At 34.5% G+C, this 71,251-nt stretch overlaps 2 protein-coding genes across 2 annotated transcripts in view; both read right to left on the minus strand.

The window, feature by feature from the left end:
- Positions 1-31,555: 31,555 nt before the first annotated feature.
- Smp_179350 (hypothetical protein) lies at positions 31,556-47,616 on the minus strand (the record flags this gene model as incomplete). The annotated part of the gene is made up of 9 exons (XM_018798186.1): positions 31,556-32,646; positions 32,722-32,842; positions 35,563-36,354; positions 38,645-39,624; positions 39,784-39,936; positions 41,323-41,897; positions 44,908-45,400; positions 46,383-46,517; positions 46,614-47,616. The coding sequence occupies 9 exons, from the start codon at positions 47,614-47,616 to the stop codon at positions 31,784-31,786; spliced, it is 5,115 nt and encodes a 1,704-aa protein (XP_018653153.1). The 3' UTR covers positions 31,556-31,783.
- Positions 47,617-62,809: 15,193 nt separating this feature from the next.
- Smp_036760 (hypothetical protein) overlaps positions 62,810-71,251 on the minus strand; it is a gene marked incomplete at its 3' end in the record, with an annotated part of 27,595 nt that continues 19,153 nt past the window's right edge. Inside the window, exons 4-5 of the mRNA XM_018798188.1 lie at positions 66,056-66,580; positions 62,810-63,654 (exon numbers count right to left, since the gene is read on the minus strand). Coding sequence (XP_018653154.1) covers positions 62,810-63,654; positions 66,056-66,580 — 1,370 coding nt within the window. The remainder of the gene's footprint in view (positions 63,655-66,055; positions 66,581-71,251) is intronic.

Genomic DNA, 71,251 nt, shown 5'->3' on the forward strand with positions numbered 1-71,251 from the left:
TTATTTTATGTCAGTTGAATAGAATAACTAAAGCAAGCGATAGCATGTATTCTAAAACAAAACAAAAAAAGGATATTCTTCTTTGTTAAATTCTTCTTTGATGAAAATCTAAAAATTTACAGTCATATACATATATGCAAAGATGAATAGTGGCTAACAGTGGGATTCAGGACTGGCTGTTGTGAACATCAAATGGAAGATTCAAACAAACAATACATATATGTTTATGATTTGTTTCATACATTTCTGCTCATCAGTAATCATAACATTCTACTTTTTAAAATAATGTACATTTGGTTGAAGAGTTGAGCTATTGTTACTCCCTGTTTTTCAATTAAATTTGGTGAAATAATGTCAGTTGACAAAAACCTCCTACATCGTTTTTGTTGTTTTATCAGCCTACGTTCACTTACAATTTCGTCTACTTTAATCCATAAATAGAATTTTGGTAAAAAAGAAGAAGTGACTAGTGAATCAATCAATATTTGTGGTAGAATTTTAGTGCAAAATTTACAAGGACTAAAATTATTCTGTTGTTGATATTTTGACTGGATTTCTATCAGTTTCTGTTGACATAATTGTATCGTAATCGGAATCCCTTGATATTGCTATTTAGTTACAAGTATATTCGTGAAGTTGGATAGTCTAAAGTAGTGGAATCCTGGATTACATGCATTTCGTCCTGTTCAGCTAAATTTACCTGAATCCCAGAGTTGATGTTTATTTCAAGGTTTCAACTCAGTAATTTTTTGTCCAACGTCTTATCCACTTAGGTACTGAGTTCAGATAGCCACTCACTTGTTTAATGGGTAGCAATTTCAGTGTAATTTGTAATAGTTTGAATTATCGTATTGTTCATATTTTGACTGGAATTCGGATTCAGTAGCTTAGTTTTAAAAGAAAGGTACAAGGTTCGAATTCCGGAGTGAATATAAACTCTAGGACCCAGGTAAATCCTGCTGAGGAGTCCTAAGAGAAAAGAAACGCAAATCCTAGACTCAACTGCCAGCCATATTCCTTCTCTTTCACAAAAACCTACATGATTATTCATTGTGTCTTTCAGATGGAAATGTACGTTGAAGTAGTATTTTAGTGAATACATTCGACTACTGTTTACACTAAAGGTTTTTTCTATTAATTTTAATTACACGACAGATATAATTCACTAAATTCAGACAGAATCAAACAGAAGTGGATGGAGTTAATAACATTCCTCTTGTTAAAACTCTTAGTGCTATGTGGGTCATCATTGTGAGACTAATTTATTTGTCCTCATTGATTAATACAATTTGTTTGAATCATGAACATTGAAAAGTTGTATTTATGGAATAAATGAAGTTGTTACCGTAGATCATTTGAATTATTACGTTACGCTCTGTCCTGATTGATCTCTTGAATTAATACAAATAACTTTATTTGACTTGTTTGATTGCTCTAGCATTCAGTCTGCTTGCCTATTCAGCTTAGAAACTGAAGGAAACTCATTTGTAAAGTACAAGTGAATCTACTCAGTTTTGAAGCTCACTTAGGTGACCAAATGATGATGGTGATGTTACCAGGCTAGTCAAAATGTAAGAAAGTGAAGTATTGCTTGAACATCAGGACTGTTAACTGAATATCTAGGTCTTCCATGGTTGGACTACTCGTCAGTTGATACAAAAACTAGAATTTTTAACCAGTCTACTTGATTGTTATTGATTTTCCATCGGTTATTTATTGTCATCTCATCTAACTCGCATACTACTATTACTTCCTTTTGTAATATCCAAAATTTTTAACGGTCTGAACTGACAATGTTTATTGATCTGTAGATTGGTTAGTTATACAATGGTCCACAACAAATCGGTTATAGTAGTAGTACTAATTACACACACTCACATATTCATATACATATAATGTAAGGTCTTACACATTTTTGTTCCCGAATGAAATACAAAGTAGATACATTTTTTATCGGTCATGTTACGCAATATTCACATTTACTAACATATCATTTTGATTTATCTTGTGAGAATAGTTTATTAAAACTAACACAGTTAAAATATAACCAGTTGTATGACAAATGTCGCCTAAACTATACATTTTTAGTCTGTTAAATGTTATATTGATATATGCATAGATCAAAAAGAGAACTTCAGTTATTTTAACGATTTATACCCCAAAGACTGTCTTATAGTATTGATAAAATCTATGTCATTGTTAATTGGACTTCATAAAACATACTTTCACATTGGAAGACCAAGAATCTACTTATCTTGAAGTTAGCTACCAGTGAGCAGAAACGATTACTGTATAAAGGAATCGTAGAGATTAATGTTAAATTTTGTGGTCTACTCGACGAATTGATTGAAGCTAGACATGCACTACAGATCAGGAACTACTTGGTAATTGTTTCGTTTTCATGAGAGACTCCTTGACAGTTTGCATTCATGACTCCACAAGAATTCAAAGTTAGGATTTTCAGGCCTCGTAATGAATGATAAAGCTGTAGATAACTAAGTTAGAATCCAATGATTCACATTTTTAACTGTAATCACTATATGGTGGCTCAGATAGATATATGTAAAATGACTAATGATAAGTAATGATATGTACACGCTATTGATTATGATTTGACTTGACTTTCTTAGGAAAGAGACACATACTATTTGTTGGAAATATCTTCTAACTTTCTGACGAAAATGGACATTTATTTACGAATGAATCGTGAACCTATTTTCGATTCGGTTTAATCAATGAAAACTTTTTACTAACTTGATTTTCTTATTCACTTAGCTGGTTAGCCTTGCATATATGAAGCTTATATATCATGGTTCGATTTAATATCAATAGATATTTGTTATATCTAGAGCTTTGATTCTTGCTATGCCGTGTACTACTAGACTACTTGAAAGATCGAACCCGCAACGTCGCAAGAGAGAAAACGGAAAACTAGTAAGTAGGAATTTTATACCCCAAACAGTGTCAAATATAGTACAGAAATCTCATGTATTTATAGTTTTTTGACTGAAAGTAAATCATCATTTCGGACAACCAATAGGCACATAGTGGGTCATTCTTATTCATCCAATAGGGAAGCTACACATCGACATTCTAGAATGTTGCTCAAGTGGTGACTAGATGGAATGTCTTCATCTCTTTCTGGGCTTCTTAAGGCTTCCTGGAGTTTGCCGACAAGCCATCCTTACATATTTAAAGTCACCTAACTTTTAACTGAGCAAAATATTTCAGTGATTGTTACAGTTTCAAATTTATTTTAATTAATTATCTATGCAAATTGACCTAATGATATGCCTATGCACATTTGGAAAAAGCTTACGACTAATCGTACTGCTAATTACTTCAAAATTACAACATTATTACACATATGGTCGTCATTCTTAATTATTCTTTGAAAGAAAGGAGAAGCGATTGTGATGGAATTCATGGATAGAATACGGTCGTAACAACGAACAAAAGTATCATTAGAATAAAATTGGTCGTGGGATGTTTGTAGCATGAAGATGTATGGTAGCTAATCACCGTCGGAAAATGTTTTAATGATTATTTCTAAACATCGTTTTGTTAAATGGATGTAAAGAGAGTAACTTGTAATCACGTTTGTTTTATGCTGAAATTACTTTACTGTGGTCAATTATATTCTGCTAAATAAAGTGGTTATTATTACCAATACTATTATTATTAACATTATTATTATTATTAACATTATTATTATTATTACTATTATTATTATTGTCGTTATTACTATTATTACTGTTGCCTTTGCTATAAACAATCACTAAACTCCAACAATAGTTCAATTACTATAGAAGTGCCTACTTTTGAGTAGTTTAAAATTTATTAACTATTATTCAGATTTACAATTAACATCATAAACTAATTTTAGTTAAACAATCATTGAAAACGTGGAACCATTTTAGCGAATGACTTCTCAACAATTCAGATTTATGACTGTATCAGGATTTGAACCTAGGAAGGATGGATGAGGTTGTACATGCATATGCATTGCTGAGGAGCCCTATTCCAGGATGATACATTCATTCTGTGTTTCGTGGTTCCCAACAGTTGTTTGTGATGCAAATTGAAAAATTCAGCGATCTCCCCAAACCTACTGTGGCAATAACATTTAGTTAGCATTTGAGATTGTTGTTCATGACTATTAAAGAAAACAAGTGATCAGAGAGTCCATTGTCCAAGTGTAAACTAATAATTTGGTATTTCAGTCTTCTGAGGTAGGAATTAGAAGGTGAAGTGACCTCTGTTAATTTCCGCAATTTGTACTATTAAGAACATAGAGTTTCACTTTGCATAAATCAATGGAATATCGTGATACCATACGTTCATATAAGGAATTGCAGTACTTTGTGATTCGATGTGAGAAACTAAAATCTAAACGTAATTAATTTGATCTCAGTACTTGAACTTTCTGAAATTATCCTCTCTGATTATCAGTCCTATCTGCTCAATGAACTGCTAGTCAGTAACGGATCATCTTTTAGCCGATATTAAAATAAAGAAAATAGGTTGAGGCCTTTCATTTCATCTTCATAAGATGGATCAAAAAGACTTTTTACCATTTTAGTCCCTCCCAGTTAGACTTTTTCAAATATGTCCGCTTCACACTTACTGATTAATCAGTCAGTTAAAAAAATACTAGATACTACTAGTAATAATCATCCGTTCACTAGGGACCAGCTTCAAGATACAACTCTTTGAGTTTTAATGCTAAGTTGTTACCAGTAGAGTTCAATCCTAATCTCATGTGAGACAGCTATCCACCACAGGCAATGAATAAGTGTCATATCCTTTAGATGCCAGCTCAATAGTCTAGAGTTTTAAATGTTCACATGCGAAATATAAAATCCTGGATTAGAATCATACGTGTGGGCTCATGGATCTACACTGTCGACAAGTCCCATACTAGGACGAAACAGCCGTCCAGTGCTTCCAGGTTTTCCATGGTGGTCTAACTTCAATTGACTCATGATTTCAACTATAAAATTACTAAAATCTCCACAAAAACCCCTTCTGATAATTACTTATTTGTAAGATTTCTTTTTCAAGGAATATCATTAAATATATTTCTATGTGTTAATACGATAATTAAATTATTTCATAACTCAAACTTAATTTTGAAATGGATTCAAAAATGGCTCGACATAAAGAGAAAAGAAGAAAAGAAAAAGAAAAGAAAAAAAGAAAAAGAAATCGATAACGGATAAATTAAGGTAGTTTGTTTTACAATTTTACATTTCCAGTATTTGTTCAATTGTACATATCCATGCATTGAAAAAGAACAAAACAACAAACGAAACTTCAAATAAAAATTTACCAAATACATTCCTTTTATGTTACACATTGTAAAAAGCTATTAGATGAGAGCTCATAGATAAACAAGTCAGTATATATATGCATACATAGATACATACATACATGCATAGATACATGTGAAGAATTGAAATAATGCGTAGGCTAGCCAATGAAGTTAAATTATTAGTTTAGGATAAAAACACTAGGAAGATATGTTGTTTCTCTAAATATATTGAACAAGTTAAAAATAATTTTGATGCTATACATCATTGTAAACAATAGGCAATAAGTTTTAAATAAATTCTATTGCTCAATCCGTTCAGTGCTTCCAGGCTTTTCATGATGGTCTAGCTTCAATTAACTCATGATTTTAACTATATAAGATTACTAAAATCTCTACAAAACCCCCTTTCTGATAATGATCATATGCTCCCTAGTGACTGGCTCCATGAGATATTTTCTGGAGTTCTAGTGATAAGCAGTAACCAGTGGAGTTCAACCAGGTCTGTTGGGAGATATCAACTTACTGAAGACAATTGGTGAATGGTTACTCAATTTCGTGGATTGATTGAAGTTAAACATTAACACCGTGTGACGCCGGCCCAATGGTCTATCGGATAAGTGGTCGCGCGCGAAACTGATAGGTCCTGAGTTCGAATCTCGCGAGGCGGGATCGTGGATGCGTACTGCTGAGAAGTCCCACAATACGACAAAACGGCCGTGCAGTGCTTCCAGGTTTTCCATGGTGGTCTAGCTTCAATTGACTCATGATCTCAACCATATAAAAAAACATCTTACGTAGTTTTAAAATGTATACGCTGAAATCAGTATTTATTAATTTAATCATGTGCTCGAAGGTGACTAGCTTCAAGATGAATTTCCTGAAGTTCTAGTGAAAAGCCGTGACCAGTGGAGTTCAATCCGTGTCAGGTGAAGGCAGTTATTTACTTCAGACAATGGATGAAGGCTTGCGCAATATCATGGATTGGTTAAAATCGGACGTTAAAATTGTTGGATGTCGGTTCAGTGGCCTAGGGGTTAAACGTTTGCTTGCAAGACTGAGAGTCATGGATTTGAGTCCCTTTGGAGCGGGATCGTGGATGCTCACTGCTGAGGAGTTTCATACTAGGACGAAACGGCCGTCCAATGCATCCAAGTTTTCAATGGTAGTCTGGCTCAGATCAACTCATGAATTCAACTAATAAAGTCTAATTGATGTTTTTAATATAGAATATGATTAAAAATAATGTTTAGTTATTTTTCCTGATATTAATATCAGATCTAATCTAAATTGATGGCAGTGTTTACAAATTAATATTTTACAATTACTATTAAAGTACTTTCCTTTGTTACAATTTAGAGGAACATTGAAATGTTTGACGAAATCGATTGATAATCTCCAATAAAAATAGCAAAGTAGCAGAAAAATGGACTTATTCGAAGGTTAGAACAATGTATGACACTTTTAAAGAATTTCTCTAATTTTAATGTTCAGGTCAGTAGTGATGTTGAACATAAATCCAGTTTATCAACCACTAAGGGAACTGATACAGAATCATTTGATCAGTGGTCGTAAAAATGGTTAGTGGACATCAGGATAACTAAACTATTGGTGATGTTTATGTAGAGGTTAATGCCCATATATCTGACTCCAATAAATATTATCCCATTAACTGTGTATTTATGCAGGCCAAATCTCCTCGTGATATGATGAATTTGATCGAGATTATTCAAAAGTCAGGACGCCAGGTGTAGAGATAGTATATTTTCAATAATTGATAAAAACCGCAAGCACGCAGGGAAGCTAGTGTGTGAGAGTGTAGAGAGCAAAGCGCACCGGATAGGAGAAGGTTTGTTAACCGACTCCATTCAATTAAGCGTTAACCAATATTTATAGTCAGAACAAAAATAAGCATCAGACATGTGGGATGAGTATGATAAGGGATGCACACACATACGCTTACATAAAAACAGTCAAGATTGACAAGCGAATCATTAACAAGGTCAAAATGTGACTCAAGAAGAATGAATAAATTGGCCTGTCCGGAAGCTAGAATAAGTTATATGGGCTTGACATAGCAAGCGAAACGATATCTATTCTTATGACATATAGTTCAGTGTGTGTGGGTTTGATTTTTTGAGCTCATTAACTTTACTCTTTGAAGTTAATTGGTAAGTATACTTATGTCGAAAACACTGACGCCTAGACAATCAAGACCGCGATCAGTAAACTCAAGATAACAGCAAAGGTAGTTTCAGATGTGGACGTGAGTTTGCATATCAAGTTTTAAAATATAAACTCTCAACTGTCGTTAATCATCTTGACATTTGTGTTCGCTCTTATTGATCAATAGTTATAATCGGAGTCTATCATTGAAGTTCTTTGTAGGTTCTCTTCTTAGACACGGTTGACCAAGTTAGAAATTATGTTTGGTTGATCACCATAATTAGGAGTAACAAGTGATGTTTTTTAGAGGTGATTACTTTTGGCGGTAACTCTTTCTTTGTCGGACGCTTCATAAATTAATTTCCGGTTAGGAGATCAACTTTCCAAGCCAGAGTATACAAATGAAATAGTTCTATTTAATGAACACATTGAGAAAAATTCAAAGATTTTTGAATGTCTCGAGTAACGATGGAATCATGTTTGAATTATGTTTTCTTTTATCTAAACTTTAAATCAGAAGGGGTTTTGTGGAGATTTCAGTATTTCCATAGTTGAAATCATGAGTCAATTGAAGCTAGACCACCATGGAACACCTGGAAGCATTGGACGGCCGTTTCGTCCTATTACGGGACTCCTCAGTAGTGCGAATCCACGATCCCGCACTCGCGAGAATTGAACCCAGAACCTACCAGTCTCATGCCAGAGCACTTAACCGATAGACCACTGAGCCGGCATCCAACGGTGTTAATGCCTAACTTCACCAGGTTTTCCATGGTGGTCTAGCTTCCATTGAATCATGATTTAAACTTTAAATGATTTTTTCCATAAATAGTTTGCATCAACTCCTAGTTTTATCATAGAAAGTGAATAAGTTGAGTGCACTGACCATTTCCACTAATCTAGTAGTCTCTTCAATTTTATTTATTCAAAGATTCTTTATAGTGTTAAGTTTTCTTTTTTTATAGATAATTCTCAAATATTAACCTCGACTAAATGAAGAAAATTGAAGAGACTGCTTCAAATAAAAATGAATCATTTTAGTTCAGGTTCAGTTTATCCAACTGGTAAACTTAAGTAGTGTGATGAGAAACCAAATTTATGCTTGTTTTTTTTTAGAAAAAAATACATGATATATCTGTAAAATGTATTTTGAACTATCTGACCGTACATATTAACTAACTTGTAAGGACATGAGATATGCGTAAGATAAAATACTTAAATCTAAATCAATGAGTAAAAAAGAACAACACTGTTAAAATCACTCTTTATCTTACAGATATTACCCATAACAAAAAGGTAGGTTTAAATTGACTAATTAGTGAGTAATTACTTACTTACTTACTTACGCCTGTTACCGCTCGTGGAGGAACATAGGCCGCACACCAGCATTCTCCATCCAACCCTGTCCTGGGCAATCCTTTCAAGTTCTTTCCAGTTAACATTCATCCTTTTCATATTTGCTTCTATTTCCTGTCGTAATGTGTTCTTTGGCCTTCCTCTTTTCCGCTTCCCTTCCGGAGTCCAAGTTAGGGATTGCCTCGTGATGCAAATTGGTGATTTTCTTGATGTATGTCCTATGCACTTCCAACGTCTTTTCCTAATTTCCTCTTCAGCTGGAAACTGGTTTGTCCTCTCCCATAAAACGCTGTTGCTGATAGTATCCGGCCAGTGAATGTTAAGTATTTCACATAGACAACTGTTTATAAATACTTGTACATTCTTGACGATGGATGTAGTAGTTCTCCACGTTTCAGCTGAGTACAGTAGGACTGTCTTGATGTTCGTATTGAAGATTGTGACTTTGATATTAGTTGACAGTTGTTTTGAGTTCCATATATTCTTCAATTGTAGAAATGCTGTCCTTGCTTTGCCAATCCTCTCCTTTACATCTGCATCAGATCCTCCTTGTTTATCAATGATTCTTCCCAGTACGTGAATGAGTAAATACCAATGTTATATTGTGTTAGTGTTAATCGAATTCTATTAATCAAATTGTAATATGGTTTATAGTCTAAGTGACCCTACATCATACACACTGGGTGATGTAATTTCGAATTACACATTAAGGTCAGCAATTCCCCTAACGTTCCAGGTATATCTGACTGAGGAGTGTCCAACAAAATGAAACCTAGCTTCAGGCATTCCTTCTGACTACATCCAACTACCTATCGACAAAATATAGTGCGTATGACGTCTAGCCATTTAGAATAGTGGCCACATTGCAAATGTATCGATAGAATTCCATCAACACTAACGGACAATACAAATATGATAGTTGTATGTATTCACTGATCGATTGTAAATATTTCATCCTACGAAAGGTCATCCACTTCTCAGGTTATAAAGTAGAGAAATCCAAAGATCAGTCTGTAAATCAATCACAGTACTTCTAGTAATTCGTTAGTAGAAAGACGGAATTCTAATATTTGTTTAGTTGATAGTGAGATGTAGTTAGAACAAATGGTCAGTGAAGGTCAACCGTGTCAGGTATGCGATGAGTACCCGACAAAGACAATAGAAGATGGTTGCGAAATATTGTGGAGTGACTAGAGTTGAACTTGTGCACTATTGAATACCGACTAAGTGGTCCAGAGGCTAAGCGTTCATATGCAGGACTGAGGGTCCTGGATTAAATTCCTAATGGTGGGGTCGTACATGAGAACTACTCAAGAGTCCTATACTAGAACAAGACAGCTTCTTGGTGCTCCCAGATTTTCAACGGTTCCCTAACTTAGATCGGTTTGTGATCTTAATAGAAAGTATTTTCATGAGTAAGTTGGGATATTTTATATGTTTTACTGAAATCCACCAGGTAAAACAAAATTTCACTTAAAAATCGGAGTCACAATAATTTATAGAGTGACGCCAAAGTGACTTTGAAGAAATTCACCTACTTACTGGGGTCAAAAGAGGGTTGTGGATTACTGTGAGGAATTAAGACTAGAATTAAGAGCTAAAAGTTAAGGATACTAAATAATGTTAAGGTTTTCATCACGAACTGACATCAGCTATCATGCCGAGATGTTATTTAGCCATATGGATGAATGAATTACGCGCTAAAATCCAAGACTTGCTATCGTTAATTTTGTTGGTCCGTCCATTATAGTTTCACCTAAAAATCTAGTATGTGTATCAAATATTTATAACAAGCTAAATGAAGTAAGTTAAGTCCAGTTTACACACTATTTTTTTAGACGTTAAATCCTGCAGTCTTTCTAGTCAACTTTTTTACATGAGTCTAAACAGCTACTCAGGTGAGAAGAGCAAGATTCAGTAGAAAGTTTTCATTAACTAAACCGAATCGAAAATATGTGCAGGAGTCATTCATAAATATATATTCCTGTTTCCGTCAGAAAATTACGAAATATTTCCGACAGATAGTATGTGTCTCTTTTCTAAGAAAGTCAAATCATAGTCAATAGCGTGTACATATCAGCACCTCTCGTTAATTATTTCATTTGTATCTGATAGACTCAGTGTATGACAAGGTTTTACTAAAATGTATTACTTCATTTAATCAGTCTTAGTCATACTATGATCTGGTATTAATTTTGTTGGTTCATAGTTTTACATCAGCTTAGCAAATGAGAAAATTCACACTTGCATAAACTTTAATAATATCAACTGTAATAGGAAGCTAAATATGAGAAGTTTAGTTTTATAAAAACGAAAATAAAATCGTCGAATGAAAAACTTAGACGAACTCGGAATTTAAGAATTAGAGGAAGATAAATAGTGAATGGAACTGCTTCCTTGTGATCGATTTTAAGTTATATAGTGTCCAACATTTTTTTTAACTATATATTACGGTGATTACACAAGTCTTTACTAGGGAATTTCCAACAAACTAAACGGCTTAGAATATCAGTCAATAATTTCTGGGATTTATATCATTTCTTGGTTTGGTCATCGTCAACATTATTTCAATTAATCCCTATGTAAACTAATATTGGGTACAAGAGTTGGCGGTAGCTAGGGCTGTGTAGCAGACATTTCGGTCAACCAAATCAATGAAAAATCATAACTTTACCAATTGTGTTGTCATTTTTACTTAGTCCTCTATTTTTAACTCCAGTTTTGTTCACTTAGTAGTTTCAAAATAGGGCTTGTAAGACACATGAATGATACATGTTATTGTTCTTTTAAGAAACTCGTCAACTATTACCCAGTCTACTAAATATTTAATTTGGTTGAATTTATTTTAAAATCGAACTACAAAAAGGTCTTCATTATTATTCACTTCATGATAGTTTAATGGATTCGAATTAATTATTAAGATCAATAAGCTGACTGAACTTATAATTTCTCTCACAAAAGCATGATCGAAACCCTAGTCAAATCCATATCAACGAATAGAATCATTGAATTGTGTATAGGAAATTCCAATTTATTATTCATATACGAAATTTTCAAGCAAAGATGGGAAGATACAAGTAAACAACACCAAGTGAATTTAAAATTCACCTCATTGCACAAGCAAGTGGCTATCAGGACTCAGTAGCTAAGTGGATAACGCGATGGCGTTTGAAGCGAAAGGTACTGAGTTTGAGTCCAAGAGTGAACATCAACTCTGAGATGCGGGTACATCCAGCTGACGAGTCCCAAATAGGACGAAACGCGCGTCCTAGATTCCACTGCTAGACACTATCCATCTTTGCTTATAAAGCTTGTAACTTTAGGCAATATTGAGGCAATACATACAATATGCACATATGCCAATAAGAGACTGATCAATTGCATTCCTAAATAACAATGGGAAGATACAAGTAAACACCATCAAGTGAATTAAAAATTATGTGAGTATAAATTTCTGTTTGTCAGTTAATAAATGACTGATCAAGGCCAAATCTGAAGGTCACATAGTAACCAATTGTACAATCTTCACTTTTGCACATCAAAATAATTTCGAAATGTGACACTTGTTAAACTAATAAAGTTCTCTATATAAAAGTCAGACAAATTATTCAATCGAATAATCATCATGTGTATCAGCTGATTATTACATTACATTACACCACCAACTGTGTTTCCTAATAAACAAGTGCTAGACAAAAAAAAAGGTAGATGAATCACACTAAAGTGAACAAAAATTAACGTCTTTGTCTGCATAATTTCTGCCATTCTAAAGTAATCTGTACTTTTCTTTAAATGCCTCCTTGATATTAGTTTAAATGTCTTAAAATTTTTAGAAATTAAATGGGAACATTGAAATAAAGATTCTTATCATTTACTGAAATAACTAGAATAACATAACAAGGAAGCTGTTCTCGTTGGTTGTCACATGATCTTAATTTTATTTCTTTATTACTTATTAATCATTAAATAACCTTTTAAATTACCTTTTAATATAGTACTCTTTTATTTAGAAATTAAGACGATTTTCGATATTGTATCCTGGTGTTGCATTCACTTAACCTGGTGATTTAATTAAGAGACTTTTATTGTTGTTATGAGAAATATAATCTCTGTCTACTTTAGGTTATTCCATAATTTCTTTCTGATAGTCTTGTTTGAGAATGATATTTTTTCTAGCTAATGTTGTCTTAGTAGTGGGAATTATAACTTGATCTTAGTTAAAAGATCAGTGAAAGCCAAGAAGAAATGGACAGCTATTTTACTATCTCATTATGATACTTTTCATTATTACTCATCCTCGATCCCATTTGGGATTACACTCAAAACTGTTAGGTCTCACAACATGCGTTGACCACTTAAGGAGAAAAGTCCTAAATAGAATGAATATGCATCTTAAATTCCACTGTCAACAACAGTCTATCTACCCTATCTAAGACTTAATACATCAACCAATATTGGATATTATTCTCTGATTCAAATATTATTATCTTAGCAATAAACCATAAAAGATTGAAAATTAACACGGTTTATCAACATTTAAACTGATAACCAAAAATGTTTATTATACAAGATGAGTTTCTTATAATTAGGCAGTTAGTTCAAATATAATTGAGTTATTGAGAAACTGCTGTATCGTTCAGCGCATACCTGAAGGGAACGTCAACGTATACACATATGCACATGTTCAATGTGAATGTAATTTTTCAGTAGTTAGTAATCTTAGATTAAACAAAACACACATACATACACACAAAACAAGTTCTGTTTTAGAAAAATACTTATGTCATCCAGAAGATAGAATTTCATGTGAGTTTTGTTTTCTTGAATCATATAATTGATATGCTCTCTGTGAAGGTAGCCTTCAGGTTGCTTTGTTGGTTACATTTAGGTATAAAAAATCTCCTATGTTTGTTACATTGAATCTAATTAGTGTTATAACCCTTAACTTGACGACTGGGTGATCTGTTGCTATTCTATGTAACATAAAGATACTCAAAGTATTTTGGGAGACAGTTCCACCTGAATAGATCAATAATCTAGCTGAATTCGAATTTTGGTCCAAAGGTTTTGTGAAGATTAGTCAGTGAACTTAGTGTTATGTTGTAAATTGATTGAAGTAACGGTAAGGGACCAGTGAGTTTCACTTCAGTGGTTTAGAGGCTAAAAACTAGATACGAGGATGGAAATTTCTGATTTCAGACCGTGGAGGTGCTGTGGATACCCACTGGTGGGCAGTATAACACAGGAGCAGAACTACTTCCTACTATTATTGTTGTATGTCATCCACCGTTTTTTCTAGTCCTCCATAAATCCATTTCGTATTAGAATAGTTTCAACCTGTTTTACAACCCTACTCTTGAACGAGGTCGTTTTAGGTTTTTTATTTTTCATAATTTATCGCTCAACTATTCTCGTCGTCTCTGTGATATAATATTCTAACTCACTATCAACATCCAGAAAAAAGAAAATGGGGGATTTGAATACTTTGTCTTAAATTGACTTTTAATGACTACTCGTAAGTCAGGTCTGTGAATATCAAATTCAGCGACAAAATACCGAAATTGAGCATTCCAATTAGTTTTTCAGGGAATAAATCGAATGATGAATGATTATTAGACCGATTAACGTCATCACGTAATAAGGATTATTTTTATTATTAATAATAGCTTTATTCGATATTATATTCTGGTACAATATAGGATTCTGAGCACGAAGTATTTCAACAAGTTTTTTCTCACCAAAAAAACAAAGAGAAAAGAAATGAAAAAGAAGAGGGTGGAAAAGAAAAAACAACAACCAAGTCTGTACAAGTTATCAAATTTGAGACATGCTTAAGAATATAGGTTATTTACTAGGTTAACTCTAACAACCTGTTCGTCACAGATTCACCATACACCTTGCTAACTGCCTTCAGCACTCTCCGCAATACAGAAAAATCTTGTCTCAAAAGCCCGGGAAAGAATAATGGAGAACAGTAAAGAATAATAGGTAATATGCAGGAATTTACAAATTGTAAGAGTAAGTGGTGAGTAATCCCCAAAGTATGCAGCCTCTTCATGTAATAAGTCAAACGGTAAACTTTTTTCGATAATAGTAAAACATGAGAAGACCACGAAAGATCACAGGAAAAAGTAACACCAAGATATTTGACCTTCGACACTGTGTGTACCAAGGAGTCTCCAATGGTACAAGCAATATGGGATCCCAAAATAGTGTATTAGTGTTGTCCAAGTCCCAGGCTAAAGTTAACAGCTTGACATTTAGATGGATTAAGTAAGAGACTACTACCAACAGACCACCATTCAATACAAGACAAAAACTCGTTCATTTTTATGGGATTTAAAGAAGTAGAAATTGGCATATATACAGTGAGGTCGTCCGCATATTTCACAGAAGTGTTTTCTGTGAAAGATGGCAGATTATGTAGAAAAAAAGAGAAAAGGAGAGGTGAGAGAACAGCTCCCTGTGGCACACCTTTATTAGACATCACAGACGTTGAACACTTTCCTCCAAACACAGTGTATTGTTCTCTTCCACAAAGGTAGGAACATAGCCAATTGGTTATCCAGCTGTCAATGTTGACGCTGACCAGCTTGTTAATTAAGAGGTCCATTAGGATAGAATCAAAAGCAGAAGTATAGTCCAGAAAAGCTCATCGAACATAATTCTTACCCTTTTCCAAGTTGAACACTATATTGTGATGCAGAACAGAAACGGCACCTAAGGTGCTTCTTTTGCATTTGTAAGCAAACTGATAAGGATCAATGTGCTCTTTTATTGCAGGTTGAAGTGAGAGTATCAATAGTTTTTCCATTATTTTGAGGAAAGGTAAAGTTATTGCTATGGGTCTGAATTTCATATTTTTATCACCAGACACTTTCTTAGGTATAGGGATTATCTTTATCTTTCTTCACATTTTCGGTATGAGATTAGTTGAGAAATATCTGTTAGAGATATTCGTGAATGGATAACATAGAACGTCAACACATTTTTAAAAAAGGAGGATCGGGATACCATCAGGTCCTAAACATTGGGAGGAATTAAGTAACTGAAGACATTTTCGGACATCATTTTCAGTGAAACTAGGATCACAAATATTCTTCAAACCTGTGGATATAGGGAGCATAATGTCAGATGACTGACGTACAAAAGACTTATTTAAGTCACGGACATTCAGCTGGTTATCGCTTCTAATCTGCCCGCCCCCTTAAAGAGTTTTCAAGTACTTGGAGAGTTTTTACAAGATAGGAGTTTCTTAGTAAGCATAGAGTCGCAAAATCTAATATGTAGGTTTATTTGACCGTTTAGCTTACGAACTTTAATGATGTTTTTCTCCTTGTACATTCTTTCTTTTACCCTCCGTAGTCGTTTTAGTTGTGGAGATGTAAGTTGATCAAAACTTAAAAAGTAGGTTTCAGTAGGAGAGCAAATATCAAAACAGAATTTAAGATAACAGGTGATAACATCAGTTGTGTTTTCTATTGAGTCATCTTTAAATAATTCCCAGTTAGTCATACGGAACATGTTTTTCAGATTTTGCATATTTTCTTTGTAGTAATTCTTATATATGACTTTTTCGGTCTGGTGTAAGGGTGTACTCTTTCCATGTTTTTCATATATTTTAGGTAGAACACGAATTATACAGTAATCCGAGCTAGGAAAAGGAGCACGTTTACGAGTCATATATGTACCCACATCATTAACGAAAACTAAGTCTAAATGAGCATCCAAACGAGTAGAAAAATCTACTACATTTTGGTGACCTAGTGATGTAAGGAACCTACAGTGACATCAATTGAAATCACCAGATACAATTGAAAGTGAACCACTGAAGGCAGTAATAGCGAATTCAGTAAATTCATCAGCGAAGACAGAGAGCGCAGATGATGTGCAGTCTGGAGTTATGTAGATGTTGGTAACATTAACATATTTGTATTTATTCAGGTGTTTTGGACGGCATATTAAGGTTAGACAGTCAATAAAGTCATTTGAAAACTTGAAACAAGCAAAAGTATATCGACACCAGTTAACGATTACAAACGTAGCAACATCATTATATTGCTTGAACGACCCTGATGATAGATATTGAAATCACGTAGTGATACTAAGCAATCGTCTTGTAAATCAGTTAACCAAGATTCTTGAATTGTGATGACACCGCAATTACGATGCATGTTTTGATTTAGTAGGAATTGGAGACAGTCCGCCTTGTTAATTAGTGATTAGCAGTTAGAATTTAGCAGTTCGGGAATCGACATTTGATCAATGTTCATTCTGTTTAACGCATATTGCCAACCACCACGATGTCTTTTATTGAACTTTTTTGTAGGTTTTGTAGCGAAAGGACGTAAGCTTTTCATGAACGCGCCTGTGTAGTTATGCAATTAATAGTCAGAATGAGGTTTTAAAACAAATTAAAAAAAACGGGCAACTTGTTGAAATATTTAGATGGCAGGAACAGGTAGCCCAGATATTCAAGCAGGCCGCCAATATTTATGAAGTGCTATGTATGTATTATTCTAGCTTGAAACTATTATGATAGGAGGACTAACTGAAGCGATTGAGAAGAAGATTTGGTCATGGAACTAACCACTAAGCATATGTACTAACCAAACAAATCCCAAGTCAACCTCTAACTGCATATATATACATCGAAATATGTAAGCAGACGACTTTAGAATGAACTTGGTAGATTACTAAGACATTATTGATTGGTTAAAATTCAGAATACATCTGTATTGTAATTGGTCGAAAAGTTTAGGTGAATTATTAACCAATCACAAATCAGACAGGAATTCAATCTTTAATCGATAGATAGCCGTGCTATTGTTGAGTGTGTAAGCAACATTGTGTAATGCTTAGGAATGTTCAGTATAACTTTGAATTACATAGAGACCAAACTTTTTTAACATTAGAACGAAAAGCATAGATTTCTGTCTTATTTTCAGGAGCCAAAAAGGCAGTGAATTTTAAGCAACCTTTCCACGAGGAATAAATCGAGAGAAAAAATGACTGAATAGTGATTGTTGCTGAATAGACAAAATGATGAAGTCGAACTAAGTATGTAGATATTATTTGTGACGTTATTTCCAAAGATTTGTATCTTCACGTTGCTGATGTTACGGACTTAGACTGATTAATCTCAATTGGCACAAATATATCTTGAGCGTGTCGTCTCTGAATAACCATTTAGTGATAAATTGGATAATGACTAACGGTGAGATCTGAGATGCTCACTTCGACCTACTTAGAACTCATCAGTTGGATACGTCTGGCTTATAGTGTTAATATTCACACTGATTTGTTTCAAAATTTTGATTTGGACAGATTTTCTTTTATGCGTAATCAGTAAATCGACTAAGATTAAACTCCAGGTCATAATATAAAAGTATACAGAATCAGTTGATTGAAGCTAATGGAAAGATAATGGTAAATCTTATTCAAAATTTCTATTGCGGTGTTTTATAAACTAGTAGCGTATATCTAGAATATTAATAGCCGATTTATATGAGGAATAAAAGAAATGCTAATTTTGTCTTCGATTCGTCAATATTCAACCATGTTATATATATATATATATATATATATATATATATATATATAACATGGTTGACCAAAGTAGGAATTATCAGTATGGGGTTTTGCATATTGTTAAGTTTTTGATTGAGACCATGAATCGATCAATGTTAGACCGTCATTGAAAACCTGGAAGCACTGGATGGCCGTTTCGTTCTAGTATGGGGCTCCTTGGCAGTAAGGGATCGTTGATACGCAGTGTAGCATTCCCGTTTCATATCTCAGGCTGTTAGACTATAAAATTATCGTGAGAAAATTGTTTAGTACGGTAGCGAAAGAAAGTGCTTTAGACACAAACACCATTCACTTATCAGAGAAGGTAATCTGTAAAACTATGCATTGTTAAGAAAAACGTTAACATCTGCTACAGATTGGTTTACAATATAAATACGGATACAACTGAATTTTCTCTTGAGAATGTTAATCCATTCACGATTGATCGATAACTGAATAGTGACCAATGTCATATATATCAAGTCCTTATCTTTGTACTAGTCGAATTCTATCGACAACATTACAATGCGACTACCACCAACCATAACCTCAATTCTTAATCCACTCATACTATGTAACTATATTGTAGTGAACGAGAACACAGATGGGGACAACTAATTGTGTTTTGATACAATATTACAGAATGTCTTGATAAAATCTGAGAACCATACAGTGAATACCTCATTTTCAAAATACCCATCAGCTGTCTCAGACATTGTTGCTCCTTCGTTTCCATACAAAGCACTCTCTGTTCTCGTTCTCTTCTCTTCGATTTTCTCAACCTTCTGCCTCCAGACATTCCACTTTCGATTGGTGATACATACTACTGATATCTGTCGACATCAGTAGCATACGTCACAATATTACTGAAATTGTTTATATACAACATGCATAACAAGTAACTCATATTATTTCGTGTGAAAAAGCCTTAGCTTGTATATTGACAATAAAAGTATTATTAAAGCAATAAATTTGTACATTTCAATACAAACATTTTTTTTCTTGGAATTTATTATCTAACTAATCTGACGATTTCATCAAATGTCTCTACATCAATCTTGTTTATTTTTTCCCTGTGAATACAGTCATTCATGACATGATACTACTTTGATTTTAACATGTATAAAGTTCAATTCAAATAGCTTAGGTAATAAACATTAAATAAAGTTTCTATTAGATAGGGTAATATCCGTTGTTTCGTAATAATTACTATTGTATTTAGACTAATAACAGACATATAACGTCAACTCTGAGGTGCAGGTAAATCCAGCTGACGAGTCCCAAATAGGACGAAAAGCGTGTCTTAGATTCCAATGCTATCTACCATCCATCTTTACATATAACATTAGTTTATAGGAATATAGAACGAATATATTTTTGGTACTAATAAAATAATGAAATCTTGTATTGAATTGGTCACGACCTGATGTAAATCAGTTCAACTGCTAATCGCTTCAAACATTAAGGCATTAACTATTAATTCTACTGAGTAACGTTGATCTTGAGCTTATTCACAATTAAAATGAAAATAAGTTCATTCGAAGATTCATAGCTGAGATAAAATTTATATCTAGTATTCTGCTACTAATCTGGATGCAATCGACAATCCTTTATGGAATTCTAACTGTTATCACCCATCTACACAATTAGGGATGTTATCACTGAGCTAGTTGGTCAGTGACTGACCTCCTATATGATTGAGTTAATGATACATGAATGATCACTGATCACTAACCCGTTGAGTACCTCCAGAGTCTTAATATTTAAATATATAGTACACTGGATGTCAGGTTATTAAGATTAGTGATCAAACTGCGATTTAAAAGACAGAATTATATTTTCTGTTGAAGACTGGACAAACATGACATTAGTTACTATCCAGTGATCAGTTAATCGTAAAATGAAAATACATTTAAAGTTCGCATAAGGATATATTATCCGGTTTAGAAATTAAATGAATACGTTTAACTTGTGGAAATATTCACTAGCTACTTCTCCACTTTCGTTATCATCATTACTTGGATACAGGATCAATAAACAGTTTATACATATGCAAGTGTTTGTTTTCTTGTTGTTGATACTAATTAATCTGTTGGACGGTTCTTTGTCGATATAAGTAAACGCTAAGCGAATCGCCTCGATTTTGCCTTTGTACACAGGTTTTAGTAAAGTTGGACTGTGGAATCTGGAGTGCACATTACATCCTATTTGGCACTCATCATTTGAATGTACCTTGATTTCAGTGTTAACGTTTACATTTGCAATCGAACCTAGAACCTTTCACCTCAAATACCTAACGTGTTATCCAACGAACTACTAAGTCCGAATAGTCACTAAATTGTTCGTGTATGAAGTGATGTATATATATCAAAGTTCAATATACGTCCAGCTGGAGGATCTCAAATAAGATAAGAAGCACGTATAGAATTTCACTGCTGAGCAGAATTCGACCGTACTAAAAATTGTGGTTAGTTGCATGTTATGGTCATGGTGATTCACTGTCGAAGATACTTATACTAGGGCGAAACACATGTCAAGTTATTTGCCAAACAAATGTCAATCCGTAATGTGAAGCCTAAAATTCAATAATCTCCACAATATACCATAAGAACACTTATATATTTTAAGTTGATTATTTTTAAAATTATAGAGAGTAAGAGCAACCAAGTATTATTCCCATATCACATTCTATAACATTGATAGGAATGATTACTTTACACCTGGTACATATATTTTTCAACTTAAATCAATATAAGGCAATTAACCATAAATTATTGTATTTTACAAATGACAAAGAATGAATACAATAATGGAACCTAAGAATTTCCCATAAAAACAGTTTATATACATATATATATATATAATTTTTCTGTCAAACTATCCCAATGTCATTGCTGTTTCTAGGAAGTGACTAATGATCCTTATAATCACTTGTAAATGCTATAAACAACATATTTTCTTTAAATACACTTATTTAAAAGAAAAATGCCTTAAGAAATAAATCAACCCTAAACTTCAAGATTATATACATATAGGGGGAGAGAGAGAGAAGGAGTAAGGAAAAGAGAAAGAGATAGATGATGGAGCTTGAGCTAAAGAACATGTAACTAGGCTTTATATCTAAGCCTTTCATTAAACTTTAAATTGAACACGATTTTTTTTTAAAAAAAGCTTTGTTCGTATTCAATTTAATCAGATTAGCGGATATACTTATTCATTATCATTGCAATTAACTTGACTTAAACGAAATTCAATAAATTTTAACGTTTTTTTTATTTTTTCAATAAAAGGAAAAAACACAAGAGATATTTTATTTTCAGAAGGGGGTTTTGTGGAGATTATATTAATTTTACATAGTTGAGATCATGAGTCAATTGAAGCTAGACCACCACTGAAAACCTGGAAGCAGTGCTTGACGGCCGTTTCGTCCTATTGTGGGACTCCTCAGCAGTGCGCATCCACGAAACGGCCGTCCAGTGCTTCTAGGTTTTCCATGATGGTCTAGCTTCAACTGGCTCATGATCTCAACTATATAAGATATTTTATTTGTTTCCTCTTTGTCATTACTATAAACAGTTAAATGCAATACTTAATTCATTGATAATTAGAGTATCCTATCCAAAAATGAATTACATGGTCAAGACACGAATATTGATGTACTAATTGTAATTATGCATACAACATAATCCGGAGGTGAAAATGGTTAATGAAATAAATTTTCAAGAAAGAAACAAGAAAACAAAACAACTTGATATAGATAATACTAACAAGAGCATTTTAATTTGACTTTATGAAAGTAGCTTCTGCAAGAAAAATCAGTAAACTTTATTAATTAATATATGAATAGGTTATATTTGTCACAGATTGATTTCCCTGAAAGTCAGGGAGCTTTGTCCATCAGTGTAGTCCTAGTATAGGATTTAGCAGTGTTCGCCTACGAACACATCAGTGGCACTTAGGTGTTGGTAGACGCTTTACAATTAAAACCACTGGGTTGGCATCCAATGATATAATTTTGGCTACAAATAATTTACGCTATAGGCCGATGATTATTCCACATTATTGATAACAACTGTTCCATTGTTGATGTGTCTGGACTATATTAGTCACCGCTTTACATTAAAAAATCACTAACTATTATAGTTTGAATGAAGTGGTTTTGTAGGTTGTATTCGTCACAGATAGGACGAAACACATGTCCAGTGCTTTCTGGTTTTCAGTAGTTGTCTAATTAATGTCAGTCCGTGATCTACAAACCATGTATACCATTAGTAAAAATCGACAGAGTAGACATTAATATTGATGTAAGAAGTGGAACCAAAGATGAAGTCCAATTTTTCTCGAAAGAAAAAAAAGTTTTGGAAAAATCCAAAGTATTTCTCGAAAAAGTCCAGAGGGACCCTGAAAACTCTGGGAAATATTTTATCCAATCAGCGGTTAATAGAAATCTCTCAGTAACATCTAGAGAGTAAGGAGTCACATGTCTTATTTCTGATTGGATGATTAGCTATTCTGTCACTATGTTTAGTATGGTTCCAGAACCTTCTAGAAGCTCAGAGTCATTTGAAATGCTATAAATATCCTCGATTTTCTGTACATAAACTAACCATAAAATAAAGCGTTATTTTAACACTTCTCGTTTTCAAGTCATCGTGTAAATTTAGCCTGGGATCATTAGAAGAGCTTAGGAAAGCGATTCAAGCGTTCACTTAGATCTGTCAAATACACGAGATAAAGTGAGTTAGAATAGAATCAAAGACTAAAACTTAATACTGTGGAAGTAGGTTCTATCAGTTAAAATCAATTTATAGCATGATATACATGTGATCTAACTTATGTTATGTTAGCATAACGATATAAAGTTAAAATAATAAATAGCAAAGCAATTCTGAAACAAAATCCAAAGAGAGATAAAGAAGTTAGATGGAGTTTTATTCGTTGTTCGGTCATGGAGCTTTCATCGTTCTTCTGAACGACATTATCAGCACGAACTTCAGGTGAAGTGTTCGGATTTCTTCGCATGTAACTCGTAGCTTGTCCTGTCGACCTCGATCTTGATTGGTTATTGTTGACCCTTAACTTGTCACTGTCTACCCCCTTATTTTGATTGTATCTCTTTTTGATTTGATTCTCGGTCCTATATTTGTCCATGATTTTTCTGATTGGTTGATAAATTGGATTGATTTCAATGTGTTTGTCGATTGACCTAAGTACCAAGCTTCTAAAAATTCCTTGGTGCTTTTAGTATTCCCTTTATCCAATATTTCAACATTTTCCCAGTCAAACGTATGTCCATAGTTTTCCACATGCACATGTTTATACACGAACATCAATCATCCACCTGAACTATAAATTTTCTTCATCATCTCGAGATAAAGAGTGAATGTACTTGGGTCATTGTGACTAATTCTAAATCATGTCATCCAACGTCTCCAACAACTGACCTCAGTCATCGTGATACGGTTGGTCAAACCACTACAAATATTCTGCTACGTTATACTTGTTAACCATAGATTCTAATCAATACTGAGTTCCAAAATGTTTTTAGGACAGCTAACAAGTGAACTGATCCAATTTTACTTAAATATACAATGTTCAAATCAACAATTTACCTTCAGTTAGATTAGCTGGATATTATAACGTTTTGTTTTAACTTGATTGATTTTTTTCTCGTAGATCCGGTCCACTCATATTACTTTCAGTTGAAAAGACTTAAAAGTAGTTAGATCTTGTAAACCGATTGAGAGGAAATTTGAGAATGTATAGTGTGGATTATGTTTATACTGAATATAAAGTGATGCCTCATATTAAGTCTGAGGTTTATGAACAGTCAGTGAAACGATTCAGCTTTATTTATGTAAGGAGTACTAGTAGCCTCGATGGGCCACATTTCCCAATTGGTTTATCAATCTTCTTAGAGACATAGGCCTAATCAACTATTAGACAGAGACTACATAGTACAAACATCTTCACTGTGCTCTTCTACAGCTAAAATACGTAATTGTGTAATCACTGACCATTATGTTGGTTGGTACAAGAAAGTGAAATCTTTCATGGTTGGGTCCACTGGTCGATAACACTAAACGACTAGATACATACGATGAATTGTTCTAGAACCAACTACAATGACAAAAATATAACTATTTGCTATTTTATAAAGAGTATAATGATCTGGTTACTCATTTTATTAACAGAATATAGTATGATTGTGTTAGTGTTAAAAAGGAAAGAAATCTACTCATATACATTTACTTTCATTATGACAAATGAAATACGCGTTATTCGATTTCTCAACTGTCATAAAATAGATAAAATTGCATGATCGACTTTATCCACAACATTTATATTTCTTCAAATAGTAAAATAGATGCAATTAGGATAATACATATGATGTTAATCTGTTATCTATCTGTTATGAAATTTCCAATCATTTTTACTTTAACCATTACATTTTGTCTTATTCCTTACATTATAGTTGAATTCTATTGATTGTAAAGTCGTAATCAGGTGACTAGATAAAAGTAACTGAACATTAGAGTATACTTTGTTTAGTGTAACCGATTAGTGTGAATATCACAGTTGTAACAGAAATCAGTTATGGTACGAATAGCTTACTAGTTAAGTTTGTAACGTGTAATAGAATTTCCCTTCAACTGTTCGATGCTTCTTAGGTAAATTCAATTGTATAACTATCATTTTTACTTGACAAAGTGAAATCAAAAAATCAAATACGTAGTAACTTATTTAGGATAGAAGTATTCTAAACACTCAAACTCATCACACCAAATGAACAATGAACAGAAATTGCAGCAAGTATGAATTATGAGGTGTCTGGATTGATGTGGCAGTCAATTGTTCCGTGAGTTTACATAGTTCATAAGTATTATGAAAATGCACATGGATAAAAGTTCATGATTAATCATATGAATGATTACAAAATAACGCATAGAATAAAAATGTCACATTTACTTGTATAAACTTACCATTCACATTCATCATAGCATACTTGTAAGCTGAACTTGACAGATGTTATTAGTGAATGAGACTAAGATGTTACGAACACCAAGCAATGTAGATTTGAATCTCGTACGACATATTGATTTCTCTAAGGCTGAATATAGATGACGCTGAGTGTGAACTAGTATAAAATCTAGCTCCCACTTGTTGACTCTAATCGTTTAAAATGTTGTCTTATTTATTTATTTACTGTCATACGCTGAAGGATGTTTTAATTTCATTCAGAGAAGAAAGAGAATGGAATGTGACTTAATTAGTGTAGTAGTGAGCTAGATAACCTATTTTTATGAGCGATTATCATGTAACCACATGATGTTACATATTGTTATAAACCATGATACTATCAGATATTCATTTGAATAATTACTTTAGCATTAAAGACAGAATAAAGAACCCTGAACTCCCTAAAGACGTTATTCAGAGGTGTCTAGAAGATCAATAAACTATAGCGAATCCTCCCGTGGAATACTAGATCATCCTAGCATGTGTGAAAAACATTTTAGAAATCAATGCAATTATTTTAAAACTTCTCCAAAACATTATCGTACATTCGACAAAACCGTGACCTGATTCCATTTCATCCAGACCAAACAACAATGTACCTAGATAAGTTAATTACAACATTATCTATAAAAGAAATAGTACCAGTTGTGAGAAACTTTACACTGAACGAAGTAATTGTATCCTTTTACACAGAACGGTAGCGAAACGAAACATAACTATGCATTACGGAGATCGCTACAAACAAGAATTCGCTAAAATATCGACATTCTAGAGGGAGAAAATTATAAAATTGTCAGAGAATTTCTACAAGCATGTCATCCAATTCATTTTGAAAACCATGGGCATATTAAGATCTAATTTAGCAGCCCATTCTGAAAAAGTAAATTAATCACACGATCATAAGTTAACCAGATAAAACAGTTAATGCGAATAAAAATATACCTGAAAGTAATATTACTGATGAAGGGATTTAGTCACAAAAATGTTGATGATTTTTTAAACAGTTTACTTCAACTCTAATGTCTCCTCAGTTATAGATACATCTTTTACCTTTTACTAAAAATTTCCATTGAGAGTCATAATGTAATGAGTATTACCTTATTTTTTTCCAACTCAGTTTTAAAACAGTTGATGAGGTAGTAGTCTTCATCAACTGATGTAGTTACGTATAATCAGCTAAAAAGTGATGTTTGTTGGTCTGGAAGTATGTTAGAAGAAGGCTAGGTGGAGAACAAACCAAGACTTGATATTAGTTCATAAGGATTGTTGCATTAAGTTATGTTAGTAGATGCAGACTATTTGGGTAGGGTCCATCAGATTATTGTGATCAAAAGTTGGTGTTTGATGATACGGCTCAGGAACAACCATACCGGCGCAGATACACATACTATCTTCCCTTAGATCCTGACATTTTCCTTAATAATCTTATTTTACTGCGCTGATACAGTGTGTTTACTTGAACTGATGGACGTTCTACTTTGCTGATGACTGACAACTTATGTCTACTTCTACAATTGTCCAGAAAAAAAGAAAGCTCCTCAATTAAATTATCTAACTCATAAAAAGCGGAACACCACACAGAAACGAACATCTGGGCGATGTTTTTCTCCATTTTAAAAATTCAATTGAAATGGATATGATGGCTACACACCACATGATCGTTCGACAAACAATCGGATATTATTTTGCTATAAAGTATCACAAAAGACAGAAATCTTGTCCAATACTTAAGTTATGTACATTGATAAATACCATGGGAGTCAGATCAATGTTTTGTTCACCTATTCCAAAAATAGTTAATGGAGTGAAGTATTAACTAATTCATACAAAATGTTTGGTACTAAAATATTATACTATCAGGTTAACATAAGTAACAACCGGTTGTAATGTACTCAAAAAAGAAAATGAAAAGTTACGTGTTGAAAGCCTTAGTGAACCTTCCTTTATTGTTTTTTTTAAATAAATCTATTAATTTATCTTCATACGATCAATATATCTAGGGAATTCCAATTTTCCGTTAAAATCTCCACTATTATTAGAATAACGATAGGAAGTCGAATGATGAGAGGCGTCACAAATACTTTTTATTGTTCAGATTCACAGCTTACGTGATGCTACATTTGAAATACCAAAATGTTGTAATATATCAATAGGTACACGAAAGTAAGACAATTTGTTAACTGAACCTGTATGTTAATATATATTAGAGAGTAAAGATGATATTGACAGTGATCAAGTTAAGACTGTGTACTGCATCCATCGGAGTGACGGGTTTATAATTAGAAAAGTGTATTGAATCAAATTTATTTGAACAAGAAGGGAAAACTGGGACATAGCTGACTATTTTGTTAGTGAATGGGAATTAAACTATTGACTGATTGATGAAGTGACCTAATCTAGTCGAAGTAACTTTCAGTTAATAAGTTATTGTATTACATCTCAACCGTAATAACGTATGTAATTTATTTTCAAAAAAAATACTTGACTTACACGTTCGATATACTTTAGAAGTGAAACATGAATTCAAACCTTTATTGCACTTATCACAACTAGTAAACCTATCATCAAACTATCAATTTGTACTTTTTACCGATTATTTAAATAATCTGTCCCACGGTTATTAACTGTTTTGATCAGTTTTTTTATGTGTATTTAAGTATCATTGTATATTAAAGCCTGATGAAGATCAAATTGAAAATAGTACTGTTCGTTTATACAATTACTTATAGTTCATGAACTGTTTTTCTCTATTAGGTCAGTCGAACACACTAACCTTGGAATATGCAATTGTCATCCAAGGTTATGATACGTCAGTAACACTTGATATTAACTGACTACTTTACATCTGACCTCTTCTAATCTAATCATTATTATTGACTGAATTAACATCATGATATACGTTATTTAATGTTACAGATATTTTGTTAATTCACGTAAAAGAGTAGCGGAATTCGCATCTCTAAGAGAGGGCGTTTAAAAACTAATCATGTGAACCACTACAGCACTATTTCAACTTTCCATCTTATGCTTAAATTTATGAAGGCGATATCTAACCAATTAGAACACTAACAACAATTCCATCAACCAAGTAAACGGATTTGATAGACTGAACTCATTCAAACTTACCACGTGTTGCTGTGGACACATGATAAATGTTAATGATTGGGCGCAATTTGTTTCAGCTATCTGATATATTTATATATAAGTGAAAATACAGTTGAGAATACATTATATTTATTTGTATGTAAATATATTTATACATATTTAAGTATATTCATTTATATAAAAAATATAACGTGACAGGTTCCAAATAATAATTAGAAAGAAAAAAACAACTGAATAAGCAGGAGATCATGAAATGGTAACATTGACGAACGAAGAAGAGAATCAACAACAAATTAGAACCAAAATATAAACAAAGAAAATATTAGGAGTTTCTTTTATTTTACTTAAGTACAATAAAAAAAATTATACAATAAGATCAAGGAAATTATTTGAAGACTGAAGAAGAGACATCATTAGTATTATGGGAGAGAAACTGACATTAGTACTATATAAGTATATGATAACAAAAATCAAGGAAATATTCCTGACCAAAGGAAGGAAAAAACGGTGAAACATATGGTGGATTTAGCGGGAAAATTGTGAGAATAGTGATGAAAGAAACAAGGCAAGAAAAGAACTGAAGAGGTAGGTAGGTAGGTAATTATTGATTCTTTGTTTAACTTCTGTGACAGCCAAATTATATATGTATATATATACGATAAAAGTCATAACAATAATTATTTAAAAACAAAACACAAACAAACGATACCAGTAATGAAAAGATAATATTAAAATTAAACGGCACATAAAATTGTAGGGAGAGAGAGAAAGAGGGTAGGAGAGGTAAGAATGTTGCGCCTACATTATTTTCATATTTCCTTCGAAATTCAATAAATCGAGGATTTTAAAAGTTTTAACATTGTGTATAGGATGTTGTGATGTAAAACGATTGGAAAAAAAACACCCGGTTGATGATCGCGAGCAGGAGAAAAAGGGGTAGAAATCGAGGAAGATTTTTAAATGGAGAAACAAAAACTGTACAGAAACAAAGAAACGTATGTTGTTATTTTTAGCTTAACATCATCACACACAATAATAGTTTTAACAATAAAATGTGTAAATGACAGAAACAAAAGTTGATACTGATGAATAAGTAGTATATTAAGTAGTAAGTAAAATAATTCAGGGACAAGGACTAGGTAGTCGGTTAATTTGTTGAGAAGAAAACATCAAATAAAAATTATTTAAATAATTATAAAAATGACAAATATGTGAACATATATTTTGTATATTTGTAAAAAATAATCATAATGTATGGAACACATAGAAATTGATTTCGACATTTGTGTATGGTGGATAGTGAAATTCAACAGGGGAAAGAAAAAAGGGAACACGGGATTAAAAACCAATCCAATCAAAAGAAACTATTGCGAAAACCATATACATAAACTTATCAAGGCATATGAAAAGAAACCAAACAATGACAACATTTCAAAGGAATTTAGGCGAATATAAATACATAGAACAAAGATCATACAAATAAATCGAATACTCTCTCTAACAATTATCGAAAGAGAAGAACAGTTAAGCAATAGTGAAAGCAAAATTGAGATCGTATAGTTTCATGCTAATTATTTATGTACAAACTACTCTAAACTCTCTCTATACATCTTCCTCCGTCTACAGGTTACTCTCTTAGACATACCCACAATAATAATAATTAATAAATAATCAATGGTCAAATACATGGAACAACTGGAGATCATCTTGTATGAACAAATGTATATATATATATATATATATATATATATATATATATATATATATATATAAAGAAACAATCATGGAGAGGAGTTACCACAGCAGAAGAATATGTTTGAAGGAGAGGGACTAATAAACAAAGCAATGGGCAAACAAGAGAAAAGTGAAAATATGACAGAAATAAGTCACATTTCTAAGGGGGGGAGTTTTCTATAGGTAAATAAATAAAATTGCTTCGACTGTATTCTTTCAACATACATATAAAAGCAATGGGTGACGGGAGGCAGTAACATACACGAATAACAAATAAATTGATTTGAAAAATGAAAGTAATTAAAGAAATTAATAAACAAATGAGTAAAAACTAATGACAATGTAAAATCTTGTTTAGCACAAATACCAGCTATTAGCGAGTAGGGTTCAAGGGTTACTTCTGGTATGCGCACAATTTCGTTATAATCATTTCCAATTGGGAAAAAAACACAACAGACAGGTGTGGTGTCTATGCAAAACTGGATTGTGGAGCTAAAATGACAATATTAGACATAAGAATTCTTCCTCTTTCTTACACAGATATACACAATGTATCTGTGTACGTGAGATGGTGTTTATGTGTGTGTTATTGATAGGAATAGAAGAAAATATGCACATAAAGAATGTGATTAAAGTGGTTAATTGAAGGAGGAAAAAAGGAGCCAGGCAACCCGAACGGTTGGGGTGACACACGCGCACGTACAGACAAATATGATCTAGGTGTAAGTACAAAACTAAGATGAAGAAATAGATTTTTCTTGGATATTCAAACAGAAAGCATAAGACAAGGAAATAAAAGAATGAAAACGTAAATGTAAAACAATGCATGTACACGTGTGCATGTATAGGCATAGCTATGTGTAGTTGTAGTAAGTGTCCTAGGAAAATAGTTGTACATAAACATGAGGACTTTTTAAACTGTTTCTGAAAACATGAGGTAAACAGGAACGGAATACACAAAGATTATTTAAAAAAGCAGTATGTGTGAGGACAAACACACACACGCATATATATATATATATATATATATAGGACAAAAAGTAACAATGGTAGGGAGTACGTAAAGATCTAGTGAGACACCATTAAAATAATATTTAGTAGTAGTGGTAATAATAGCTTGGATATACATTTCAGTTTATACGTAGAAGAGAACAATGAAAAATAATCACTAAAAAATAAAAGTCAATTTTCACAAGTAAACTAAATGATGAAAGGATAAAATTTGAGCAGGTAGATGACAGTCAAGCTATCACTAAATTACATACTATCCACATTTCCATTCATGCATAAGGTTGATGAGAAGGATCCGATAACAAAGACAGACAACAGAGAGAGAGAGAGAGCCTCAACAAATTGCACATAGTATCCATCCAACACTATATTACTATTTCAATAAAAATTCTTTATAAAAAGAAGAAAATAGCGCATCATCTGTTTAAAAACAACATAACAATGTGTGAACTACAAATAGCTGAATTTACATACAAATGCCGGTCGCTTTTCTTTCTTCTCACTTACAAATCAACCAACTTTTTTACGAGTTCCACGACCAATCAGGCGTATAGAACGACACAATGTTTTTTTAACTGACGTAGTACGATCAATTTTATTTGAACTACTACTACTCCATCGATTAGCGATACGTATGCCAGTTGCAGTAGAAGGTAATTTATGCAACATTTGGTTTTCTTGAGCCATAATGTCGCCAGATAATTCGCCTAATGCCATTGTACGTGCAAAATCAATTTGTGTATAGTTGACGCAATTTTCATCAGATGGTGAGCAACTGGATAGTTCTATCATGTCTGAAACAGCCACACCACCACCACCTTCTACTGACGAAATACCAGATGATGTCATAGAACGGCATGAAAAGGTATCACCAAATGAAGTTGATGAAACAGGTACTAAAGAAGATCCAGTTGAATGTGATGATGACGATGATGATGTAACTCCACCAAGAGCACTACTACTACTATTCGATGAGTTAGGTGAATTGCCGAAATCGCAAATTAAACTCTTATTATTATGGTTATGATTAGAATCACCTACAGAACATGGACCAGATAATTGAACTGTACCATCGGTGGTTGTAGTTAATGATGTAAAACGACCATTGGATGCAGCGATAACATGAATATAATTCAGTAGAATTGATGGATGGTCTGTTGTAGTCACTGATGATAAACTGTGACTGTGTCTACGACGTGATGAAGAAATTGAGCCAGTTAATAAGTTGTCATCATCACCACGACCACCATATGAGTCGGTATCAATTGAATTTTTTGTTTTCAATTTGTTTAGTTTACTATTATTATAAGAATGGTTATTATTAGAAGCGCCAATAGTTTCGTAACTTTCAATAGTATCCGATGTTAGAGTGGCTGCATCACTCGTACAATCACCACTACTACTACTACCGGTACTAGTACTACTACTGTTACATGTTGTAAATTGACCAGTACGATTATCGTTATGATGTTGAATTATGTTCAGTGTTAATTCTGCAGGTGGAATAGTGGAACTTGCTGGACTAGGTCTTAAATCGACCATGGCATAATTCCGACTAGGATCACGAACCTGAAGTGAATAGAAAAAGAACGAGAGAAAAGGGATGTAGAAGAGATGAATATGGTGATGAATGGAATAGAATGCTAGCAGTCAAGTGTGATTTTTTCAAAGTGGTTAGAAAAATTTCTTCTATAAAATGATATGCAGGCACATAAACAAATCTGGATTGGTCTGATACCAATTAAGTATAGACAGTGACATTTCAACGTAAGTTCGATGCTTAAATCAAATACTCATCAACCGCCACCTAACTCTACAGGCGATGTTTGGCGTAGGAGTGAGCTAGAAGAATACTAGGGATAGCCGAACAGAAAAAGTGGCACCACTTAATGAAGTCATTGACAATCTAACTGAGTAGTTTTAATAGATGTAGATTACTTGGTTGGGGTTCACGTGATTATCGTAATTGATGGTTAGAAACTTTGAATCACATGGCTAAAAATCGTTTACAATAGCGCAGATACATCCATACTTTATCATACCCCAAATTATGGGCTTCTGGATTTCTCATGCATTTTTTTGTTTCGTTCCACTAATTTATATTTTTTTTTCGAATCGTATCATCCATACCTAGTCCTTTTCATTACCGCTGATACTGTTATTACCTCTACTACGCTGGGATTCACCCTAACTATCTTATCTCTCTGGGATAATGGGATGTGGCAACTTGAATTGATGTACATGCGTACCAAGTTCGAAGTTGCGACTGACTGACTGACTTAACCACACATGAAATAAAACAAAGTTTAGAAGTGAATAATACGGAAATTCGTATATTGCAAGTGAAAAGAATAAGTCATCAACGAGGAACATAGAACCTGCAATTAATATGTATCTGTCCAAGAGTTGTTACACCAAACTACTATTAACAGTGATAGTATTGTGAAGGATATCTCAGACGGAAGTCGATTTATTGATTAAAGCAAAATTACACGATGGCTTAGTAAATATGAAAATTATACATTAAATACATCATTAGCACATCTTGGCGTTGTTCTTTATACACTACATTATTAGTTTAATTCTGTTGTTATTTCGATTGCTCTCAGATCTCCTTCTTGTTCTCTTTATTGCAATCTTCTGCTGCCAGGCGTTTCACTTTCTGTTGGTGCTACATACTACTTATATGTCAGCATTAGTTGCATTGGTCACTTAAAAAATGGTGTGAGTACTAACCGGGAAGTCTGGATCTATCGAAATAGCTCAGATTAACATCGAATGAATTCATGGACTGATATCACGTTTTGGTTAACATACAACTCAACAGAATCAAACACTGATCATCAAGGTAGGTAGGTAGTGGTATATATATATATATATATATATATATAGAGAGAGAGAGAGAGAGGTCACACAACAAATCATTTAATCTGGTGTAAGCTGGGATACTGCCCAGTTGCCCAGACCAAAGCAGGTGATTTTTTTTTAAGGGGGCTACCCTCCAAACCCTTGATGCACACGTCCAACCCACAAGGCAGTGGAGCAACGTTATAAGATGCGATCCCGTGGTAGCGAGTGACCAAGAATAGGTTTACAAGCTATCTGTTACCTCTGAATCCTGGAGCGCATGTGAACCTTTGATTCGGAATCCGAGTTTTCCAATTTCCCTGGGTGGACGCTCTGTACCCACCAACTCAGTTTAAGTGCCAGACATTTGCTTTTAGTCCTTTCAATATCGTAATCAATCCCTCCGCAAGCAGGCAATGAGCAGGACTTCCTTGGGAGAGTCAAATTACACTTGGCCATGTGACAGCATTTCTAAAGGAAGAGCGAGTTCTCCTCACTGTCGGCCGTAGCGGACTGTTTCGGGTTAATAGCGATAACACATTAAATATATGCCATTAGAACAGTACGTGCAGTCATCATATAGCTAACTTTATTGTCAAGATGTTTGGAGTTATCATCTTACGTTTCATCTAGACAAACAATATTCTTCCATAAAATGACTCGTAATACCGAAGTATATTATACACCATATGTCATTGGGAAGTGAAATGTCCTATTTTAAAATCAAATAGTGGAAATACAAATGTTACTTATTTAACATTAATGGTGGTCTAAAATTGACTGATTCATGATTTCAGTGAAACCCAATAATCTCCACATTCCTATACTTACAATTATCATGTGCTCACTAGTGATTAGCTTCGATAAGAAATTCCCAGAGTTCCAGTGAGACGCCGCGACCACTGGAGTACAAGTGTCGGATGGCACTGCATCTCCTCACGATGCTCCACTGCCTTATGGATCAGACCTTTAGGTCAAAGGCTCCGGGTGTGCCCCCCTAAGAAAACTACCTGCCTCGGATTGAGCACCCAGGCAGTATCACAGCCCTCACACAAATCAAATAAGATTTGTGTGGCGCATATATATAGATGGTGCTCCCTTGTACCAATATTTATGTGTTCAAATAAATAAATAAGTAAAGTGAAGTAGTTACAAATTGAAGACAACGGATATCATAGATTGACTGAAGTTAGACAATAACGTCGTCAAATGCCGGTTCAGAGGTTTACAGGTCGAGCGTTAGCGTGCGAGACTGAAAGTCCTTAGTTCGACTCCCACTTGGGGGGGTCGTGGGTGCACACCGCTGGAGAGTGCTATACTAATACGAAACAGGTTTACAATCGTGGTCTAACATTGATCGGCTCATAAATTCAATGGAACATTTCACAACGTTCGCTCTTATTAAAAATACGTAAATATGTTAAAATCAAGCAACATATTACCTCATCAGGTAGGTTTGAATAATCAGAGTTAGTGGGTAAATTTGCTGCTTCTTGTGCTCTCGCCACTACTGCTACTGGACAATATTGAGGAATTGTTGCTGTTGTAGTAGGGATCAAATTAATTACTGAAGTAGGGTCCAGAGAGTGAGATTTCTCTGATATATCCATAATTTTTGAATTATGATCAATTACAACACCTGATGGCATCTGTGACTCGCCAGTTAATGAACTATTACTACTACTACTACTATTACCAGTACAGTCAGCCACAGAGGGAGGAATACCACTACCACTATGACGAATATGATTTTTGGATAATAAACTGAAGTCAGTTTTACTTTGTTGTTTATTTCTAACTGATTGATATTTACTGGTAGTATTGGACGGCATTATATTAGCATACAATCGAGGCTCAATTGTCGTTGTTGCCGTCGTCGTCACATCAGTAGAATGTTGTCGTTGACATGATGTGGATGACCTAGAAAACATTGACGAAGGTGTAGGAGTAGTAGTAGAATGATGATTAGACCAGAACATTGGTAAGTTAACATAATTGGCTGTTGTAGATTGATTGAGATGGTGATGTTGATAACCATTATCTTCATTGATAGTTACATGTAGAGATTGCGATGATAATAATGACTCAGATGGTAGGCTTCCAGATATTGATGTTATAACTGAGGACAGAAGTGATGGAATCGATTTTAAATCATAAGTCAACATACTACCAACACCATCATTACTCAGAGGACGGACATTTTCTCGTAATTCAATCAAATTATTATAGACAGGCTAATAAAGAAAAAAAGAGATACATATTGTATAAGTAATAAGCTTCAGTGCAAACAATTCTTTCAACTTTTAGAAGAATTGAATCATATAGTTTCGAAAATATATTTTGTGTGAAAAAGACAAACAGTGCTGGAGAAAATGAATCTATGATTTAAAGCAATCATTTGTATTAAATTGTAGATTATATCGTGTTGATGAAGACAGACTACCTGGTTACAATTTACGCGATAATAGATGACATGGTACAGAATCTATTACATTGATGTAAATGTATTCATTCTTTGTTTTTCTCTAGATCTCAAGTTTTTAAATTATCTTCTGGTTACTTTCCCTAATAATTTTGACTATTGTTATATATAGAAATTAACTTTTTGCTATTCCGCTCACAACTTGAACACTCGAACACTTGTACTCTCCCAGTCTCAATCTTTTCTACCATATACATTCATATTGCTACTACTTATATTAGTACTAGTAATTGCTTTGTGCTGTGGTGTGCATTGAAGTGTGAATTGATGAACACATTATATCACATTCTATGTGGTTTACAACTAACTGATACAAAATATTGATGAGAAAGCTGAATTGTATTAACGATATAACAATATTCATTGTTAATCCTAAAGGTCAAAGTTACTGTAAATAGTTAATAAACATTGGTTGATAAGTGTCAGTTATTTCTTCACATGCACGTACAAACATACATGAGTATAAAACAATGAAACAATGCATGTTCGAGAACTTTACTACCAATATCTATAGAGTTGCTTAAATAATATCAATTAGTCTTAATTATGCAGTCAGTGTTAATTTACTGAGTACTGATATCTTTTAGTATATTCTGACAGTTTCACTGGAATATTGAATTTAGCGCGTACAAATTCAAATATTACATTTATCTATTTAAAATGCTATTAACAAGTTAGTTGGTCATAAAAAGTGGAATCTGTCATACATATATATGGACCAGTCCAGGCAGCCAGATTCCAGTACCGGCACATGGAGATAAAATTGTGAAGATACAACGTAAAAGTATTAATAGTGGCAGTGGTGATAGAAAGGAACGAACTATATGTTCTGAAATCTGAATGTTTTGTCACATTTCATATGGTTCCATGAATAGTGACAGACAATCAAGACTCATGAACTACAAACACGAGAAAATCAGACTGGCTTCAGACCCGGCCGTGGCTGCATCGACCACATATTCACTATTCGTCAGGTTTTGGAACACAGGCATGCTTATCGGCATCCAACAATGATAGTTTTTCTTGACTTAAAAGCAGCATTTGACTCTGTAGACTGAGAGGCTCTGTGGCAGTGTCTGTCATTGAAATGTGTACCTCAGAAGTACATAAACCTTGTGAAGGCTCTTTACTCGAACACTACCAGTCGAGTGAGAGCTTATGGCGAACTGTCATCCGATTTTACAACATCAAGTGGTGTCCGGCAAGGTTGTCCACTATCCCCATTTTTGTTTGACTTCATTATAGACCTGTTGCTGGAAATAACACTCTCTTCGACTGAATTTTCAGGAATTGATCTTCTACCAGGAGGTTCACTTATCGACTTAGAATACGCAGATGACTTAGTCCTGTTTGGTGAACATGCTGATAAAATGCAGAATCTTCTGTTAGCACTGAGTAACAATGCCAGGATATTTGGAATGCGTTTTTCCCACTCTAAATGTAAATTGTTACTCCAGGACTGGCCTGCATCAACACCTAAACTAAGAATAGGGAGTGACACACAGTGTATGTGCGGCACAATTTGGTATGCAAGAAATCACGACTAGCTGTTGCGTAAGCATTACATCATCGTCAGTGATATCACCCCATGGGTGTAAAGTATCAAATGAGCCGTTCACGCGACTAACATACCCAGCGGTTGGAGACATTGGGTTTAATGTATCAGAATCCGTCATAATACCGTAGATCAATTCACTGTTATTTTCCACTAAATAATGAGTTTCATAAATATATTACACTATCCTATACCACAAATTCATTGTTTCTTCTCGAATCACAATGTCTATGCCGAGCAAATGTTTTCTATTACCACTAATATTGTTTTTACTTTGACGTTTTCATCTCGTTATGCTGTTTCACGTGATGTGGAAACTCTAACTGATGCATGAATAGGCTAGGTTTTAGGTTTTACACAACTTACTGACCCACCAAATCATAATTAAAAATAAAAATAATTCCTTTTTGTAGAAATAATTAAGAACTGCACCGTTTTGCCCCTCTGTAAAAAAATAAAATGTGAATGAATTAGGTATGGGACTTACATATTCAACAGGTATTTGTTGTTCAACATTACAGCTGGAAAGTGTAGATTTATCATTAAGTTGTTCATCGGACTTTCTGGATCGTCTGTTAACATTATTCTTATTATTATTGTTACTGCTAGAGATATTTGTGGTCATGATACGAGAGAAATGATCGATTTCTGATTGATGGGAAAATTTTCGAGTTAATACGTTATTTGCTTTATCACTACTGATAGTAGTATTTATCTTAAAATGATGATGGTTATCTTGCATAGCGGAATTTCGATGATCAGAATGATGTAAAAAGTATAAGCGATTATTGACTTTTTGATTGATACTGTTGCCATTAGCAATAATATCTTGATTAGTAGTATCCACTTTTGATGAATTAACACAAATGAGGTGATTATTAATATTATTCCAAGTATTTTTATGATCAATTGATTGTTGACGAAGAATTCTTGTAGTTGGTAAAGTATTTGCTCGTATTGTAGGGGAGATAATTGAAGGAGATAGTGATTTAGCATTACTACTAAAAGAACGATCAAACAATTTAGATAGATATGATTGTCTATTGTTACTATTACTAGTACTACTGTTACAAGACAGTTGATTTATGGAATAATTAGATTCATTGATATTGCTATCGATTGTGCTGTTTCCGTAAAGTGCTTTAGACCAAGTAATATCACTGCTTTTCGTTGTTGTTAGTCCTCCTGAAGAGGAGGCAGATGATGAAAGGGATTGTGTCTGTTTATCAGAATATAATGATGATTGTAACATGTCAGAATCATCATTACTACCATGCTGCATATCATGTATACATGTAACATTCTCGCCAACAATATCATTAACGTTTTTTCTCTGTTGAGAAGATTCAATTTGACCAGGCATATTATTATTATTACTAATAACATTATGGTGAGAATTCATGCGTAACAAATGCAAGCGTAATTCATTTAAAAATTCAACATCACAATAGTTAGATAACGAACCAACTAAAGATTTCTCAACAGTATTATTACAACGGAATAATGGATGGTATTTCAAGTCAATCGATGGTATTGGTGGTGATGATGATGGCGATGATAATAATACTGAGCTGCCGACAGTCATCATCTCTGAATGACATAATTTTTGTGCATCTGACAACATACTATCATTATTATTATTATTTCTTTCTTTCATATTTCGTGACAAGGATGAAGATGAAATTAATGATTCATATTGTTGAGAATTATTGGATGATTCCGAAGTGTCTTTGTTTAACGACAATAATTTACGTCCTTCTAATAATTCATGATTATAATCTACAGAGAATGATGATGATAATGAATGGATCAAATTAATTTTAGATAAACATGGTTCAGAACATGATGAGGAATTCAATGATATTAAAGATGGACATCTATTACTAATCGGTGCATAATAGTAATAATTATTATTTGGAGAAAAACTGTATGATTGATTGGTTAGAGTTGATGAAGAGATAGTTGTATTTGATGGTGGTAATGAATGGGAAATTTTGTTTTTAGGAAGCTGATAAAAAGAAAAATGTTGATAACAATAATTATAGTAATAATAACGATACTACTACTACTACTACTACTACTACTACTAATAATAATAATAATAATAATAATAATAATAATAATAGTTTTCTCATGGGATTTAAGTGAACTTTAGTTAACCTAGGTAGACTATGTAGCTACTAATGACGCGTTCAAAATAGGGATGATATGAATATAAGTGGGGAGAAGCAAATAATCAACCTAGATAAAAATATGTGTTAGCTCAATTTGTCACATTATATTAGTATGACAAAGTGGAATTAACAAGAAGAATAGTAAAGGAGTTAAAAAGGTATAATAAGAAAGTAGGTATGAACGACTACTGGAATTAAAAATAGAAAAATAAAGAGTGCATCTGGATTGATTTTGAACCATGTCTTCCAACTACTGATCACAGTTTTTTACGCGAACCCTAACCAGATAGTTTGCATCTATCTATACGGTAAAGTCCAATAGTCAGTGACTTCATAGACTGAAGACATCTTGGTTTGTTGGTCACTAATAGGTTTCTCTCACCCTACTCCTACACCAGCTATGATTGGACGTCAAGTTAGATGATGGTTTAGCATGAGTAAAACATGTCCCAACCACTTCAGTCGAGGAAGATTCGTTACTTCATTAATCGATTTATCACCTATGCTTATCATTCTGTCCAACCTTAGCATTAGTAATCCTGTGGCTCTAACGTATTAAAATAATGTTCCGAAAATATCTATGATCCAGTACTAGAAACCGACGAATAAACTCTGTTTTAAAGACTACGTTCCACAGCCATAGACTTATAGAGAGCGGACTGTTATGCAGTATACTCGTCCTTTGATTGACAAACGGATCTCTAGCCTAAGTCAAAAGTAGTGTAAGTTGGTAAAGGCCGAAAAGTTACTTGAATAGAGATACTGTTTGTGTCGAACAACTTTAACACATAAAGCAAAATATGAAATCGAAGACAGATCGCCGATTTGTCAAGTCAAATAAAAATGTGCAATGACTACCAACAAAAATCGGAATATATAAATATATATATATATATATATATATATATATATATATAAAACAAAAAGAAACTTGAACTCACTGTGTGGGAGCTTGTTACATCTATGATTGAAGAGGTAATATCATTATTACCATCATTACTGTCTTTGTCAAAGTTTAGATTTGTAACTTTTGATTCTTTGTTCTTTATATAATGCTCAAAACTTTTTCTACAATGATATTTTGATTTTTCTGTTGTTAAACGTACCAAGGATAGTGGTCGAGGTAAAGCGATAGAATTTAAAAGGTGAGGCAGTAGAGTTGATACATTTGAATGCTTTTGATTAACAGGTGTCGATTTTAAAAGCTTTTTAGACTGAAAAACACTGTCTCTTCTGCTAGTATTTAATCGTGAAATATGTTGTTGACCATCATCACTACTAAAGTTCCAGTGCAAACTTTGAACACCATGGCGTGGGCAAATAAAGATTCGATACGAAAGATCAAGAATTCTATCAAAACGATTTTCATGTGTTTCATCAGTATCAGCATCATTACCAGTACAATTCCAGAACGGTATATTAGTACATAAAATGTGTTTAGATTTCACTTCATCCCATAGTTGTGTGTCGAAATCTATATCGTTTAAAAGTTTTGATCTATCCACTGACGTTTTGCTACATTCCAGATTATCATGACTTTGAGAATGTTGTTTACGATGAAACAATCTGTAATTTATTTGGCAGAAAAATAAAGAACAATAATGGTAGATGAACAACAAAGAAAAATTGTATATGCTTTTATTTTTATCATAACTGAAAAATTATCAATCGGTTTCTTATTTTATAAACAGACTACAGAATTCTATTGGTGTTATAGTAATGTAATACATTTTTCAGTTGTATTCGTCAAAGATTGATCTCAAGGTATGATTGGAAATTGTGAAGCATAGGACAGTATGAGGCTATACAAATGTGTGCGATTAGTTCAATAGTGACTTATTAATATGCTGTGCGAATCAGATAGAGATTGGCGAAATGAGAAATAATAATGTGTACATATTGTTGGTCAGGATTTGACTAGAATTGGCTAGAACCATGTCATGACCACCTCTCCGCTTTCTCCAACAAATCCCTGCGTCAGCAAATAATGCACGACGAGGAATCCTCTCGGACGACATTTGTAGAACATGTCCAAGCCACCGAAGTCAATGTTTCAAGATAATGTCTCTGCGCCCGAATACACGATGCCGAACATCTGCATTACTAAAATGGTGTTGCCACTGGATGTCAGCAATCCTTCGGAGACAACGATGATCAAAAACAGAGTCGTCTGCATCTTCAACTGAGAGAGGCCAGGTTTTACAAGCATAGAACAAGACTGCTCTCACCGACACGTTGTAGATTCAACCTTTTACAGCCAGACTAACATGACAAAGGCGCCGAAGGTGGCCCTGATTGGCATAAGCCACTCTGGCTTCTACTATACGTGAATTGATCTCATCACTCACGCCACTACTAGCACTTATGCAGTTACCTAGATACACAAACTTTTCGACTACTTCAATCTGCTCACCACCCAGAGTGAGTACAGGATTAGAATCCTGCCAGTCTTGTAGAAGTGGTTTGCACTTCGAAGGTGCAAAGCACATACCATATCTATGGACACTGACTGCCAGCTGATTAAGTGCGGATTGCATGGCAACACACTGCCTCCAGGGAAGGATATCACACCAGACTCGGATGAGTTGAGAGAGCTTCTAGCAGTTACCAGATGCAGCTGCTTCTTGCAACCCATTGGCACGCTTCGATCACCAGGCTTCTCGGTCCTTACGCAAGCTTTGCTCAATTTTATTACGTAACAGCACTCGTTTGTGATCAAACTCACGGTCACCCGGAGTAGACCGACGGGTCTCGGTGGGTTGTAAGGAGCCTGAAGAAACCCAGTACTTATAAGCGGGACGTTTTGCAAGCTGCAAGCGACTTTACTCTCCATTTTCATATAGTCATGCAATTACAACCAATGCTCCTTTATAATTTTCGGTGGGATGGTAGCTAGCCTAGAACCTAGCTCGGTTCGACACTTACTTGCAACAGAAGTTGCAACCGATTTGCATTACACTAGTCTACATAGATTAATAAGATTCATCGATAAGAATCCGATAATGTTTCTCCACCCTGAGTATAAGGGCAGCTAAGTGATTAGAGAGTTCAGTTTATAGCCATCCAGTTCCAGGTTAGAATACCACTCTGCCTATTTCGGTTCGGGAAACCTTGGAGTATCGTCAGCCCTCACACCTGAAGTGCAACTAATACATGACTGCCTAATGAATGAACCAATTTATTATATCTCATATGTACTATTTCGTTCATAGCCTAGCATCCTAAGCTCTGACTAATGGTACGATTCTACTGACAAGATAAAGTTTGAGTTGAGGCTGAGACAAATAATAAAGCCTATTTTTTAGGATAGAGTTTTCACGTGCTCGCTTGCACAATAGCCAAAGTAGAACAAAAAACACTGCAGGCAAATACACCTCTATTGTAAAGTTCAATTTCTAACTCCAACTAGCTTGATAAGTAAACATTGATTCGCAGACCGCAAACTAACATAAGGAATAACAATTTATGTACAACTACACCATAAATGAAAGAGAACTAGATAATAGTTTTATAATCAATTAACAATAAATTGAAGAATGTAAAACAGAGAATAACAGTTTGGGCATTATGAAAAAGCTTACAAGTAGACAAAAACAAACATACGATAGTTCAAGTATTAATTAATTATACAACAACAAAACATAAATAATAAATTTCGGTAGAACAGATCTGAAAGTTTAACTTTGCTCACTATTTGCCTCGTTATAGGAACAAAAATTTTTTAAGAAAAAGATAACCACTATTATTACAGTCTATAACTAATCATAAACTGTAATGGGACAAACAGAACTAAGTAAATAGACAAGTTGATTTGTACGATATGCTACCAAGTAACACAATGTTTAAAGATCGACAACTGATTAACCAGTCGATACAGAGTAGGTACAGGTATTTATTAAACAGTTGTCTATGAAAGATAATCCAAATCCATCGGCCAAACACTATCAGCAAGAAACTGTTGTGGCAGAAAAAAAATCAGCTTTCAGTCGAAAAGGAAATTAAGAAAAAAAGCTGGTGATGGAAAGGATCGAATTTACGGAAATCATCACACTGCATCACAAGGCAAGTCCTGACTAGGGATTCTCGAGGCAAAAGGAAAAGTGGTACTGGGAATAGGATGCCAACATCAAAAGAATGAACAGCATTCAGAAACACCTAGAAAGGAGAGCCCGGGAGATAGTTGGTTGGAGGATTCTGAACAGGAACCTATGCTCCACGGGAGGTAATAGGCGTAAGTAACAATTTGAGAGAAGACAAAGATTGCATTTACTTGTATCATTCCAAACGATTCCGAGTCATGTCACCTGAATTATCCGACCATTAGTTACGATAATTCAGAGGACTCTGCAACCAGGTAGGTTTCTTCTAACCTACATCTCTTACATTAGCTATCATAGCGTGTCGAAATAAGCGGCGCTTATGTAATACTTATCTCACAACCACTTCACTTGATGAGAAAGATTTACCGATAGATTAAGTTCAGCTTAAGATTACTTATCAACAGTGAATCCTTGAAACATAAGAAAAAACTAAGCATGTATAAAACGATTGGTGAAAATAACAACAACAAAATTACCTGTGGATTTTTTGAAAACGTCCTCCACAAAAAGATTTACATAGCGGGGACTGAACAGAGATATGCGGATTGGTACTATATGATTGCAAAGTTCTATAAAGCTTTGAATCGTGATCAGTAGCACCAATGGTCTTCTCAATCGAACTGTTATCATTTATAGATTTTGAACGAGGAACAATACAACTGTCTAATGAACGCATAGTTCTCAATGTTAAAGATGGACGAAAATTAAAAATTTGAAGATCATTATTTGATAAATCGATGAACTGAATGTTAGAATTCGCAGAAAATGATCTTCGAAGTAATGATATACAATTACAAACTCGATATTGCTGTAATCGATGTCGGTAAATACACTGACTAGGTTCAATTGATGACAAATAGAAATGAGGATAAATAAATGGTGTATTGGTAAACTGATTAAGTTCACATGGATAAGGCGATGATTCTTTACATGTATGCAATTCAACAGAATCAGATGGAATTGCACCAGCTAGAAAAAATAACCAAAAGCGAGAAAAAAGTATAAAAAGAATGTTCTTTTTAACATGATATAATGTATACTGTTAACAACGTTATTTTCTTAAAGTCTGCGAGTCATAAGTAACATTGAGGCTGCCTGAGAAATACCGCGTGTTGGGTTAAATATGTCACATCCTATATTGGTAAATAGAGATGAAATTGTTAAGATAAATGTCAGAGTTAATGGAATTTGTGAAAGTAATAGTACCAGTAGAAAAGATTATGTATACACAATATGATTCGAGAATTGAAAATGACCTCAAGGATTAAAGTGTAGGATAATTTTGAAACTCAACATTAAGGAGAGATGAAGAGGGAATGGATCTGTGCCATTCTGACCAATCCTAAACTATGTCGTCCAACGTCTGCAATCATTGGTTAAGACGTTAATTTCCAGGGACTGACAATCAGATAGTTTGTACTTGCCAACACACTTCAGTCCAACAGTTAACAATTTTAAGTAGCGGGTTGTGGAGACTATGGAATCTCATTGAAATCATGTACCGACTAATGTTAGACCACCATTTAAAACCTGGAAGCACCGGGACGACCGTTTTATCCTCTCATATGGGACTAATCAAGATTACACATACACGACCATGCACATGGGAATTGAACCCACAGACTTCGACCTCGCACGCGGACGCTTAAACCCTAGGCCCCTAAGTCGGCATCCAACGGTGTTAATATCTAATTTCTATCAGTCCTAGGTTTAATTTTCGCATGAGGGATTGAGGATACGCACGCTGAGGTGTCTCATACTAGGACGAAACCTCAGATCGGCGCTTTCAGGTTTTCGATGATGGTTTAACTTAGGTCACTTCATAATTTCAATGCAAGTTAGCATTTTTTGACTTATATCAAATCTTGGCTTGATACAACCTGAAATTGTCGAAAGTTAAACCTTAATGAAAAAAGATTAACAAGATCATATTTTTAAAGTGTAAACTTACTCATAACACAGAGATTATCAGATTCCTTTGATGTATCGGCAACGCCAACTATAGTTGAATCCATTTTTGATGACTGAATTATTAATTTATGTTGACAATTACTATTATCACGTAAATCCCAGTAGTCTTCATCTGCTGTAAATATTTCATGATTAGAAGAGTTTCGGATACTTGTAACACAAGTTGTAGTAGTAGTAGTAGTGGTATTAGTAATATTTTTATCAGTATCACAAATGTTCTTATTATTATCAACTTGATCTAAAGTAGATTCCACTGAAGACGAGGTAGTAGTAGTAGAACAATTTAAATCTGAAGTGGATGTATTCAGTGAATTATAGGTTTGACAAGATGAAATAAAATTCAATAAACTATTATGATATTGTTGTGAGTATTGTCTTTGTTTAGATAATAATGATTCAGGGTGAAGTTGTGTACGATTATATTCACTGGAAGATGATAATGAACTATGCATAAAATTATGATTGATATCAGAATTAGTTCCAATAGATGGAATAGGAACTGATGGAAGAACTGCAGTTGTAGAACATCCACTTGATGATTGATTACCACTAGAATTAGGACCATCGAAAATAAAGCGATGATGATGAGTATGTCGATGATGACGAGTTGAAGATGTAGAGGAAAAACGGAATGAAGGGACTGTTGATGGTAGTGATTGTTTACAGTTGCCAGTTTTAACAGCACCACAAGCAGTACTAGTACTAGTCGTATTAGAAGCGCCAGTAAAAATTGTACTAACTGGTGTTAACCCAGAGATTCGTGTAGGATAACCACTTCCACTGCAGTGTTGTTGTTGATGGTGATGATAGTAAGGTGGCTTTTTAGAAATAATTAGACCAGCTGCAACTTTAGCTACTTGTATATTATCATCAAGAAAATAATTCGTTTCAGACATATTTCTAATTATATCACGACCAATCATTAATGAGGAAGAAGACGATGAAGATGATACATTCACATCATCAATTAAACGAGACGATGAAGATATTGGGAATGTATTACTATTATTATTAGTCCCAGTATTCCATAATGGTGAACATGAACATATAGATGAGGTAAGAGGATTATTATTATTATTACTGTTAGACATAGATGACTGATCGGGATTAGATACTGTACTGAAATCGCCAGCATTATGCGACGTTTTATCTAATGAATTCAAAATTTCAATTGGACTATTGTTACCTAAAAAATAATTTTCAAAAATAAACATGGACAGAATAAAAACTAACAGTTTTGAGGTGTAGATCATTCATAGAAAACAGCTTGAATTAGCTTAACCTACATCACACCTAGCGAACAGGTTGCTGGATAATGTATTGACTGTTTTAAGGTGGAGATCAATACATTAAGATATGGCAGGTACAATTCAGCGAACGAGTTACAATCCATCTATAATATGAAAGATTCTGAGGTTGTATAGGTACAATAAATAAATACGAAATGTACCAAAAATTTTTATCTAGAAAAAAAGGTTTGTACGTTGGTTAATAGCGACCGTGGCCTAATTAAGATAAATCACATGATGCTTATACATATACATATAACAACATATATACTGCCCATCGACTGTTAGTTTTATCCGTTTCCATTATATGTGTGTGTTCTACTTAGCAAAAAGAACTGTTAGAGTATAAAGTAGGCAGCTGAGGTCATCCATAGTGTTTTTTATGCCTAATAACCAAGCCCTTTCAGCCATTTTCTTGACCATGTAGTTAATTGGTGCTGTGTATATTGGAGGGTAAGTTTCACTACAAAAATCACCACTGTTCACCTAGAATGTTGGCTATACTACATTGGACATAATAATAGCATCCAGTTGTGGATAGCTCAAAATGAAATCTCTAATGAAAATCGCACTTTAATGTGGTTAATTATTTATAAAATGAACGAAGAAAGGATTGAAACCGCTGGATACAATACACTTATCGAATATTAAAAACGGTAAGGACAAACTAAGAAGAAAAATTAATTAAATTCAGTAAGGGCCTCATACAATTTAAATCAATTTGTTATTACAAAGTAGAAAATCAAAGAGACTGTGACGGAACTGTCGACTATTCGCCTTCTTGGAAATTTATAAAATTGCACAGCAATGCTTTTTTTTAAAAAACAAACCAACTACAACAATCTTTTCAATGACTGACACTATGTATTCACTTTGTTCAAACAAATTCAATAAACGTTTAACGTAATATGCATTTTTAATACATAAAATAATGAATTAGAGATAATTGAAGCTGAAGAATATGTAAAATAAACGTGAAATAAGTCAGTTAGTCATTCAACGTAGAATCTGGCGCATATGTGTATTGATTTGAGCTGCCATACCATCCATATCAACACAATGAGACAAAATTATCGAGAGAAGTAGAGGTAGTCGTGGTATCGATGACAGTAGAAAATATTAATATGATCCGAGGATTAGGAATGAATTCGTGGTTACCATACCTCGTTAGCACAACAAGATGAACACCTGATTCATAGAAGTAGTCTATTTCACTTTCTAAAATACCATGCACTCAATAATCAATTCTATCTAATTCAGTTTAGAGGTGGGGATGGAGTAGTGGATCCGTGGTTAAGGTGTTCGACCTCCAGTTATTGAGGCCCAGTTTCGAACCTCGCCCGATCTACTTCGGTTTGGGCAACCGCTTAATATTACTAGTTTTCACACTTAGAGTAAGGCTCGTACTTAAGTGCCTGGTGAATGAGTTAATTTTTTTCACAGTTTACGGAGATTGGTATTACCAGTTTCCACACACACAATAGTGTGAACAAACTCTTTAGCTAAAGGTCCAAATAATACTGGTCGCCAATAGCTTGAACTATTGAAATTAACTCCTCACTCAATTTCCTTCACACATCATTAATTTCTCTTCTCATTATTCTGGTTTACAATGCATATTCGTGTCAGGTTTTAATCAGACGATAATGATGATAAGTGGCATTTCATATGTTCAATTGAAAATTTACTTTCAACACTCACGAATCCAAATTTTGGTTACCCTCCTCCACCCCCAAAAAAACATTCACTACAATTGTTAAAACAAATACATACTAATGTTTGTAAGGGGGTTTGTAGAGATCTTACTTAAACTTCCTTTGAAAACCACAATTTATTGAATAGACGCTTCGTCTTAGTATAAGATTTCTCAGCATTGCGAATTTATGACTCCATTAGGGATTGAACCCAAGATCTTTAGGTTTTGTGGGGAACGATCAGCTTTCGGATATTTTAACCGGCATCCAATAATTTAGATGTTTAACTTCAATCAGAAGTGGTGGATTTCATACGTTACATCACAAACTAATACCTATGGTAATTAAGAATCATGTGCCTATAATGAGATGTTCTAGTAATAAGCAGTGATTAGTGGAATTCAACCAAGTTGGGTATGAAGTAATTGTTGACCGAAGACAGTGGAAGATGGTTGTGTCATATCATCTATTTATTGAAACTGAACATGTAAACCATTGGATACTGGTTCAGTGGTATCAGTCAGTCAAAGACAACGTAGGACCAGGCACATATATGCATCGGTCCAAGTTGTCATACCTCGTTAGCACAACAAGATCAACACCGAATTCATAGAAGTAATTAATTTAGTGGTGGTAGTATATAAGGATATAGTATAGAAAGGAAAAAAAGTAGAAAGGAAAAAAAGTTATGAAGCAATTTTAATCTCAAGGTTTAAGGGAAGATAAAGAGTGTATACACCTACGCCATTGTGATCGATTCTGAGCCATGTCACCCAGAGTCTCCAACCATTGGTTACGATAGTCACGCGGACCCCAACCAGGTAGTCTGTATCTACCAACATGGCTCAGACTAGAAGTTAGTGACTTCAAGCACTGATGCCATGTTTGGGTTTGGCCGCCCCTAACTCTCATCCAACCATCCCCTACACTAGTCAGCATGGCGCGTCGTGGTAATCGGTGTTCAGGCATATGTAACACGTGGCCCAACCATCTCAGTCGATGAAGATTCATCACCTCATCAACTGATTTACCATCGTTCCCTAATACCCTGCGTCTAACCTCACTATTACTTACCCGGTTATCCCAGCAGATGCGAGCAATATTTCTGAGGCATCTGTGGTCAAATACTAGTATCCTACGAGTATCTTCTACTCTTAATGGCCATGTTTCACAGCCGTAAAGTAGAACAGAGCGAACTGCTGCGCAGTATACTCGTCCCTTAATTGATAGATGGATATCTCGTCTTCGCCATAGGTGACGTAAGTTGGCAAAAGCCAAACGAGCTTTTTGAATCCGTGCTGAGATTTCGTCAGACACCAACCCATTAGGGCTGATCAGACTTCCAAGATAAGTGAAGTTGTCGACGCGTTCGACTACTTCACTCCCTATTCTTAGTTTAGGTGTTGATGCAGGCCAGTCCTGGAGTAACAATTTACATTTAGAGTGGGAAAAACGCATTCCAAATATCCTGGCATTGTTACTCAGTGCTAACAGAAGATTCTGCATTTTATCAGCATGTTCACCAAACAGGACTAAGTCATCTGCGTATTCTAAGTCGATAAGTGAACCTCCTGGTAGAAGATCAATTCCTGAAAATTCAGTCGAAGAGAGTGTTATTTCCAGCAACAGGTCTATAATGAAGTCAAACAAAAATGGGGATAGTGGACAACCTTGACGGACACCACTTGATGTTGTAAAATCGGATGACAGTTCGCCATAAACTCTCACTCGACTGGTAGTGTTCGAGTAAAGAGCCTTCACAAGGTTTATGTACTTCTGAGGTACACATTTCAATGACAGACACTGCCACAGAGCCTCTCAGTCTACAGAGTCAAATGCTGCTTTTAAGTTAAGAAAAACTATCATTGTTGGATGCCGATAAGCATGCCTGTGCTCTAAAACTTGACGAATAGTGAATATGTGGTCGATGCAGCCACGGCCGGGTCTGAAGCCAGCCTGATTTTCTCGTGTTTGCAGTTCACGAGTCTTAGTTAGGCGCCCGATAATTATTGAGGCTAGTATTTTAGATGCTATGTTAGTCAGACTAATCCCTCTATGGTTATCACAGGATGATTTTGGCCCCTTCTTATATATTGGGACAATCAGAGATTGTGACCAGTCAGATGGGATTACATCCGTTTCCCAGATTTTAGCCAGAATATTAGTCAACCTAATCGCTAAAATTGGACCACCATATTTAAAGACCTCTGGAGCCAATCCATCTGGACCAGCTGCTCTTCCTCGTTTCAGATTACTTATAGCCTTTTGAACTTCAAGTAGGGTCGGGGGGCCTACTTCAATGTTCCATTCCGGTTTTCTGGGAATAATGGGTAGTTGTGCAGTAGCTGAAGGCCAGCTAAAATGCTCCTTAAAGTGTTCCGCCCATCGTTCTAAACGTTTAGGTTGAGAGCAGATAAGGGTTCCGTCTTTTTCCGAGATTGTCTCACACTAGACTTCTTAATTCCGGTTTCTTGTATTAGTCTGAATAGTTGCCTGGTGTTGCCTACAGCCGCTGCCTTTTCCATCTCTTTTGCTTTTGTTGCCCACCACTGCTCACGATCGTTCCTTAGACTTTTAGTTAACCTAGATCTAATTTGTTTACGCTCTTCGTCGTGTTCAGAGCCTGATGGGATGAGTTTACAAGTATTCCAATACGAGCGACAATCTTCTATTGGGCCTCCCCAACGATGACTGATGACAATATGGTCTATTTGAGTCCATCGTTGGTTTGGTGCAGGTGGTCGCCATGTTAGACGATGTCTCAACTTATGCTTAAAATTAGTGCTTGCTAAAAATAAACGATTGTCTGAGCATAGTTGCAACAGACGATCACCATTATCGGTTCGTTGAGCCAGAATACTAAAACACCCACCTAAATGTCTTTCTGTTTGATTTAAGCTGCCTACCTGGGCATTAAAGTCACCCGCTACGACTACTATGTCTGAGCGCTTAGCTTTCTGAAGAAGCTCAGAGAGTTTTCTGTAAAAGTCATCTTTCACTTCATCATGGCTGCAGTCAGTGAGAGCGTAGGCAGAAACGACGAAAAGGCAACGACGTGTGTCCCTATCCTTTCGAGTTCTTACGGAGCCATTTAGCCGGACAGCACACAGGCGACTGTTAACGGGGATCCATTCTAGGAGTGTCTGTTCTGCCCTTGTACTTAGTGCTATGCCTACACCTGCAAGTCCACGAGAAATAGCCAACGGGTCGCCAGATACAGGGAGGGTGTATTTCGTTGGCTGTCCATTTTGGCGAGGTGAGGTCAAGTGAATGACCACACTAGGATCCTGTATGCGTGTTTCGGAGACACAGCATACATCAATCGTACGAGATTCTAGGGTTTTAGCTAAGGAGGCCTGTTGACCGATCTGACTTAAAGTACGTACGTTGAAGGCTCCAATGTGTAGTTTGGAGCGAGGTTTTAGTAGACCTGGGACAGCGTTTCGCGCACTAGAATCGTTGGCCATGGTGACACTTGAGGAGGAAACCGAGAGAGGAAGTTTAGTGTTGAAATTCAAGGTAGAAGGAATAGTAGGAAGTGAAGAAGGAGATTGATTATGAATACAGTGGTCTTGAGTGCTGTTAGAGGTATGAGGGCAGTTATCACTTCCCGGTTGCCCACACCGTGGAAGAGTTCTTCTAGGGGTACCTGAAAAGGAAATTGGGTTAGAAGTGGTCTAATGACCTGAGAGCGTGACCGCAGTGCCCAAGGGACAACTGCTTGAGGTCGGTCACACACGACCTTTTTGTGGGTAGTTTTTGTGTTAGCTCCGTTCTTCAAAGGGCCTTATCGCCGGAGACGGATATCCGTGGGATAGGGCGAGGTGTGTATTTTTAGGGTCGACCTTTTCTAACCCCACCCCTCCTTGTGGGAGGGCAGCATCGCTGTCATGCTGGTTGTCTGAAGGAAACACCTTACTGCTGTCACACCTCTGTACAGTCAGCAGTACGACTTCGCCTTCGGACCTTGGGTTTGCTGCTTTTAGTCTCACCGCTCTTCAAACGACCTGTCTGGCATGGTAGGACCTTGAGGAACGATTGTTCCAGCCAGTATAGCTCGATTGAATCATCACGATAGGCAAGCCCGACCACCACGTCAAGGTAGCAGCAACGGTCGGTTCAGTGGTCTAAATGTTAAGTGCTTAATGCAAGACTCTAATGTCTTGGATACGATCTATGGTAGGATCGCGGATGCACATTGTTGAGGAGAAGCCCATGATAAGAAAAAATGGTTACGCAACACTTCCAGGTTATTTTAATAGTTTGCTTGTCGGTTCATGAACTCAAGATAAAAAGTCTTAGTTCGATAAATTTGTTTTTTTTAATATTAAGCACGGATAACACAGATGATATTAGATAAAAGTTACACAAAGTGATAGTATATACATACACAGATATATCACGATTTTTTTAATGTTACGAAATTTGTTACAGATCGCACTTTTATTTCATATAGGCGTAGTGTATTATTAAAAAACTGATCGATTAAATTGGAAAAAAAATTCCGGGTCGTATATATTTGTTCGAATTACGAATGATGTGCGCTAGCGTATGGTAATGGTTACACACACACAAACGAATAATGGTGGTGTGATTAGGACGGTTGTGAAATAGTGTAAAATATGATTGACGTTATTATTTTTGTATACATTTCACCTTGTAACTCAATATTGAATAAAACGAATATGATTAATGGTTTATTAAATTGGTACACATATTAGTTAGAACGTTGATAACTACTTAGTAGTATGTATTATTATGTGAAGCGCTATAACTACTACTAGTTGTAGTGGTAGTAGTAGTAGTGTAGTGAAAAGAACACTAGTTGGGGACAATCGAATGTATTTAAGCAAAAATTACAGACTATCTCAGTAAATTCTGAAAACCATACAATGGACAGTCAATTTGCAAATTAACAACCAATAGTCTCGACCTTCACTGTTTCTTCTCTAATTCCATTGTTCGTGCATTTTCCTACCTATTGCGCTTCGTTTCAGTTCTTTCCTCATCGGTCTTCTGCCCAAATGCATTCTATGTCTGACCAACACCATATACTACTTATATGAATATAAGTAGACCACACCACAGTAGTATTCTCAGTACTATAACTATAACCATTAAAAATTAACTACATGATAAAAAAATCGTATGGCTGCGTGTGAAAAAATAAAGCTAAACAAGATAATAGTCAACCACATTCAAACATCCACTGACTTAAATTGGCATACCATAACTAGCACAAGATAAATGGTAAAATCGAAATAATACAGCGAAGACTAGACATCAAGTACTTGGTTTGAAAACACAATGTCATATAAGAAGGACCACTAGAACTAAACATCTAGACGAATATAAAGAAATATAGTACTTGCGTTATTACAGCTAGTTATAAACATCATGTTACTCAAAGTCTCCAACCACTCACTGGTCACGATTATTTCTTCAACCTCAACCAGATATAATCTCCGTATATACGAACATACTTCAAACCAAAAAAATGAATGACAGTGAGTTGATGCCATAATTTGGCTTGGTCGGCATTCAATCAGTCAGTCAGCTACAACGTAGCACCAGGCACATATATGCATCGGTCCAAGTTGTCATACCTCGTTAGCACAACAAGATCAACACCGAATTCATAGAAGTAGTTAATTTAGTGGTGGTAGTATATAAGGATATAGTATAGAAAGGAAAAAAAGTTATGAAGCAATTTTAATCTCAAGGTTTAAGGGAAGATAAAGAGTGTATACACCTACGCCATTGTGATCGATTCTGAGCCATGTCAGCCATGTCACCCAGAGTCTCCAACCATTGGTTACGATAGTCACGCGGACCCCAACCAGGTAGTCTGCATCTACCAACATGGCTCAGACTAGAAGTTAGTGACTTCAAGCACTGATGCCATGTTTTGGTTTGGCCGCCCCTAACTCTTTTCCAACCATCCCCTACACTAGTCAGCATATGGTCGGATTTGTTTTCAATCAAATTACTCTTACACTAGTGAATATCACTCATCGAAGTGAATACAGTGTCAAGTGATCAAACGAATGACACACATCGTGAAGTCTGTTAATTAATTATTTATCTACCAAATGTAATTACATAAACACCAGGTAGCATAGAAATAACAACAGTAATAGCAATAGTAATGACTTTTTTAATTATATATAGTGTAGATCCAATGAAAGAATTTATTGATCCCTTATTGGCTTTTTCATTAAATTAGAAAACAAAATAGACAGTAAGTCAATAGTAATAACAATAACAATAATAATCGAAAGCAGTAGAATAAAACAATGTCAATAACAGTCAAATTAAATCCGTTAAAAATCGTACATATTTTGTACTCTTTACTATCTCTTAGGGGAAAAGAAAATCAAAATGCATATAGTGTACATGTCATCCCGACAGTAGTTGCTAGGATCTCGCACCATCAATGTGTGCTGCATCTCTGAAACGCGTATACACGATCCGAGTAGCGTTATACATTTGACCTCACCATGTTAAAATAAAGAACGAACTCGATTCACACTTTGTGTATTTGGAAGCTCTGATGCTGCTCTAAGTGGCCTCGCTGGCGTAGGTATAACATTCAGTCCTATGGCAGAACGAGCCATTTTGGACTGGATCCCAGTAGACAGTCGCTTACGTGCTGTCCGACTAAACGGAACAGTAAGGACTCGGGAAAATAGGGACACTCGTCGTTGCCCCTTCGTCGTCTCTGTCTACTCTCCCACTAAACGAAAATGAAAGAAACCTAGGTGGATCTTATGGTGTTATGGCTCAAAGAACAGATAATGGCGACCGTCTGTTTCAGCTATGATCAGATAACCGCCTGTTCTTTGCAAATACTAGCTTTAATTTATTTATTATTTATTCATTTGAACACAAGAATATTGGCACAAGGAGACATCAGATATATAGGCGTCACACAAATCTCATTTGATTTGTGTGAGGACTGTGATACTGCCCGGGTGCTCAGACCGAAGCGGGTGGTTTTCATAGGGGGCCACACCCCGGGACTTTGACATAAAGATCTGATCCACAAGGCAGTGGAACATCGTGAGGAAATGCAGTCACATGGTAGCCGGTGACCAACAATTGGTTCATACACCATTTGTTCCTTCAAGATACTAGAGCCCATGTGCACCATTGGTTTAGAATCAGGGTTTTCCAACTCCTCTAGGTGAATTATATGTATCCACCATCCCGTTTAATGTACCAGACATTCGCTTTTTGCACTCTCAACTTTGTAAACAACATCCCCGCCAGAGAAGACAGTGAGCAGGACTTTCCTGGCAGAAGCTATATACGCGTAGCCGTGTGAGAGCGTTTCGAGAGAGAGGGCGGGCCCTCCCCGCTCTCGGCCGTACCAGGGTATTTGGAGGCCAAGGAATTACATATTTTGACATGGCGACCCCCGAATTCGTCCCAACGTTGGACCCAAATAGATCACACCAGTATCGGCCACTGATGGAGGGGCTCGATAGAAGACTCGCTCGTTCTGGAACACATACTTAGATTCAGACCATGCTCTAGTGCGAGCGCATATCTGTCTGCAGCTTACTGGACGTAAGGAAGACACTGCAACGAAGCCTCCAATGGTTCTAATTTAATGATATCCAAGCTAAGAATATATTACAGGAACAATTAGAAAAACAGTTAGGCAGCCATGTAAGTTTTACTTACCCTGAGGCAGTGTGGGATGACATCCGGAAAGCTGTAGAAACAGCAGTGATATATGCTAGTACGGTAAACCATAAGGTTAGGGAAAAACACTGGATCTCAGCAGCATCTATCACACTGATAGATGCTCAAAAACTCATCCCATGTGGCTCTGAACATAACGAAGAGCGGAGTCAGCTTAAGCGCAGGTTAACAAGAAGCCTACGCAATTATCGACAACAGGGATGGGTAGGGAAAGCAAGAGAGATGAAAAAGGCAGTGGCAATAGGTAACAGCAGACAACTATTCACCTTTGTTAAGGAAACCGGTATTATAAATCCAACTGTTAGTAAAACTATCTCGGAAAATGATGGACATATTATTCACTCTCAATCCAGGAGATTGGATTGATGGGCAGAACACTTTAGGGATCAGTTCAACTGGCCTTCAGCCACACTCCGGTTTCAAACGATCCCCAGTCGACCTGAATGGCAAGGTAGTGTAAGTCCTCAAACTCTTTACGAGGTTGAAAAAGCCATAAGAAATCTGAAGCGAGGGAGAGCAGCAGGCCCTCACAGGTTTATCCCCGAGATTTTTAAGGATGGTGGTCCACTATTGTCAATGAGATTGACTGAGGTCTTAGGTAGAATCTGGGACCCAAACGTAATTCCATCTGACTGGTCCCAATCACCGATTGTGCCAGTCTATAAGAAAGGACAAAAGTCCTCTAGTGACAATCACGGAGGAATCAGTTTGACTAATATAGTGTCTAAAATAATACTTCGGCGCCTAATCAAAGCTCATGAAGAGCAGACTAGAGAAAACCAAGATGGTTTTCGACCTGAACGTGGTTGTATAGACCAGATATTCATTCTACTTCAGGTCCTAGAACATAGACATACATTCAGACGCCCCACAATCGTAGTATCTCTCGATTTTAAGGCGGCATTTGACTCCGTTGATCGTGAGGTTCTGTGGCACTGTTTTTCACTAAAAGGAGTACCAATGATCGATGTGATTCTCCCACTCGAAAAACAATGTGTTACTCCTGGATTGGGTTACATTGACACCCGAACTAATGGTAGGAAGTGAAGCAATTGAGCGTGTCGACCACTTGACTTATCTTGGGAGTCTCAACAGCCTTTGTGGTCTGATGTGTGACGAAATCTCAGCACATTTTTCAGAAAACAACAATACAACTAGTTTGTCTATAGTAATGATAATAACAATAATAATCCCTTGCTCTCAAAGAAATTTGATAGTGGGTGAAATACTCAAATTAGACAAGTGTATTTGAACGCACGTGTTCGATGATTAAGTGAAATATTTATTTAGAAAAGAAAACAATTGAGAAACGGAACACAATACAACCAGTTTCTCTCTCCTCCACACGTACACACTTTATTCTGTCCACTTATAATAACAACAAATACAATACAGGTGTCTTGATAGTGGGCAAAAAAAAACAAAATTTAAAAGTATAAGTTTTTACATAGTATTGGAGATTTATAAAGAGAGAAAAGTTGAATTTCAAGGAATATATCCATTCAAAGTTGATAGATTAAGTTAATACTGCCTATGAGATGAAATTTAACAGAGTAAATCAATGTGAACATCAGAAAGGATTGGAACATGAATAGTCTTTATTTTATTACGTCACTAAACTTCTCATGAGCTTGCTTAGTGACGACCACAGAGTTCCAGCGATTCAATGGTAACCGAACTACAAAGTTAGTCCGTGTCAAAAACGTATTACTATGAGTTAGAATAATTTATGGTAAAGTTTAACCGATTTCTAGGTGATTAGTTTATAGAACATTTTGTTTTTTTAGAAGCGAGGAGAAAATAGCACAGTATATTACCATTTAACGCCTCGTAACACCATACGATTAAGATCGTAGTATGGAAACTAACAACCTGAATGTTTGCTTTAACCGATAAAACTTAAAACCGATAACCTCTTCGTTTGGTTGCTGGCTAGCTATCTTTCGATCTAATTCAACACCAGGAAGTATGATACGCTGAGAAAGGAGGTGGTAAGAAATGTATAACACATTTTTCAAACTATGAGAGATGATAAGACTTTATAACCTCTATCAATCGACATGCCGTTATTTAAAAATCCTACGACTTACTATTATTATTCAATTTACGTTTTCATCATATGTGAGCAGCTTTTGGAAGACATGTTAGATTAAATACTAATGTCCTAAGGTAGCAACTGAAGCTGTCACTTCCAAAAAATAATAATGGGATGATTTAAATATGAGGAAATTATCCAAATAGAAAATAACTAGAAACGTAACTCAGTGCATATGCAGAGAGCGACAATATGTTTAACAACAGAAAATGAGACTGAGATTACACGCTTAGTAAAATTTAGTAAATTAGTATTTGAGCTTAGCATTATCTAATTATTCAACATCAGTGAAGCGACAGACTACATTCAAGATTAAAATCTAATCTTCACACAAACAGTGGATGGCTTAAAGCTGACTACACGAATTTGTACTTCATAGATGAGTTAGGTTATTTCTTCAAATGTAAATCATTGTATGGATGATAAACGATTGATTATGGTGCTCAGTTATATGGCTGAAACTTGTTATACTAAATTATATTGTACATTCATTCTTTCTGAATTGGCATATATAATTTGATCATTTATGGAATGACTAGTTCAAATTATATTTTTTAGCTATTAAAATTATTATTGAGAGAAAATAGAAACTGTTAAGTAATAATTCACTGGAATACATCTGTGTGCAAGGCTTTAACATTGATGATTGACTGATCATAAACATAGACATTAATAGTGTTAGATATAAGATATGGAATGGAACCATTTTTTGTTCCTTTGTTTTTCTTCAAGAAAAAGTCTGAGAACCACAAATACATAGTGCAAAAAACTCTAATTAAAAGCCATTACCCCAGTAAGGAACTAAGTTTTTCTCAGTCTTCTTTGCAAGGATACAAGTAGGATAGTTTTATTTTACACAGATCTAGTAAGAAATATAATTCAATATCTTAGTTGATTTAATCGAAGTTGCTACCAATCATAAAAAGGTTCACACTAATACGGGCGCAATTAATGAGAGTGAACATTGAACGAATAAAATTTTTAGTGGTGCGAAATATGTTTGATTTAGCCTCCGTTGTGTAAGTCCTTTCTAAGGAGAACAATGTGGTAGAGGGGTGACATAAAGACTTTAGCTTACGTATTGGTGACACTTATCCAAGCATATAGAAATTTATTTGTGCCCAGACAAAGGAACAACGTTTAAATGAATTCAAAACTAAAATCTGTTGCGCGAGTCCAGCAACAGCATCTAAAAAGAAAGTATAAGGAGATAGCAGTATGTATCGAACTGGTCATAGAAGATTACAAAAACAGATTGACACTAGATTATCGACGTGGAATAGCACATCTAAATATGTTAAAATGTGTTAAGGAGTTTATAATGTATGTAATATTTACATCTATATTAGACTAATTTTTCCATCTTTGATTTGCTATATTCAACCATATTGTCGGGATCGCACGTGCATCCATTCATTATCTTCCCACAAATTCTGAGATTTTAATTTCCTCACAACTTTCTTTTTATTTTTATTGTACTAATGTATTTTCTTTCTGAATAGTATCATCGATCCCTAATCTTTTCTATTACCACTCATACTGCTACTACCTAATATTCAGGGATTCGGTCTGGCAACTTCATCTCAGTGTGTCAATTGGATATGACAAGTTGAAGCGATGTACATACGTACTAGGTTCAATGTTGTGACTGACTGATTGCAGGAATTATTTTATTGTAGTGATAAATCGACCTTTTGATAGTTACCCTTATTAATAATATATCTAAGATCGTATAGAAATGATACACGATAGATACATTATACATAATGGAATAAATATTAGGGAATGATGTGTGATTTATAGATTGTTGATATAGAAAAAAATTCATAGAAAATAAACGAATCTATAGGTTTATCAATATTTAAACACCTCTATCAGTCCATGTGTAGTTTAGTTGGAAAAAAAAATTTCAGACCCCAGGTTTACTTGTGATCAATATCAGAGAAGAGTTACATAATTTGAAATGCCTATTTAACTACAGACAAATAAAATAATAACGATGGTCATAAAAATTTTGATAAATTGATCTGTTTTTTTGTTTAAGAAACAAAACGTGGGATGACTGAATAAGGGGAAGAATTTAATCAGTTTTTAGTTGTTTATATATGTATGTAGATATTATTCCATGAACTTATAAAATTGTGCATAAACATACGTAAACAAGAGGTATATATATATATATATATTACTTAAATCAATGAAATTGTAATATGTACTCGAAAAACTTTCAATTACATAATCAGAAGAGACTGTAATTTACGAGCGATCCAATCAGATTTAAGATAACATGTCTTGGATTTCGGCGGAAAATTCATTCGTTCATTCATTTGGCCAAATAGAGTTTTGGCAGTTTAACTGATGTCAGCTCGTGATGAAAACCTTAAATTTTATCCCTAAACTTAACCACTAACTGCAAATCATAATCCTAATTACACACTAGTTTATAATCCTCATGGGCATTCTCAAGATCACTTTAGAGTCGCTTAAAGGTCATCCACAAATTGTAATCTCATCGATAATGATTATTATCATTACAAGATAGATTAATATCAATCCAACATTGTTTTGGTTCTCATGGTATAAACTCTAATGTATTCCCACTAGGCTAGTTGAGAATTAAGATTATTATTGTCGAACATATTAGTACTGAATTTCAGTAGTATACCTGTAGGGTTCAGATGTTAACACACATGTTAATTCCATTGAGTTACAAAGTTCAGATATTCATTAAACATATTTAACACGTATGAATGATTGCATCGCTATTAGTAGTAAGAGTTTGAATTATTTTGTTACTGATATTTAGAACTGCAAGAAAAGGCTTAATGGTTAAATTAGGGAAACTTTTAATCAGTAGATTGAAAGGATTGAACCACTACTCTTTACCTACTTCAGCAGTTTAAATATTAATGTGATTAGCTATCAAATGAGAGAACAATGTGAGTTGAATCCGAGTATACAACTTAATAATTGATCCTACTACAGTCATTATTAAGAAAACGACACGTGGTTAACAAAATAGGGTAAATGCAAATGGCTTATTTTTCATGTAATAATAACAATAACAAAGGAGAAAGTTTTAGTCTTAAACAAAAAACATAGATTATCAGAAGCGAGTAATGAAAGGAAACTTGGACATAAACACTCATAATTAACTTATTTTTCTTAACAATAAATCTGTGTTGTTCACTACCCTCAAGAAATTTTAAGTAATAGTAATGAGAGAAGACGTAATTTGTGGGGGTTAAAAAAAACTGTCATTTGTGAACCAAGTGTAACTGAGATTCGTCGATGATATTTGTATTACATTGCGACGTGATTAAAGTTGAAACTGTGAGCTGTTGATAATACTTATTGAAAAGTCTAAAGAAAAAATAAACTTTCCATGAATTTTGAAATACTTTGTGGTTCATAGGTACAGAGAAATCTTATACATAGACAACACAAATGTCCAGGATTTCCTTGATTCTCAACGGTTGTTTACCTACCTAGCAAAAACCAGTCTATAATTGCTTAAAAACGTAATATAACCATATATTTTTTATTCACAAAAGTTCGGGGACCTTTCCAATATATTCTCATAAGAAGAAAAGATGTGAGTTAAACAAGCATTAGACAATTATGATAACGTAAAAAACATACCTTCTTGAATATTATTATTAGTTGTTACTCCAATTGTTGTAGCAACAACACTGACACCACCACCGCCACTAAGATTAAATTGTTCTTTAAAACTATTTTCATGTAAATGATCAAATCTTGACAATGAATTAGGATTATAACTATCCAATATGGAATCATTAACAATCATATCTGGAGGAGATAAAGATGACGTTCTTTGGAAATTCCAACTATATTTAGAATGTAATACAGGAACTAATGATTGTTCAGTACCAGAAGTGGTTGTAGTAGCAGTATTAATAGTAGTAGTAGTAGTGGCAGTAGTAACAATGAATTGTGACATAGTTTGTTTACTGAAAAGACGATCTATTGTTGAAGATTGATAATCATTTGCTTTAAATAAATTAAAATTATGATGTCCAGATGATATTTTTCGTAAAGGATTAAAAATACTATCACGACTACGCCTTTTCGTTAACTGTTGTTGTTGTTGATGATGATGGGTTGGAGAGACAGATCGTGGATTACTACTTGTATCTGATGAGAATGATGATGATGCAATGCCTAAATCATCAATTACACTGCTACCAATATTAGTTGGTATTGTTGTACATATTGGAGGGTTACCATTACGAAATAAATTATCATTTTTATTACAACGATCAATTGTTCCAAAATTTGTTGTACCTAAATTAGATTGAGCTGTAACAGTTAATTGAGACGCTTCTGCACATGTAGCCGGTTTCAAGTTTGGATTATAACGTAATGCAGTAAATTGCTCAATAGCTATTGTTAACTCAGCTAATCGGCTACCATCAATTTCAAAAATATATGAACCACGACCTAGATAAGATATTAAGATATATATATATATATATATATATATATATATATATATATAATGTAATGACAAAAAAGGTGACTCATAAAACGGATATACAAATGAATACTAAAATTAGTCGGCAGTGATTAAGAGTTAGTGGAATACTACTATCGAGTACAACTAGATATGTATTAGTGTTGAAGTAAGTTGGAAGAAAGTTAGAGGAAGGGGCAAACCAAATTATGGCTACACGTCATGAAGTCAAAGAATGATGAAGTAGTTGATGCAGATTACATGGCTTAAAATCGGTTCAAATAGTGAATATGTAATGATTCTTCATCTTCCCTTGGACCATGGATTTCTAAATTATATTACACTTTTCTATTCAATGGATTCCTTCTTTATTTTCGAATCATACTGTTTTCCACTGTCATTGACGATATTACTACTGATCTGCCTTTCGTCATGATAATTTCATTTCTCTGTGCTGATACGGGGTATGACAAATTGAACCGAAGCACATATGTCCCATGTATTGCATGGTTTATAGTTGACTGACAGGTCGAATGTCTATCAAAATTACTTCCAACCAAAAAATTATTAAAATTGTTCCCATACAACTTTAAGTGGTTATATCCAGCAATGCAAACGCATAAGAAAATATTCATTTTAGATATAATCTAATAAGTGCATTAGCGACTTGTGTTCAAAATTGTCGTGTGGGACTTTTCGATTTGATGATAGAATTATCGACCATGAGAATGAATGGGATGCCTATTGACAGATAATATGTAATGACAGCATAAAGTAACCGAGTTAATGCTCCTTCTCACAAGACTGAGTCACTGATATAAGACCTCAACTGAAAAGATATCGTAAGACAAGACAGCTATCTAGTTGAATAGACTTTTTATGTGATAAAATATGTTAATATGCAAAATATTAACAGAAAAAGAAACATAAGTGAATATTGTAGACTATTGGAAGAAATCATTTTTCGAGAGTCATTCACTCTCCAATCAATTAAGACCTTGGAGCTTATCATTTTAAAAATGATATCAATCATTTGAATAGTCTCTACAGACCATGACCGTTTTACAAGACGATAAACAGTTGGATGGGATTAAATTATTTAATCATATGACTGCGTGCAGTGTGCTTAAATTATTAGGAAAAGACGTTGGAAGTGAATCGGACATACACTGAGGAAATCACGAAACTGCATCACGAGGCAAGCCCGAACGTGGAAAACGAAAAGGAAGTGGAAAAGAGGAAGGCCAAATAACACATTACGACGGGAAATAGAAGCAGATATGAGAAGGATGAATAACAACTGGAAAGAACTGGAAAGGATTGCCAGGACAGAGTTGGATGGAGAATGCAGGTGTGCGGCCTATGCTCCTCCACGAGGGGTAAGTAAGTATGTCTTTCAATTGGTAGGTCACATGCAACAGGGATAGATGACAGACACATCAGACCAGAATAAAGTGGTGGGAGCTTAAGCAACGATTTAATTGGTTAGTTATAGACACAACTAACAAAGTATTTATAAACAGTTGTCTACTCAAGAGATTTAATGTTTGTTGGCCGGATACTATCTTTAGCAGTCTACTGTAGGAGAGAACAAACCAACTTCTAGCTGAAGAGGAAGTTGAGAAAAGACACTGGAAGTGGATAAAACATACATTACGGAGATCACCAAACTGGATCACGAGGAACGGAAAACAGGAAGACCAAGGAACACATTGCATCGGGAATTGGAGGTAGACATCAAAAGGTTGAACAACTAGAAAACATTGCTCAGGACAGAGTTGGATGGAGAGTGCCGATGGGCGGCCTATGCTCCTCCACGAGGGGTAACAGGATTAAGTATTTTAATGTACACTAAATAATATGCAAAAAACAACAGTTGAGGATATATTTATTAATGAACTCATCTTTAATTTAAGGTTTTTAACAAATGGCATAAATTCTGATCTCTTGAGTTGTTATCTTGATATCTAATGATTTTATGTAGTAAGAGCAATTGTATTTCAGGTAAGTAGTTGGTTCAATAGACTATACTTTATATTTGCATGAGAAAAGTTAATTAAAGCAACTTTCACAGTCTTTAACAGGACGTATACAGATTAAGATGAGGTTAACAAATTTTATTAATTAACGTAAAGCGTTGGCTTACTGACTGAAGTAATATTTGACTTTTAGTTAATATGGAGCACAGGCTCGAACCAATGCTTTATGAGCTTAAGTTTGTAAAGTCATACTGTTGTAAAAATTAACTTCTCTCTCTTTACCTCATACACAAACACAAATAAAATGAGAACCAAAGCCTCTCATCGACTCTAACATGACAAAAAATAACGATACGGTATTATGAAAATGTTTCATTTTCAGTGGACAAAAATACAGATGATGGATTACCTTTTCCTGAAGCTGGACTACATTCCATGAAAAACAAATATTTGTTTGGATTATTGAAAGCAGTAGTACTTGGTGATGTTATTAATGTTGTTGTTGGCACTGTGGACATTGTTGTTAATCCAGTTCGTGATCCAGTTCTATGATGATCTAAATTTAATGGATTACCAGTATTAAACGAAGATGAAGATATGGAAGGGGCAGGTGTTGTTAAATTCGCTGAAATAAATGTTGTAGAATTATTGGTGATTCCTGTCATAGAATTACTCGTAGTAGTAATAGTAGAAGTACTGGTGGAGTTATTATTACTATTGTTTGATAATAATTGATTTGCACTTTGTGCAGGCATTGTCATTGTATATGCTTTATCAACATGGTCTAGTCGCCAGTTACAAATAAATTTACATCCAGTTGACGGTTCACCTATTAAACACAGCCGCCAGTGTTGTACATGCAAACTGCCTTGAAGACCTTGAAATAGCTTACTGCCATCACCACTATGACGTAATGTGACTCGAAATCGATTGTCTGAATTTTTTGTAAAAAAAAATCGGAAAGTAAGTACATGAATTAATCTACACAAAAAATACCACTCAAATATATATGAAACCAAAAGAAAGGATAAGTATAATATCTCTGACAAAAGTCTTTATCATATGAGAGTTAATATCAATGATACCATCTGTATAGTCAGTCAATCACAAGCAACGTATAATACGGCATATACGTACTTTGATTCCAATTGTCACAAAGACATCAAGATACTAGTAAGTCAATGACGGTAAAGTAGGTTAAGCATACACAATATGATTCGTAAAGCAACAATGAACTCGCAAAATAAAAAAGTAATGAAAACGTTATTTTAAATCTCACGATCTCACGGATAACAAAGAATGAATGAATCTATCCTACTGTGACTGGTATTGAGCCATATCACCTAACGTCTTCAACTGTTAGTCGCGGTTGTGACATGGACACCAACCAGGTAGTCTGATAGCCACCACCACATCAGAAAGTCTATATGCATGTGGGAATGATTGAACAAAATCAATATAAAATATAGTTATCTCGTGATTTTTAATGATACACTTCAGGAAAATTTATTTAGAGATAATAAAAAATTACCTTCAGATAAAGTATGTGCTTTTGTGTTAATTTAAAAAAAAAGATATCAATTTTACTGTTAGGAAAATCACTAAAAGGATTTTCTTCAGGGAGGAAGGGATGTATCTACTTTGAAATATTAAACTCATGACAATTAAATTGAAAAAAAAAACATAAGGACATATTCTACACAGTAGTTTAAACTTTCAGCTATTTCTACATGTATGTATCTGTTAGGTGAAACATGTGATAATAGCTATGAAACTAGTGTATATCACCTGATAGACTGTGTATAACAATGTATCACGTGTCATTATTTCATTAACCTGAGTTTACCCAAACGTACAAAACGTAACCAAAAAAAATTGAACTAATTAATTCCATATGAGATCACATACTTTAAATTTGTGAAGAAAAAAAAACAATTTGACTCGAGTTTCGGACAAAAAAATAAACAAACAAAATACCAAGCAATAATCGTTGTTATCCAAGATCTGATCCAATCAATATTCGATAAAATTAGAACAGGTAAGCAAAAGAAAGTCCCTTCAAAATTTTACTAAATTAGGTAGCGTATTTAATTAAAAGAATCAACATATATTAGTAAGGAGAAGAAAAGATCCCACAGTGGATTCTGACATTGTATTCACTAGTTCAACTGCTCCTCAGGAGCCAGTGATATCCTCGGAGCACAACTAGATAAATAGATCATCGTATTTTTGAACATCATCCCTCATAGTTGATTAACCAACTAAAAACAATACAGAGAAAATCTATGCAGCCTTTTAATTTACCCTGATCTCCTAATTAATTACACTTACAACTGGCAAAAGTTTATCGGTTTTATACTTTGCATCACAGACTGATCGATTGATGTAAAAGTACCGGATATCTGCTTTTTCTTCCTAGTATGAAACTCCTACACACTCAGAATCCCACTGGGCATAAAACCCAAGACTTGAAGGTCTCACGGCTAACGCTGAACCTTACGATCAGTCTGAGCTTACCTCTACAAATAGTGGCTTACATGTTTAACTTCAATTTTGTTTAATCTCGACTTCCAATTTTATTCTTATATTGTTTGGCTTTAAAAAGCTGATTACTTTAATTTCTCGGCATTATATTCATAAATAACACTTAACATTCTTAACCAAATACTATGTTTCAGAATTACTAAAGAAAATTGTGCGCGAACGCTTAATCACTAGATCACTGAGCCGTTATCTAACAGTGTCAATGTCTAACTTCAACCAATCCATGATATTGCGCAACTTTTCATCCATTGTCTGAAGTGGACAACTGTCCCCACCCGACACTGATTGGACTCCATTGGTCACGGCTTCTCACTAGAACTTCAGGAAATTCATCTTGAAGCTAGTCACCACTGAGCACATGATTAAATTAATAAATGATGATTTCAGCGTATACATTTTAAAACTACATAAGATGTTTCATAGAAATGTTGAAATAGCTTGAGTAATAGGATTTATTTAAAACTTATTGTCTATTATTTACAATAATTTTATAGTATCAAAATTACTTCTAACTTGTTCAACACATTGTGGATGAGCACTGCTGAGGAGTCCCATGCTAGAACAAAACGGCCGTCCACTGCTTCCAGGTTTTCACTGGTGGTCTAGCTTACAAATTAACTCATGAATTCAGCTGTTAAAATTACTACAATCTTCACAAACCCCCATTCTGATAAAAAACTAATTCTGAATTATTTTGACCTGATTATATCTAATTAATTTGTGGATTTGCTAAAGAGTGATTGTTAAACAGAAGGGATATTAATTATTATGCAGGGATTTTGTGAAAGATCTGTTTAATGTTTAAATGGCATTCATCACGAATTGGTTTTATTTGAATTATTGGTGGGAAGTAGAGATGACCAAAATAACTGCTCTTTTTATTATGGAACTATTTAGCAGTGCATTGGCGTACTCATAGCTCTGTTAGTGATTAAAACTAAGTCTTTCGAGGAGGGCTTAACTATTAGATCCAATGGTCATATTGACAACTTTAATAATACTTATCATAGCGAGATGATCATCTGATAGTAATGACGACATACGTTTCACTCTCGGAGGATTTTATCCATATAAAGTACGAAGAAGTATTCACCAGTGGTACCTTTGACTGAGATCAAATCCATAGAGAATATAACCTAGAAAATGGCATATAAGGTCAATTATCGAGTTCAAAAGAGTATACTGATTAGGACTTTCGGACTTTATTTTGATGTGATTTATATACACGTATGCAAGAGAAAGCAACACTACACGCTATCAAAGTTTTGAAATATGCACAAACTAAACGGGTATGTTTTGTTTTACTTTTTTTAGAATGACTACTGCATGATGTTATCCAATGCTTACAAAATTTACTAAGGTTTTGGATTGAAATATCACTACCACTAACAAATAATAATACTGTGTTGATCGGATAATACGAATCCCACAGGACAATGACAGATAATTTACAAATAAGATACCTTTGAATAACGAAAATATAAAGCTTACACCAGACTGTGTAGTTTTGACGTTGAATAGATGGACCTTCTAGACAGTATAACCGAAAACAAAGTTTTATATCACTGACATCAAACTTTCTTTTATAAAAAAGGTGCAAATAAGCAACACGATAGGTTAATTGGAACACGCAAAGATTAGTGATTATGTTTGAAGGGTTAGCGGCTATCAACGAATTATGAAACCTGTAATTAAAGGGGATATTGAAGCACACAATTACATAAGGACCCTATGTGTTAACGGAGATTGAACAAACTCAGACTTTAGTATCGAAGATGCTAAAATAGAACGCTTGTATACAAGAAAAGAGCAATGATAAAAATTAATAACTGGGTTTGGAATAAATGAAAAAGCTTTGTTCTGAAAGAGTATAAACTTAAAATTTTTGTATACAGTAAATTAAAGGGAATTTAAATTAACAAGGTATCCATCTTTGCTTAACAAGGTATCAATTGAAATTTTTCTACATAAACGAACTTGGTATTTTGTATAGAATGTAAAAACATCTCATTTTTAGGAGTATAATGAACTGGTGATTCCTCAATTCGTTACTTCACAACATTACGATCTCGATAATCTAGTAAGTATACTTTAAATATCAACAAAAATTGAAGTCAGACATACAGAAGTTTAACAAACTACTAAATTAAATATGTACACAAGATGTCAGCTTAATTGTCTTAAGATCAAGCATTCCACGCAAGACCTGGAGGTCCTAGGTTTGATCTCCGATGGGTTGGGGGATGCTCACTGCAGAGTCCCATACCAGTAGCTCTCTAATGCTTCCTGGTCTTCGATGGTTGCTCAGATAGTCGGTGATGTAAACTATAAAATATCTAAGGGATAAGGGAATTCATATATTTATTTCACTGGATTATACTCCTTCAATAACATCTTCAAACCCTAATCTTTCACATGAATGCTTGTACTCTTACTACTTCTACCACTATGGTATTTGAATCGACAACTGCATCTCTGTGCTAATGTGGTATGGCAACTCGAACTGATATACGTACGTACGAAGTTCTACGTTGTGACTGATATATATATATATATATATATATATATATATATATATAAAGGTGAAAGCAAAGGACATTTACTTAAGAAATTGGTTCTCCTAACTATGACAGTGAAACTATTCAAGTCAGGTAACAGAACAACTAAACTGCATAGAAAAATACTTAAAGTATAAAATGGATTTTATATCATAAAACAAAACCCTAGTTGACAGGAAGGTTGGTTAGTTTATAACTGACAATGTCGTTAGTTATTTCACAGTTAAAAAAAACAGTCACTCAATAAACTTGAGGATATGATGTCGATTGAAAAAATGTCTTCTTGAAACTTATACACACTAAAATGATAATAATTGACTATATGTAACAAGATTTTTGAGATAGTTATTTGAAAATAGAAGCATGATTGTCCAATACTATGGATTAGATTACTTATTATACGAAATGGTCTTAGTGTCAAATGAATGTTTTCGACTACTTTTTGGAAAAAAGTATATACCAAAAAGTACCTCCGATTTAAGTAAATAATATTGAATAATAGT

Source organism: Schistosoma mansoni, chromosome 6 (genome assembly GCF_000237925.1).
Source record: "Schistosoma mansoni strain Puerto Rico chromosome 6, complete genome".
Lineage (NCBI taxonomy): Eukaryota > Metazoa > Platyhelminthes > Trematoda > Strigeidida > Schistosomatidae > Schistosoma > Schistosoma mansoni.